At 39.0% G+C, this 68,245-nt stretch overlaps 1 long non-coding RNA gene across 1 annotated transcript; it reads left to right on the forward strand.

Moving 5' to 3' along the window:
• The first annotated feature begins 4,415 nt into the window (after positions 1 to 4,415).
• Positions 4,416 to 37,182, forward strand: LOC106538519 (uncharacterized). Its single transcript, XR_001312735.2, has 3 exons — positions 4,416 to 5,361; positions 5,559 to 5,633; positions 35,554 to 37,182. It is a non-coding gene; the product is annotated as an uncharacterized LOC106538519 (long non-coding RNA).
• The last annotated feature ends 31,063 nt before the right edge of the window (positions 37,183 to 68,245 follow it).

Genomic DNA, 68,245 nt, shown 5'->3' on the forward strand with positions numbered 1-68,245 from the left:
AAAAATGTATCTTAAAAAGCCTATTACGAAAGGACACATTTGAGGGGTTAATTTTAATGTCTGATCTTAATTTCATTTTGGTTTTAAATAAAAGTCTAGACAGAATAAAGTGAGCAAATGTTTGGCAATAAGGAGATCCAGCTAAGCAGAAAAGGGTTTTGTTCTTCTCAGATATGGTCTGCTTAGGAAGAGGTGAAAGCCTGATCCATTAAATTTGGAATATTTGCTGTGGCAGCTGTCTCCTTTTTTTGGTAAATTAAAACAATACATTTGAGTTGAAGCTCCTTTGTTTCCTTCTAATGGCCATCTGTATTTTTGTAGTCCAGAGTGGGTAAGGTGAAGGTAAAGGTTCCCCTTGCACATATGTGCTAGTTGTTCCCGACTCTAGGGGGGGCGGTGCTCATCTCCGTTTCAAAGCCAAAGAGCCAGTACCGTCCAAAGACATCTCCGTGGTCATGTGGCTGGAATGACTCAATGCCGAAGGTGCACAGAACGTTGTTACCTTCCCACCAAAGGTGATTCCTATTTTTCTACTTGCATTTTTACATGCTTTTGAACTGCTAGGTTGGCAGAAGCTGGGATCAGTAATGGGAACTCACTCCGTTATGCGGTGCTAGGGATTCGAACCGCCAAACTGCCAACCTTTGTGATCGACAAGTTTAGCTATTGAGTCTCCCTCCAGATTGGGTAGTCATAAATAAATTGATAGCACATTCATTAATTGATTCGCAAATCAACCAAACCAATTTCCTTCTATGAAGTTGCCACCTTAGGAAAACCCATCGACCCACCAATTGGTTTGGTTTTAGTCGATGGGCTTTCTTAAGGTAGCAATTAATTGTATGCATATCTTCATAGAATGAAGTTCTTTTGAAATTCGTGGTCTTTGAGAAAACATGTCCAGGGTGGCTACAGGATTTACAGGCGAAGAACTTTAAGCTGTAATTCTATGAATATTTATTTGGAAGTAATCCCACCAGATTCCACTAGATTTATTTCTGAAACAAAGGACTTGTGCTTAGAGCTGTGTTTAAAACTAGACAACCCATGACCCTGTCAATGGTTTCAGAGTTATTTCCTTATCAGATTCCTCAATGCCTTCAACAATGACAGAATTTCTAATATATTGCTTTCACTGGAAAATGTCTTAAAAACTCCAGAGGTGTAGCTGCTTTAAAAGTCCCCCATGTTCAATTGTATAGCACAGTCAAACAACAGGGGATAGCCACCGTCAATGTTTTATGACAGTTTGTACTATGTCATGAATTCCATGGGAGTTAGATTTTGGATGCATTCTATAGATTAGCCCATTTGAGGTATCTTGGTTCAAAAATAGTTGCCCTACTGCAGGGGTGGGTTCCGCCAGCTGGTTTGCTCATGGGCATCCAGCACGCATATGCACCAGTGATGGGATTCAAATAATTTAACAACCAGTTCTCTGCCCTAATGACCATCTGGGTAGGTGGGGCTCGGTGGTCATGTGACTGGGTGGGCGTGGCCAACTCAAGGTCACTCAGGTCGATGGACGCTTCGCCTTAGCTGTTACAATGTAATAAGGGTTAACCGGAGAGGCAGTTTCTGTAAGCAGGTCAATAAAGATTAGGCTAGAAACAACACTAGAATGTTTCCTTCCTGCCTTCCTTACAGGATTAGCCCTGTAAAGTGGAAAAAAACAAAAGGAGATTTCTTCCAACAATCGGTTCTCTGAACTACTTAGAAAGTTACCAACCGGTTCTCCTGAATAGGTGCGAACTGGCTGAATCCCACCACTGATATGCACTTGATGCACACTGTGTGAGCATGCGCAATACAATAAAAATTGTTCTGCACATACGCAGAAACAAAGAAAAAGATGGCTCTTCCATAGGCACCACCAGAAGAACCGATCAGGAGCGTGGCAGGCAGCGACCCAGGCCACCAAACCGCTACCGGTTCGGTCAAACTGGACTGGACCATTAGGAACCCACCACTGCCCTACTGTTAAAAATCCAAGTGTTTTGGTGTATATAGATGTAATGACCTCCAAAACAACTGACTTTTTCTCTTACTTAACACCTGGATAGTTAAACCTGAAACTTTCAAAGAAAGTTCAAGTTTTTAAGTCATAAATTCCTGGAGTATGATTTTTTCCCAACCAAAAAACTTTATCCTGTTCTTTTATACTTATTTACATAAGATTATTCTCAGAACACAAGGCAGACACCATGATTTCCCACAGTACTGTGGGACAGGTTCAAATTCCAATAAATTATGATCTTTAAGAAGGTTCCCCCAAGAATAAAACTTGTTCAGTAATCTTCTGAGCTGTTTATTGGAGGAAAGAAAGAGGATGGGCTGTTTCATACAGCTACACCTTGCTCCCGAGTTAGATAATCCTTTTGTTTTTCACATAATTCTCCAACAAAGGGAATAGGAGACAGCAATGTAGGTATAAACATACACAAACATTTGCTCAATTGCCAACTTCCTCATTTTTTCAACCTAAATTTCCAGTTCCAACTCAAACCATCCTGGAGCTATTTACTCCCTGATAAAGTGATCCCTCTGCATATAGGACAGGGCAAACAAATAAACACTATATGGTTGAGTTTGTACTTGTTGATTAAAGCTAATTTGCTGTAAAATATAGTACCCATTTGAGAAATCCATTGACCTCATCTATATGCATACACATAGATAAATTGGTATCTCACACATGTACTAGCCATTTTCTAATGTGCAAACACCTATTACAACAAGGACACATTTACACATATTCCCCTCCTTTCTTCCAACTGAAACAGCAAAGAAAATTAAGAAAAATACAGAGTGGCGTTATAGTGGAGTTATAGAGGAAGGGATGGAAAGAAATGGGAAAACAAAATAGAATGGAGGAGAAGATGGGAAGAGTCAAGCAGTTTAGAAGGTTTTCTACCAGCTGGCATAATACATAAAACATTGTTCAGCACTTCACAATGCAAGTGCAGTCCAAAGAAAACCATGTGAGAATCACTTTTCTTTATAAAGTATTTGTTATTTCAATAGTAATTTAACTTCTGTGCTTTATTAAAAATGACTTGCTTTATGGATCCAGCATGTGGCAATCATTCTTATTTCACCAATACATCTGCATGCGTACGTATGTATGATACTCTTGAGTAAATTTAGTGGTGCTGCTATATGAGTCAGCACACATTATTTTTCCATTACACTGGCTTGTCATTCAATTACTCCTCTTTGTTTCTTTCTCTGTATATATGAAGGCTTCACCATCAATAGCATTTATCTTCCTGTAGTTACAAATTATACAGCTCTGTTGTCCCATTTAATGAAAAACAGACCAATACAATGGAGAGTTATCTACTTCTCTCTCCACAGTCTTCTACTTTTTTCAACAAAGTTTATTACTTTTTTGTGGCATAAATACAGATACCCGAAAAAGAATCTAAGATGAAGTAAAAAGGGGAAAAAAGAATCTAAAACACAATCCTCTTTTATCATCTTGCTTGTAAATGAGTAATTACTTAATGTGGTTAGCTGGGTAGAGCAATTATTATCTTGCCTTTTGTTCAGGAGGTCAGTAGCATACATAGCAGGGACGTGCAGTCACTAGAGGCAAGGGAGGCGGAGCCTCCCCAGTCTCCTGAGAGAAAGGAAAGAGTTTTAAATATTTTTTTTAATGAATTAAAGCCAGGATAGTTGCTACCAGATTTCAAGTCACAGTGGCTTGGTGTCTGCTCTCAGTGTTAACTAGGAGGAGGCCAGAGAACTCGGGGCCTCTTTTGCTTAAGAAATTTTTCGCCTTTTAAAAGTTAAGGCGGAGTTAAAAAGCAAAAGATTTAATATGCAAAAGAGGCACTGATTCTCCCGCCTCCTGATCTGGGAGCAGCAAATCATGTCTTCCTCCTCCATCCCCGCTGATATTCTTGGGAGCAGGTCGGGTGGCTGGCTGGGAGGAGAAGAGTGGTGAGTCTTTGTGCCGGCCAGCCGGCCGGCCAAGCAGGGAGCAGGTCGGGTGGGGGTGAGTGGCTGGCTGGCTGGGAGAAGAGCGGTGAGTCCCTCCCCAGCCAGCCTGCCACTCACCCCCACCCGGCTTGTTCCCTGCTTGGCCGGCCGGCTGGCCGGCACAAAGACTCACCACTCTTCTCCTCCCAGCCAGCCAGCCAGCCACCCCCACCCGACCTGCTCCCTGCCTGGCTGGCGAGCCGGCACAAAGACTCACCGCTCTTCTCCTCCCAGCCAGCCAGCCACCCGACCTGCTCCCAAGAATATCAGCGGGGATGGAGGAGGCGGGGGGCGAGGCGACAGAGCGCGGCAGCAGCGAGAAGCAACACCCCTGCCGCTGTGTCCAACAGGCATCTCGCGTTTATGTCCATCATAAACGAGAGACGCCTGTTGGACACAGCGGCGGGGACGTTGCTTCTCGCCGCTGCCGCGCTCTTGCCTCACCAACGGTATCCCTCACCGCACGTCACTGATACATAGCATTCTCTCCTCTTAGTTTTCTCCACAACCACAATCCTGTAAAGTCAGATGGCCCGAGTTAGAATGACTGGCTCAAACTCACCTTGTGAGCTTCTATTTCTGGAAGGAACCTCATAAATTCCCTGGGGCAAATCCAATACCTTAACCACTACACCACATTGGATCATCAATTATACAATCACTGACCGAGGCACTGACATGTCTTAAATTATGCTAGCTAATTACTAACAAGGACATAAAATGGGAGACATTTTTTTACTCAAATGTAAAATTAAATTAATTTTCCACTTTTTTATATGCTTGAATAATGTTAGAATTTGATAAAACTCTAATAATCTCATTCACATTGACAGATCAACAATGGTAGGAAGAAGCTCCATCATCTAAAGAAAACCATCATTAGTCTCTCATTGTATGCAGGAGAGAATTACTCCATAAGTTAGAACCAATGTGTTTATCACTAAAACATTCAGAAATCTTTAAACAATCATATATGGAACCTGGAATAAAGACAAACTTATTTTCTCAATTGGAAATTGCTACCTAGTTTGTACACATTTGAATCAGATGTCCAATATAGCTTTCAATGGAGTTGGTTTCAGAATTCTATTACTTTATAAATATATGATTTTGTGTCATTGCTTTATACTCTTCAGGAAGCAGATATATGCTGGGGAGAGGTATTAACGGTGTAGCAGTGAAGTCCTGGAAGACAATGTCATGTGTATATAGATTGCCCTCCACTTCTCTATCTTGGCTACAGGCCAAGTGTGTCAGAAGAAAAATACGATCCCAAGATTTGACTGACATCCCAACAGAATCTCTACATGAAATGGAAGAGTACCATTGTGACTTTCACATGAGGATCAAAATGCCTCGGATAAACCCTTCTTTAAGGTACAGTAATATATTACCATGACCTACTACAAAACTGTGTGGAAATGAAATATGTACAACAAATTTTCTCATTCATAGAGTAGGAAGGAAAGGCAACAATATGTGTGATTATTGAAGGAGAAATCATGTTTCTCACACAGCTTTCCCACAAACAATGGAATAACCATAATTCTCTTATTTCTGTCTTTTCTATACAGATGTTTGGATGCCTGGTATAAACATACAATTTAACACCATGGCTGTGTTCCACATTCATTTCACCACATGTAATTGTAAGTACTGTATCATATGAGCTTCCTAGTATTTCATATTAGCCCACCATTTCACTAAAATGCTAAAGCTATATAAATACGGGTCAGCCAAGGCAAGTGAGACATATTCAAAGCATTTTTGAGAAAACTAAATGCAGACAGCAATTAAATAAGAAGCCTTATTTATTTCAATTTATTTTAGAACATTAAAACTGTTCCAACAATCACTACAAAATCTGGGATACTGTTTAAGTTGGCATCAGTAATTGCAAGGCCGATATTTAAAAACAAGAATTGGAAGTACAAACACACTCAGTTAATGTCAAAAAGAGCCATGTCCACTTCTTCCCCATTCACATGGATGTGTGTCTTAGTTTTTTAAACAGTAAATAAAATCGAATCATTATATTAAATGTCCATAAAGTTCATAAACAGTGTTCATAAAGTATAAACACAGTAGCCCTGATTTTAGAAAAGTTCTTATTGAACTGTTTCATTTTAATTTGTTTCATCTTTTATCAAATTGAGCCTGTAGCTTATGCTGACTTGACAGCATGAAATTTGCAGGTGTTCAGAAAATCAAACAATTTGCAGTTCAGCTTATTTGAAAGAAGAGAAAGTTATCAGTTGGTCCAGGAGTAATTAAACATGAGGAATGGGTAGGAATCTAATGGGTTGTAAAAATAAGAAACTAGGTAAAGGCAAAGGTTCCCCTCACACATATGTGCTAGTCATTCCCAACACTAGGGGGCAGTGGTCATCTCCATTTCAAAGAGCGAGCGCTGTCTGAAGACATCTCCGTGGTCATGTGGCCGGCATGACTAAACACTGAAGGCACACGGAACGCTGTTACCTTCCCACCAAAGTGGTCCCTATTTTTCTACTTGCATTTTTTACATGCTTTGGAACTGCTAGGTTGGCAGAAGCTGGGACAAGGAACGGGAGCTCCCTCCATTACGCGGCACTGGGATTCGAACCGCCGAACTGCCAACCTTTCTGATTGACAACCTCAGTGTCTTAGCCACAGAGCCACTGCGTCCCTAAACTGAACTTAGAGGTGGAAAATCTGAAACATGACGGGTATTTTCTTTGACCCTGTAACATCTTTACTGATCTCTTAAAGTTATTGCTATAGTTCATAACATTTGTGTAATTCATTAGAATCTGATGGAAAAGCCAAGGCATTTTCTGATTAATGAGGAATCAGTGAGGTATCTGCATCCTGGCAGAAACATATAGTAAAAGAGTAGGACAAAAAGATTTCAGAATGGGTAAAGTTGCATAGTACCACAAGAACATAGAAATATCCCTAGCTATAAAAACTTTATAAAAAGATAGGCTGCTTGTTGGCTAAATTTATGAAACTGATATTTAAGTGAATAATATATATACACTTTTGAAAGTCGTTCATTGGAAAATGTCATTCTGTGAGCTTATGAGTCTAACAATAAGACTTTGATTAGTCTTCTACTAAAGAATGTATGGTTGTAATAATTTACTATGCAATGCTGACATATAATATACAGTAGTGTATATCAAGCATCCCCAACCTCCAGGCTGCAATCCGTTGGGACAGGCTGCACAAGCAGCAGGTGAGTGTGCAAAGCTCCATTTGTGCATGTGCGAACATGAAATCATCCCTTCTTCCCCTTGCCACCGCTGCCAGTCCACAGAGCCATATAAGTTGGGACTGTTGATCTATATAACTTATGATGCACTTCTCACAAATTAGTGATAAGTTCATAATAGCAATGGAATGTATCTTTTGAATCTGTTCTACTTATTTCAAAAGATGGTGCTATGGAAAGTGATATAATCATTTCTACTTTTCTATTTTTTGTCTTTTAGTTTTCCTGCTCCTTTAATCTATTTATATAATGGGCCAGATCTCTAGTTATTAATATTTGGAAAAATGTGGAACATAAAAGCTGAGAATTTGCAAAATCTAAATATGGCAGACAAACTATCATGAATTGGTGAATCTATTCCTTTGTCCCTTTGTCGTCATGTGCTATGAAATGCGGGGAACCAATATGAAATTGTGATCTTAATGCTATTACATCTAGTATATATGTGGGAGAGAATCTGGTTGCAGGGTCGAATTATAATAATAGATTCATATATCTGAAGGATGAAACACACATTTTATTAGTTGTAATTAGCATTCATCAATATGCATCTTCTGTCTCAGATATTGTACATCTTTCTGCCCTGCAGTACTGCATTCTAACCATTGCACCATCACGGCTCTTATTTTATTATGATACTTTATAGGGCCAAGAAATGTGCCCACCCATCATTCTTCTTCCAGTTTGCAGTTTCTCATCTTTTCATCTTTAACCCAATAACCAACATTTTGCCTTGGAATGCTAAGAATAGTTATTCAAAACATTATATCAGAGATGGTATTCAGCAGGTTCTGACTAGTTCTGGGGAACCGGTAGCGGAAATTTTGAGTAGTTCGGCAAACCGGTAAATACCACCGGAGTCCCAGCTGATTGGGAGGAAATGGGGATTTTGCAGTATCCTTCCCCTGGAGTGCGGAGGGAATAGAGATTTTACAGTATCCTTCCCCTGCCACGCCCACCAAGCCACGTCCACCAAGCCATGCCACGCCACCAAACCACGCCCAGAGAACCAGTAGTAAAAAAATTTTTGAATCCCACTACTGCATTGTATGCATATATACTGTAACAATATATATAGTGTTCATGGAAGGTTTTTTTCATTTTTGCAAACTAGTTAAAAATATACAACCCAGTAATATGAATCTCTGGTTATTCTTAAAAAATCCATTGTTTTTACATACAGTACATATAACTTGCGAATATAAATATTTGAAAATTGATACCTGGCTTTCAAATGTTGCAGCAAGCAACAGTAAATATTTCTTTTTGAGAAGATAAGACTAGAAGAGTATTGACAGCTCCACCACAGTATAACTAACTGTAGCCCTAACCTCACTGCATGTGTGCATAGGATAAACAGTCACATCAATACCTGACTGTTTTTAAAGCAAACTTTTGCAGCTGTGCTTGAAACCCCAGAAAGTTATTTAGGATACAGAAGGAGACACTTTTGACAGATACCTTTCAGTTCAATTCACAAGTCTGGAAGTTTTCTAGTCTTACAAGGACAGATGGAAGGAAGTCTCCTTCTCTGCTTCCAGTGCAAGACACCCATGCAATCCATGCTTTAAATAGCTGAAGGACAGCTATTCAATTTTTGGAGCTCTGCCTCTGTGACTCTGTATATAAAAAGTTTTAGTGAAAATTTTTGTCTGTGCAAAATTACGTGAGGTATTAGTACCGCTTTATAAAATGACCTTAGTAAGACCACACCTGGAATACTGCGTACAATTTTGGTCTCCACATTTTGAGACTTTGGAAAAAGTTCAGAGAAGAGAAACTAAGATGATTAAAGGCCTGGAGATGAAAACATAGGAAGAACAGTTGCAAGACGAGGTGATATTCAGTCAGTTCTGACAGGTTCTGGAGAATCGGAGTGGAAATTTTGAGTAGTTCAGAGAACCGGCAAATAGGCTGGCCCTGCCCCCTCTGCCTCCCAGCCTCCCTTTTGTTGCCCTGAACAGGAGAACGGAGCTGGAAAGCAGGTTAGGGGGTGGGGAGGGAATGGGGATTTTGTAGTAACCATCCTGTGCCACACCCACAAAGCCACACCCCACCCACAAAGCCATGCCCACAGAACTGGTAGTAAAAAAATTTGAATCCCACCACTGATGGGTATGGCTAGTCTAGAGAAAAGAAGGACTAGGGATGACATGATAATGGTATTCAAGAATTTGAGGGGCTGCCACAAAGAAGATAGGGTTTCCAAAGCACCAAAGGACAGGACAGGAAACAATGGATAAAAACTAATCAATGAAAGAAGCAATCTGGAATTAAGGAGAAATTTCCTAACAGTGACATAATTAACTAGTGGAACAACTTGCTTTCAGAAGTTATGGATACTTTTAAAGAAGAGACCGGACAGCCACTTGTCTGAAATGGTGTCGGGTCTCCTGCTTGAGCAAGGGGTTGTACTAGAAGACCTCCAAGGTCACTTCCACCTCTATTCTGAATTAAAATGTTAGCCTTTTGTGGGGAAATGATTATGATATTTCTAGTCTCATTTGAAAACATTTTATTTAGCAAAATATCCATGTTCTAATTTTTTAAAAAAACCTTTCCCCCCTCCGAAACAATTACAAGTTATATGGTCTTTTTTATCCCTTGCCTTCTGCAACAATGATCTGATGGACAGGAGACAATACTATATTTGTGAATAATCTGCCTTCCACTTATCATAACAATCCTAGGAGACACTGAGTTCAATCACTTATGGATTGTAGCATGCTTCTGTACTCCTGTTTATGCTTCAAAATAAATGAAAATTCACAGCTATGACAAGCAAATGCCTTATTTTCTTCCTTACTTATTCACTTCTTGTAAACAAAAGTATACATGGTGGGAAAAGAAAAGTAGTAATTTTCCAAAAATTGTTATAGAAGGATACATATTGCTCCAGCATTAAACCACTGAGTTTTTCCTGAGAGCCAAACATACTTTGGACATTTAGAGTAAATATTACAACTCAGTCTGGATGGAGAACATGAATGATGATAGTCTTTAATCTTAGACTCTCCACTGTGGTTCTGATTCAGATGAGAAGCTTTATATTCGTCATTTATATCACTAGAACAAACTCGTGGGCCACCTACGGCCTTTTATTTGTCCTATCTGGCCCATGGTGGCAGTGGTGTTGGCGATGGGCATGTGGGGTAGCTTTGACAGGGGACAGTGCAATTTCAGCAGGTTGGCATGGTAGCTGGATAGCAGGGTTGCAGGGTGGCAGCCAGGCGAAGTGACAGCACTCCACAACAATCTTGATTTCTCATGTTGCCCCTTGGGAAAATCAATTGCTTACTTGCACTAGAAAGTATTTCTTGAAACAAAATTTAAATTTTTTAAGGGCAAGCTCAATGTAAAACCTTGCCTATATTTTTAAAATGGTGTGAAGTTTGAACCACAATCCCATAAATAAAAAGCTATGATTTTTCTGATACACTGATAATGGCAATCTTTTAGAATACCTAATTAAGTAAATACTACCTTTTATTGAGGTAGTATTATGTTGAAGGACTTTGTTTGCAATTGTGTATGTTTCTAATCGTGTGTGTATTGTTTGCTTCGTGTATGTATGCAGACTTCATTTCAGAAGTTCATACCTTTCTTTCTGTCGATTGTTCACATCCTTCTGAAAAAATAATATGAAGGGGAGGGATAAGGAGACAGAGAATATCTTTATTAGAAAAATAAGAAGAATGAAAATTTCTTTTACACCCAGTTGAACGAATAGAACAATGCTGATAAGAAACTACTAGAATAAGCACTTGCAAGTACCTCATATATATTCTTTAACATATAGAATTGATATTTTAATTGTGCTATCTTCCATGAGCTTAAATTATTTTCCAGATGACTAACAGATAAGCTAAGATTCCCATCAGTAAATGTGTGAAGTGGGGATTGGGTGGGTATGACCAATTATACCACTTTACACTTACTTAAATTGAACCACAATTTCCATCTGGTTGGCCATTCATCTTGTTTAAAGAGATAATGCTGAAGCACTTCACAATAACTTTTAAATTTTACTATCATGAAGAGTTTTATCATGCACAAAGTTGGCCAACTCATTATGTAACCCTGAAATCAAGATAATTTTAAAACTACTGACTGGCTGATCCTCTGAGGGACTCTGCTTCTCATTACCTCCATTGATAAAATTGCCCTTTTATTCCTATTTTTCGTCTTCTGATTTTAATCCTAAAAGGACAGTTCTCTTATTCTGTGACTACTAAGTTTACTCAAGAGCCTTTAAATAGGATTTTTAAAAATATAAATAGACAATATTGAAAGAGTTATCTCCCTCCACATGCTTATTTTTCTACAACAAACTTTTTTCTTCCCTATGTTTTTCTTTTATTACTATTTCCATCATCATATCCAGACCATTAAACTGACTAGTCTTTAATTTGCTCAAACTCTTCTGAATTCCTTTTAAAAAAATGTGCCACAATGACCATCTTCCCATTCTCTAGAAGTTGAATATTTTTGTTAGGACATTAACAATTTGATATGCGAGTTCCTTGAAAACACTTCAATGTACTATCAAAACCTGGTAATTAGTTACTGTATAGTCCTTCAATATGGTTTATAATGTTTGTCATATCAACTCACTTTAATTGTTTGGACTACTTTCCTGAGAAAGGCGGTCATATTCAGCTCATATATCTTCTGTAGTATGCAACAACATAAGTTATTCAGTTTCCATTCAATCTGCATATCCAACTTGGCTCTTTTTTATTGTTGTCCAATAGCCTACACCAGTGATGGCTAACCTTTTTGTCCTTGTGTGCTGAAATTGCGTGCATGAGTACAACAGTACACGCACGTGCCCACACCCACAATGCAATGTAACCCATCCCACTGTGCATGTGCACATAACCCCCATGCTCCCCCTCTCCCCCACATGCATGCAGCCCCCCCGTGACCCCTCTGTACATGCGTGTGATCCTCCATTTTGGGCCTAGCCGGCCTCCCTGAAGCCTACTGGGACCAAAAATGGACCGCGCCCACTGCACCCCATTTTGGGCCTAACAGGCCTCCCTGAAGCCTCCTGGGACCAAAAGCAGGGCATGGAGGGAAACGTCGCACCACCATGCTCCCTGTGCATGCGCATGTGACTCCTGCACATGTGCACATGACCCCCACACACCCTGTGCATGCACCCACATCTCCCACATGTGCATGTGTTTCCTGCATGCATGGCAGAGACCTGAAAACCAGCTGGCCACCAGGAGGCATGCGCGCATGCTGGAACTGAGCAGGGTGACAGCTCATGTGCCCGCAGAGAGGGCTTCACGTGCCACCTGTGGCACACGTGCCATAGGTTTGCCATCACGAGCCTAGACACTTTCCTGGCTGATTTCCTATTATGAATATTTTAATGAAATTCTCATTGTAAGCCTTCCTATCTTTTACAGCTTCCTAATCTCTACAGGGTCATTAGGCCAACTCCTGATGTTTCCTTTCAATCTCTTTTTAACACATCTTCTATTTTTTTTAAAAAAAATCCTTTTCTAATGAAATGTAATTATGTTGGAACGTGCTGCTAATTTTCCATAGATTTGCTATTTTCAATTGCAAGAACTTTATCTTTAAAATGTGGACTTTGACCTTTGTAGTAGTTCAGACAATATCCCCAAATATATAGTCTATTGTACAAAATAATACAGCAAAGTTTGCATTTGATACTTGGGATATGCATTACAATGGGAGAGAGCCACTTTGGGTAGCAGCTAAGAGCACTCGGCTGGTAGACTATAAATTCTAGTACTGCCTATAAGTTCTAATCCAGCTGGATGTCTTCTTGGGCGACTCTCTTTCAGTCCTAGGAAGCCAGAAGTGGCAAAAAGTTTCCCCAGAACATTACAAAACATTGCCAAGAGTCAAGAATGAATGGAGGACCCAAAAAAGAAATGAGAGGTAATCCCACTTACATGGTGTAATACCATGTAAGTGGGTGGGATCAGTGGTGGGATTCAAATAATCTAACAACCAATTCTCTGCCCTAATAATTTCTTCCAACAACCAGATCACCAAACTGCTCAGAAAGTTAACAACCGGTTCTCCCAAAGTGGTGCAAACTGGCTGAATCCCACCACTGCCTAAGAAGTAGGGCTAGGAGTAGGGACACCCAACTTGTAGTCTATTCTCAGTCACAAAACTCATTAAGTGATTGCTTCACTCATTCTCTTTCAGCCCAACAGACCTCACAATAGGGTTCCTGCTGTAGGGACAAATAAGAGGAGGAAACATAATTATTGTTATGCCACTATAAATCTAATCACTAATCAGCCTGTCTATCTCTCTGCTCTGGAAAAGTGCAACTTTTCATTATCTTTCAGGGAAATATATTTCTACAACCTAGCTTAAAAGAGAACAAAGAAAGTACTGTACAAAATATTAGACAACTATTCTGTTCTAGAGACAATCTTTATTTGATCTCCTTTGCAAATGCTTCTGGTTTATTCAAACTAAAAGCAGTCAAAAGGGTATGTGTGTGTAGGTGTTTGCACTAAAATATATAGACTGAAAGTCATCAGTGAGAGAATACAAAGAACTAACCTTCTGCAAACCCACACATGTGGAAAACCCGAAAAACTCAAACCTTCCACAAAAAGGCACAATCTCTAACCTTAAAAGATGCTGAACCGTTTGATCTTTAATCTTATTTTGAACAGAAAGAGAGAATCTGACAATGGCAATTACCTGCCTCCAATGCACTGATAATACACATGGCTACAAGATTGCTATCCAAAATTTACTACTTTGTTCTTGATGGAAATATGGTACACAGAGGTTTTAAAAGATATTTTATTGCAGTCAGCATTCCTGAGTATTTTTAACGACGGTTTATTTCCACTTTGTCAAGCGTATGTTTTTGTTTTCCTTCCCAAATATTGAAGATGCAATTGATAAAGTAAAATTATGGCTTCTCGTTGATCTTGATCTGCATAAAACTGAATCGTATTCCAAGGAAGAAGCTTTGAAAAAAACATGCAAAGAAACGTAACACTCTTCCTGCAAAATTCCTAAATCCTGGAGGGGGGGGAGAAAGGGGGGGAATGTTCTTAAAAACATTGCCAGACAAAAACACAACAAGAGCTGGATGTTGCATGGCATCTAGTATTTGCAAAGCACAGCATCTGGTTTCTATTTGAAAAATGACATGAAAAGTTCCGACTCCTTGCTCTACACTTAATGAAAGCCAGGTGGCTGTAAATCAGAGCAGGGCCCTGAGCCCCTCTAAATATCCCTAATTAAATTGAGGAAACCACTCTGTCTGCCTCTTCCTTGAAAGTAATCATGCTAATGAAAAATTGGCACAAAATGAGAATAAGATGCCCCCCCTCCCCAATCATTTGCTTTCAGACAATGTGGAATTTCACCCTCACACCCTCCACAGGACCCTCATCACCTGGCAAGAATTTTTAAAATCATGTAGTGCAGTTATGTGTGGGAAAGAATTGTTTTCCTGTCAGCGCATAGATTCTGTACCAGAACTGCTTTTAAAGCAAAATTTGACATGGCTGGGAGGTGAAATATCGAAGGGAAACATTTGGTTCAGGCCGGAGAATTCTCTGAGGAGAAGATGGAGAACCGGCCCATCCCTCATGATATATTTCTTTTCGTTGAAACAGAACTTTGGAAAAGTGAAACTTCTGATCACTACTTCTGATCAGAAGGACCACTACACTTTGCAGGAAGTGATATTTCAAAGGCAAAGAATAGGTTGCAGGAGAAATGTAAAAAGAAAAAGAAAAAGAAAGAAAGAAAGCCAAGCCTAGTTAATGAAGCAAACATGTGGCCTCCACAGGGATAATCCTTGGAGTTATCTGATATTCAGGTCTCCATCTCTAAAGGTGGAGAGAGAAATTTACCCTTCGGGTGAGAATCTGACCTCAGAAGCCCCCTGCCAGCTTCACAGAAACCTCCAGGGTTGTAGCCGATATTATTTACTTTCTTTCCAATGAAAGCAGGAGCAGGGACCTCCATCCTTTGGGGAAGGAATAGATGAAGTTCACTTCTGCCTTAACTGCACAAGTCCGATGGGATGATTTAATATGAAGATTCAATGTAACCCAGTAGGTAGTAGAGTTATTCAGGGTAAGCATGATAGGAATCACAACCAGACAAACTGATTTTACTTTACTGTAAAGCTACATTGAAAGAATTATGCAAGTCCAGTAGTACAATTCTCCCTGCCCTCCCCCCCACCTCCTTTACAACATACAAAATTAGGGAGGGTATTTTCTCAGCATTTGCCCCACCCACTATTTGCTTTGGCTACGCTATCCAGTGGTGAAATTCATTTTTTTTACTACCGGTTCTGTGGGCATGGCTTGGTTGGCATGGTTTGGCTTAGTGGGTGTGGCAGAGGAAGGATACTGCAGAATCTCCATTCCCACCCCACGCTGGGGCCAGCTAGAGGTAGCATTTGCCAGTTCTCCGAACTACTCAAAATTTCCGCTAGTGGTTCTCTGAACCACTCAAAATTTCTGCTACCAGTTCTCCAGAACCTGTCAGAACCTGCTGGATTTCACCCCTAGTGGTATCGCTCATCTGACCATTCCCTTCATAGCATCTCTTAGCTCAGTCTCAGTCCAAAGTTTTTCCCATGCTCTATTACAGGTAGTCTTCGACTTACAATAGTTCATTTAATGAGCATTCATAGTTGCAAACGCACTGAAAAAAAGTGACATAGGTGACTGTTTTTCACACTTATGACCGCTGCAGTATCCACAGGGTCACATGATCAAAACCAGAGACTTGGCAACTGACTCATGTTTATGACAGTTGCAGGGTCCCAGGGACATGTGATCACCTTTTGCGATCTTCTCATAAGTGTAGTTCATGGGGAAGCCAGATTCATTTAGCCACCGTATTACTAACTCAACAACTGCAGCGATTCACTGAACAACTGTGACAAGAAAGGTCGTAAAATGGGTCAAAATTCACTAAACAGATGTTTCACTTACCAGCATAAATTTTGAGTTCAATTGTGGTCAAAAGTTGAGAACTACCTGTACATATTCCTCCTAAAAGGAGGAATGTGCAGAGTAATTTTTAGTCAAATGCGTATGTGCAAGCAACGTGCAGCCGCAAAGCACAGGCACAGCGAACCAGTACTAACCGGTTCACGAACCCACCCCTGAATAGAATGTAGTACAAACACTGCAGTTTAATATTGTATTAGAATATTGTGTGAAAGTCAGCCAGTTGCCTAAAGACAGAATGATTTTGTAACTTAGTTGGAAGTGTATACCAGCTTTCAGGTTCATAGGGTTGGAATAAATATCCATCTGGTTCAGTTCCAAGCCGGGAGAAAGACACTGGAAACATGGAGGCTTATTGGAAAGAACCACATGGTTCTCTGGTGAAGCTGACCACATGGAGTTGAGAATGGGTGGCTTTTATAACTTCTCTTGGGCTTTGAACTTGAGCTTCCTGTTCTTGTGCAAGAACATGTATTCTATTGGCTTTTGTAGAGGTCATAACTGGCTCTGTAGGTTGTCTCAGTTCCCAGGTTTGGTTGAAGTTTGGCTGATGCACTGAAGGGACTTGTTGGGCAATTCCGATTGTGGCTGAGGCTAATCCTACCTTTGTTCAGACCTTGCTGCAGGGAATTTGCTAGCTATCTTTTTATCTCTTAAGTGCTGACATCTGCTGTGGGCTATTAAGGAAGGTGGGAGCTGCTTTCCAAGAGCATATTTCTCTATTTCTCATCCAGGGAAACATAATGTTCTGCCTTTATAATATTTCCTAAAATGTTTCATTCTTCTGGTAGAGGGTGGCTTCCATAATAGCATAGGCACTTGCACTTACACCAGCTTTAGTTTTGTAAAATGGGGACGATCATAGCTTTCCCAGTACAGTGTGCTGAAAAAATTGAGTAGGATAAAAACTGTCAAGGAGTTGGCATTAAAAGCGCTATCTAAACAATTAAAAAACTAATCTCTCACTAAAGGCCTTGAACACCTCATTAACTTGCATGCTGTTAATCAGGCTCTGGCATCTCTCCACCTGGTCTCCTATAATGATGGTTTGTTTTGGGAGGGATTAGGCAATCCTGAGCTATTTCCCTGGATACCCCAGAGTGATCAAAAGAAGAGGTAAGGTTCCTTCCTGCCTGAGTCATCTAGAAGAGAAAAATAAACTGTCCATTACGGAGCATTTCTAGTCAAGGAACCATTCGGAGTTGGCTTGTATTAGCAAATGATCTAACCAGCCAATTCTAAACTTAAACTCCAGATAACCATTCGGCCTGTTGTGTTCATTTTAACACGATTCCCCTAGCAAACAATGCTGATTGCCCCATTGATATTTGATAAACGAAGAGGGTGAAATCTTGACTGTTTACACGTCAAGCTTTTTAGGGATAAACATAGGTATTTTCTTCTTTCTCTGCTGAATAGAAAAGCATGCATTAAGCAATTTTTATTTTTTTATTTCATTTACTCGTATTGGATACTATACTATAGGTTTGTTGGTACAAATACTTACCATTTCATTTTTGCTTTCATTATTATATAAAGAAACATGCTCCTGAGCAAGATTGTGTACAGGTTCTAGCACAGCAATTTTGATCAGAAGTATTAAATGCTAATCATCTTCAAATAATGTTATAATTACCTCTCACCATTTAATGTAAACAAAAACACACACATGGTGGATATGTGTCAACAAGTTTGTGTCATCCTTTAGCAATCACATACAGAGATGTCCTCCAGGACGATCTGTCCTCAACTTGATTCGTCTGGTGTTTCAACGATGCATCTATCGCATAATGTATCCAAAGCGTGATAATTTCAGCCTGATCATTTATGCCTCAAGTGAAAATTCTGGGATGTTTTGTTCACTGTTTTCTTTTCTTAGCTATCTGTTTAATTCAGAGGTGGTATTCAGCAGGTTCTAACCAGTTTTGGAGAACTGGTAGTGGAAATTTTGAGTAGTTTGGAGAACCGGTAAATACCACCTCTGACTGGCCCCACCCCCATCTATTCTCTGCCTCCCGAATCCCAGCTGATCTGGAGGAAATGGGGATTTTGCAGTAACCTTCCGCACGAGTGGAAGAGAATCAGTGGTGAAATTCAATTTTTTTTACTACCGGTTCTGTGGGCATGGCTTGGTGAGCGTGGCAGAGGAAGGATATCGCAAAATCTCCATTCCCACCCCACTCTGCGGCCAGTCAGAGGTGGTATTTTCCGGTTCTCTGAACTACTCAAAATTTCTGCTACTGGTTCTCCAGAACCTGTCAGAACCTGCTGGATTTCACCAGCAGGTTTAAAATTCCTATTTTAAGAATTGCATGTCACAGGTTGACATGGTCAACACCATCAAAGACCTTTCTGTAATCAGTGCAGTGGTGGGATTCAAATAATTTAATAACTGTTTCTCTGTCCTAATGACCTTCTAGGTAGGCATGGCTGGGTGATCATGTGACTGGGTGGGTGTGGCCAACCCAACATCACTCATGTCGAGGAGTGCTTCTCTTCGCCTGGCCTCTTGTGACCATGGGGATGCTGCAATGGTTGTAAGTGTGAAAAATTGTCATGTCACTTTTTTCAGTGCCATTGTAACTTTGGATAGTCACTAAATGAACTGTTGTAAGTCAAGGATTACCTGTACAAAAATACAAAAAGCTTCTTTGCTAGCAAAAAGCTGCACTGAATACCAATCATTAAATTAGAAATATCTGCAACCCAGAGTTACAAATCAGGCAGGGTGCCAGAGGATTTAAAATAGTTGAAATGCAATGATTTCTTCCAACAACTGCTTAGAAAGTTAACAACCGGTTCTAGCGAAAAGGTGTGAACTGGTTGAATCCCACCACTGAATCAGTGAAAGACATATTGACTTCTTTTGGAGATTCTATAGTTTCCTCAATAATCCAGCAGGCATTAGCAACAATATATCACGCTCCTTGGCCTTTTTTAAAACCAATTTGAATATTTGCCATATTCTGTTACATGTAGAGATCTAATCTCTGCAAGCACAAACATCTGTATATGCAGAGATGTATACACACCATAAACAAAACGAGCACAAGCATTTAATCTGTCCTTGCTTCCTTCTTTTCTACTAATGGGTTAATTACGCGACCTTTAAAAATATCTGATTAAAAAACCAATCAGATGGCAAAGTATAACAATTAATGTCAATGTGTTCCAGGCAATGAAATGTTCATTTGGTCCTTTTCATAAACTTGGCAACTGTTACTGCCAACACACACACACACAAAGGTATTTTCAACCATTAAATAATGTGCCCAGCTGTTGTTTGTAAGCTAATTTTTTTTTTTAATCTGTTCTTTGATCGGCAAACCTGCACTCCAGTGAATATTAACCTACTGCACGTATTTGAAAGTCTTTGCAACCCGACGCTTTGCTGGCCTTGCCAATTCCAGCACGCCTGGCACGGGAACAAAAGAAAAGTAAAAAGACGTCTGCTTTGTTGGCATTTCCCCTCCCCACCTTTCTTCAATTACTTCATCCAAATCATTTAGAAGAGGTTAAAAATCCAGAAGGCTCACAGGCAACTTTACACTCAAATGCAAGTTCTTGGAAAGCACAGGGCACTCAGGAAAGCTGGCTAGGATCCAGCAGGGAACTCACAAAGCTGCTAGTGTTTTCCCATCCAGGGAAGCTGAAAAGTTGCTTCTGAATGCATGGCTGTTCCCTTCATCTCTTTTGATGGCATGAAGTTGACATTTATAGACTTCAGCTATGGTTGGTGCTCACCACAGCATATCGGGAACAGGAGGAATAATGGCAACTGCCATCCTGTTTTATTTTTTTCCGCCCACACAGGACAACAGGAACTCCCTGGGTTCAGTTTTTAAAAACTAATGACTTTTCAGCTATGAAATGCAGTTTATTGTGTGAAATAATGCTTCCACTCGAGATAAAGTTGGGGCAAAGAGCTTGTCAGCTGTCACAACATATGATACTCCAAAAACCTCTGATGGGTGCTCCAACACTGGAGGTTTTTAAGAAGAGATTGGACAACCATTTGTCTGAAATGGTATAGGACAGTGATGGCTAACCTTTTTGTCTTCGCGTGCCAAAAGCACATACACGTGCACGACCCCCCTCCCACACTCCCCCTCCTGTGCATGCGTGCACGACCCCCCTTGCACCCCATTTTGGGCCTAGCAGGCATCCCTGAAGCCTCCTGGGACCAAAAACAGGGCATGGGGGGCGCTGCACCTCCCCCCCCTCGGGCATTCCTACACTGTTACAGGTGTAATGTCAGCCTTGTATGCAGCTTTATTCCTCTCTAGCATTCATCCCCATTGTTCAATGATGCATTTTCTGCCTCTCTAGGATTTACCTCTATCTGCTCCGGTGAGGCACTTCCTGTTCCTGTTGGATGTATATAGTTATATTCTCAATGGCTTGTATAGTATTTTAACTGCATTTTGATTGAACAACATGCAGTGTGGAGATCCGAAAATCAGCTGGCTGGCAGGAGGCACACATTCATGCATGGTGGAGCTCAGCAGGGGTGATGGCTTGCGTGCCGGCAGAGAGGCCTCCATGTGCCACCTGTGGCATGCGTGTCATAGGTTCATCATCACGGGTATAGGATTTCCTGCGTGAGCAGCGGGTTGGACTAGAGTTTCTCCAACGTCCCTCTAACTTGGCTATTCTATTATATTCTGATAATGGCATATTATTTGGCATATAATGGCAAAATATTATAAAGTGCAATGCAAAACCACATCATAACAAAACCACATCAATTTATTGTATGGAAATTATAGTCTAGTTCCTAATATTGTGAAAGGCTATGTGTAAGGTGACCAGATTTTCAGATTGGTAAAGAGGGACACCATTGACTGGGGGGGGGGGGGGGCTTGATTAAAAATTTTATTTTTTGTCAAAAGGTCACCCCAGGACACTGAAACCAGCATAAATATGAATCTGTTGCCAAACAAAATTTTGATCATGTGACCATGAGGATGCTGCAACGGTCGCTAAGTGTGAAAAATGGTCGCAACGGTCGCTAAGTGTGAAAAATGGTCATCAGTCACTTTTTTCAATGCCATTGTAACTTTGGTCACTAAATGTTTTCCCCCTCCTCGAGACTCCTCACTTCTTCCTTCATTCCTCTTGCTTATCTACCTTCACCTTATCCGTCTTCTGCTCTTTCCCTCTCTTCCTTCCTTTCTCCTTCCATCATCTCTTCTTTCCTCACTCACTCCCTTCCTCCTTTTTTCTCTTCCTTCCTCCTTCCATTCTTTCATCTTCATTTCTTTTGCCTACCTACCTTCTCTGTCTTTCTGCTCTTTCCATTTCTCTCTTCCTCTTCGCTTCTGTTCCTTCCTCCTTCCCTCCTTTCCTATTTCTTCTTTCTTCCTTCCTTTTGCGGCACAAGCCCCGGAAGCGAGTGGAAGTTCTCTGCGCGACTGAAATGGACGTCGCGGCAGGAGAGCCGCAGGGGAGGGCGGCGGGACGCGACTACGCCTCGTGGACTCGCAGTGTGGTCGCTGGGAACCGGCAGCACAGGCACCGCCACACCGGCAGAAGCTCCGTGAGTCCGTGACCGAGTGGAAGTTCTCTGTGCGAGCGGCGGCGGCTGTTTCACTCGCGCAGAGAACTTCCACTCGGTTCCGGAGCTTCTGCCGCCCATGGCGGCGGAGCACAGGGGCTGGCTGTGACGCGAGGAGGTGAAATGAACTCCGCAAAGAGGGAGAAGGAGAAGAGGAGGGCTGTCTCCTCCCCCCAAGCGGCTCCCGATTCCCACCGGTACCAATTCATAACATGATTACTCACCAGTGAGTAAGCGCAGCTGCAACCCCAAAAGACGAAATGAAATGGAGACTCGCGCAGGCGTGTTCAGCTAAGCGGAGTCCAGCCAATCAGTGAGATGGTTGGGATGGAAAATTTTCAGCACGTGGCGTGCTGAAAATTTCCCATCCCAGCCAGCTCACTGATTGGCTGGAGTCCAGGCCAATCCAATCAGTGAGCGGCAGGCTGGGCTGGCTTAAATTTGTAGGATAGAACGGAACGATGAGCCAGCCCAGCGAGCTAGCAGCTGATGAGTGGGGGAGCGAGGGAGCTGCGAGCACCAAAAAAAGCGTGTTTTTTAAAGAACCGTGCGGGACGCGGGAAAACTTATGAAAAAGCGTGGCTGTCCCATCAAATGCGGGATGTCTGGTCACCCTAGCTATGTGGGAAGTTATCATCCAGCTCTCTCCCAGAAAAATGAAATATCCTAGGAAATATTGAAAAGGCAGAATATTTCTCTGGATGTGAAAAGAAAGAAACATGCTTTAAAAGACAGAATAGTTGCCTGTAGCTTCCTGCCCATCCACACTTTGTCAATAGACCATTGAGAAGGCCAGGCTAGCCCACTTTACATAATAAAGACTTCTCCACTGCAGCTGCAGGGGGAAGGGATATTACTCAACTCTCCACATGGCACCTGAGAACTCATCTATACCTGGATTCAAAACAGCCTAGAGAGTAGTCCCCTGCATGGCACCATGGGAGTCTGACAACCAATTAGAATACATTTCTTACACAGGAACAGGAAACAGAGAGGTGGGACTAAACAGGGTATAAAAAGCCTAGCAAACCCCTCCTTCAGCCCTTCTCTCTTCTTCTTCACCAACATTAAAGCATGTGATCACCTTTTCTGTTCAGGGCTCAAGCCATGTGGCCCTGTCCAACAATAAACCATCTTTCCAAGCAGCCTCCATGTCTCCAGTGTCTTCTTCACCACTTGGAGCCGAACCCAGAAGGACATTTCTTTCAACAGCTAGTCTTGACAAATTATGTGGGAATATTTTTTGCTTTTTCAGTGATGGAAAATGAATATACCATGTGAACTGCAACTGCTACTTTTCTGTTACTTTAGTCCAGTGCTTCTCAACCTGTGGGTCGGGACCCCTTTTGGTGGGGGGGGGGGGAATGACTCTTTCACAGGGGTTGCCTAAGACCATCAGAAAACACATATTTTTGATGGTCTTAGGAACCGAGACACCAATTTTATGGTTGGGGGGTCACCACAACATGAGGAACTGTATTAAAGGGTCGCGGCGTTGGGAAGGTTGAGAACCACTGCTTTAGTCAATGCCGAAGATAGCAGCTGAGTTGATTGAAAGTGAGCAACAAAAGACAAAATCTGAGTGTATTTGTAAAAAATAAGAAAGCCAGAGGGCTTTGAGAAGTAACTGGCACTGCTTTACAAACTACCCCAGTTTTATGGTATATTTATAGCAAATACAGATTTAATAGGACTGTGCATCCTTTAAAATGGTTGAGAAACACTTCAAATCTCACACAAGCACAAACACAGCATTATTCACTGAAGCAGCCAGTGAATTTTTCAGCTTGCTGAAAAAAAAAATCTGCTGCTTGAATTTAAATTAATTTAAATAAGTGGATTCCTTAAAGCAGCACCAACTTTTTTCAGACTTGCGTGAAAATCTGAAAAAGGTAGGCTGTTTTATCGAAGCCAGAAAAATGCTGTGCTTTGCGAGACTCCAAAACTTTGAAACGTTCAAAATCAGAATGTGTGCTTAAGTCTGTCTGGTTCAGCATATCTCTAATGCAATGGAAATGGCTATTCTGCCTCACTCTTATTGCTAAACTAAAATGTACTTGCATATATGTGTGTAGACTATATTTTACAAGTTCAGCTCTTCGGGTCCAGCTGTTTCAGCTGAGCTTTTACATACTTTTCAAAAAATTGTATCGGGGAGATAATTCCGGAAGAGAAAATATGTCTAGAGATAACAAGTGTGATAATTTATTCCACTGGGAAATGTAACAGAGTACATATTTTAAATCACTTTTCCACATTCTGCTGCAATCAAAAAGTTATAAAAGTACAGATAATCCTCAATTTACGACCACAGTTGAGCCCAAAATTTAGGTTGCTAAGTGAGAAATTTGTTAAGTAAGTTTTGCCCCAACTTTTCTTGCTATATTTGTTAAGTGAATCATTGCAGTTGTTAAGTCAGGAACATAGTTATTTACTGAATGTGGCTTTCCCGTTGATTTTGCTTGTCAGAAGTTGATAAAAGATGATTAAATGACCCCAGGACATTGCAACCGTCCTAAATAGGAACCAGTTGTCAAGCATCCGAGTGTAAATCACATGACTGTGGAGACATTGCAACGGTTTTAAGTGTGAAAAATGGTCATAAGCAGTGGTGGGATTCAGCCAGTTCGCACCACTTCAAGAGAACCAGTTGTTAACTTTCTGAGCAGTTTGGTGAACTGGTTGTTGGAAGAAATCATTAGAGCAGAGAACCAGTTGTTAAATTATTTGAATCCCACCACTGGTTATAAGTCACTTTTTTCAGTGTCTTTGTAACTTTGAACGGTTGCTAAATGAACTTTTGTAAATCGAGAACTACCTGTATGAACTTTTGTAAATCGAGAACTACCTGTATGAACTGTTGTAAATCGAGAACTACCTGTATGCCACTTCAATGGGATCAAGATTAATAAGCAATGAAACTAATTGGTATGTAGCAACATGATAGGGAATGGAAGGAAGTTGCCTAAGCATAGGTCATTTATTTGTAATAGCACCAGAAAAGAGATTTTTGAATTTTATACAGTACTTCTGTGGATGATCTGTCTAACAGTCAATATTTTAGGCCAGAATAACATCCTGCTCAGCCAAAATACTCATTAGGGGACCTTGTTTGACATTAACTCTTAGCCTAAACAATTGAAAAATTTTGCATGCTGTTGTGAATTCCTTGAAAGAAGGGGCAGGCTTAAAATGAATTAGATAAAATTTGAAACTGAGGCTAATGGTAATCATTACTAATAGCCTGTCATCTTCTAGGGATAGATTTGCAATATAATTTCATTCCCCCTCCCCCGGATGTTAACGTTGGAGAATTTAAAAATAATTATGCAATGCTTGGAATTATTGGAATGTTCCAATCGGTTTAAGATGAACTGTCAAATTGATAATGCATCTAGGACAGACAAACAAGCAAACTGCTATAGTGAATGGCAGAGAAACAGGTTGGAAATCTGGAGGTCCCAAATCTACTGTCCCAGAAGTATTCTGGGATTTCACACCCTGCCTCCATCCCCAGCTATGGGATAGCCGCAGGACTGTTCCTGTGCCATCACAAACCTTCCAAGGGCAAATTTTACATCTGCCTTCTAACTGTGGTGCCTAAGAGAGATAGACCTCTCACATTCTGTGCTGTTTTATTGGCAATTATTAGGTCAAAATAACGGGTAAAGTTTTATTCTGACTAGTCATGTCTGACTCTAGGAGGAAGTGCTCATCTCTGTTTCCTAGCTGAGGGAGTCAGCATGTAGTGTAGTCAGTATGACAATATATCAAGGCACATGGAACTTTGTTTCCTTCCCATCAAAGTGGTACCCATTTATCTACTCACATTTGCATGCTTTCGGACTGCTAGGTTGACAGGAACTGGGTCAAGAACAGGAGCTCACTCTGTCATATGGTCTTTGGGTCTCGAACTGCCAACCTTCTGGTCGAACTGCCAACCTTCTGGTACTTATAACTAAGTACAAAATAGAAGAGAAGAGAATTCTTTATTGGCCAAGTGTGATTGGACACACAAGGAATTTGTCTCCGGTGCATAAGCTCTCAGTGTACATACAAGCAATAAGTGATAAATCATTATCATAGTCATCATAAAAATACATTCATCATAAATCATAAGATACAACACTTAGTGCTAGTCATAGTGATAGTTTATACACACCATACACATCTTGTTTTTCTCAAGAGCAAGAGACATACATATGAAGGAACATGCACATTTCATATTAATGGAGTGTCTTTTTGATTACTAATGCCTCAAAAAACACATGATGCAAATTACCTAGCATATACCTCCTATTTTATGCATTCTTTGTTCTTCTACTAGATCATGCATTGTCTTTCTATTTGCCTGACAGAATATGATAGAATATAAATTCAACTATTATTTGCGAAGAAGATTGCTACAGGGAAATAATGTTATCTTTTAGTCCTATTTTCTTATTATAGTTAGACCAAATCATTATATTCATTTCTATAACTGTTGCAGATGTAAGAAGTTGTCATAATTTACTGAATGGGAGAAACAAAACAAAACAAAATCTTCATATACAAGTTACCTACATTATTTTTTCCCCATAATCAGAATGTAAGATTTAATGCAAGGAAGTCCAGTGGTTTCTGCTCATTCATTAAGATCTTGACCCTTAAGGTTGCTGTCTATAGGATGTCAAGGGCAAGCTTGCTCAGTTGCTGCCTTTCTCTGGAACGAAATTGCTCCTGACACCAGGTAGCCTTCAATTCTTGTGATCTTCTACAAAGCTATTAAGACCTGGCTGTTTCCTGGAGAGTGAATGTCTTTGATTGTAAGTTACTCCTCAGTGTTGGAAATTTTCTATTATTATTGCTGTATGTTGTATGTTGTTTATCATTGGTTGTAGGTTAGTAAACTGCTCAGAGTCAGCAATATTTCGAATAGGATAAAAACATACAGACAAGAATATTTGGATATCTTAAATCTCTTCATATAATAGAAAATCAAGCCATCACAGCTGCTTCTATTTTGCCTCTGTTGTTTTCTATATCACCATCATTCTCCCACTTGCCAAACAGTTAATACTATTAAACTCAGCAGGTGTAACAAGTGCACAGATGCCAGGCTACATAATGGTTAAATGTTTGGTGTTGGAAAAGACCATTGAGAATACTAGGGATAACCAGGAAGACAAATGGATCATTAAACAGATCAACCCGACATTCTTAATTGAGGCAAACATGGGCAGTGTACTGATTATATCCAAATGTACATTGCCATTCTAAGCCAGGCAAGAGTTACCGTCAATGTCTTATCGCAATGTCTGGCGACTATTAGGGTTTTATTGTTGAGTTTTATAGCTTATTGTAGAATTTAAAAGCTTCAAATAAAAAAATTGTCTATACACAATTATCTTGGATGAAGATTTTTGTAAACACTTTTGGAAGTGTTTACTTCCAAATTGTATGCTGAAAGTCAATTTTGCAACAAAATCTTGTATATTTCATTCATAGACTTCTCCGCTCAGACACAAATGACTATAAGTTTGTTAAGGTTGCCAATGACATTATTACACCATTCCCTTCTTGCCCAATTTTTAATTAATTTATTTGATGCAAACTGAATACCTTTAAGAATTTTCTAGGAACGGTCTACAACTGTGATGGTGAACCTATGGCACGCGTGCCAGAAGTGGCACGCAGAGCCCTCTCTGCTAGCACGCACGCCGTTGCCCTAGGCCAGATCTCCATGGCATTTCTTTAGTGAGTTTTTGTTTCCCTGCAAACAATGAAACAGAAGCTCATGAAAGGAAAAGATCTTATCTCTTTCTGCGCTGCCGATGTTGGGATGCCCCGCCTCCTGCTGGCCATCTGCGCATGCACTCATGTCCATGTATGCATGCACGCACCTTTCAGTTTGGAACCTTTCAGCATGCACGCATGTGCAGTTTGGGCACTCGGTGTCTAAAAGGTTTGCCATCACTGGTCTAAAATAACTGGTTCAAGTTGGAGAAAGAGCCCACTAAAGTTAAACTTTCAATACATCGTAAACCGCTATTTAAGACATTATAATATGCCCAATAAAATAACCATTCACTGTTCAAGCTGTTCAATCAATAATTAAAATTATTGAGTTATTTCCCAGAACCAAAGAAAGCAAGAGTGATTAAAAATCTCTGCTGGCATAAGCCAAAAGTTTTGTTATTCCTTCAAACCTGGCTCCCAATGAAGCTTCAACATGAAAACTCTGCCATCCATCAGGTTTATGCTTTCCCAATAAAAATATAGAGGAACAGTTGTGTATTTGGCATGACCTTGAAATACCCTTCCTGTATAGCAATAGAGTGGAAGGTTTTAAAACAAGGGACTGATTGTCCTTCTTCACTAGATGAATCTTACCCTGGAGAATGCTAAGCTATGCTTCACCAGTGCAAGACTTTTAAAAATCTATTTAGAAGGCTTCTTTTTAGAAAGTATTTTTGTGATTTTCAAAGGTACCTTTTGCCTAATAAAACAGCAAAAAAACAGATGTCGCAAAAACCAAGTTTTCAATGGAAAGAAATGGAATAGGCTTCATTGCAGAATTGTTTGTTTGTTGAATGTCAGAGGAAGGAGTGGGAACTGCATAATTGAAGAACTGCATTTCTTTCTTTTTTGTAAGAGTTTTACTATTTTTTAGTTACAAAAAAATAAATCATTCCATCTTTCCTTTTGCAGTGTGTCATATGGGTACAAACATCTCTGTGCAACATCATTCCTCTTTTGCCACATCTTCCACATTCATATTATTATTTCCCTAAGTGTAGTATTATAATATACTGAGCATTTAAATGTAATGGAACTCTCCATTTTTTTCTTAATATCTTCTAGTAATAATATCATATCAACATTAAACATCATTATTCTCATCATACACATACTAACAGTTTTCATCTTATTTTTATCTCTGTCTAAGTGTATTATCTAGTTATTTTTTAGCTTTCTTCATTTCCAAACTCCTTTTTCCCCCCAACCGTTGGTAAAATACTTCCCAAATAATATTCACTTTACTCTTTCTCCTTAATTGCTAATGTTAATTTGTTCATTTCTGCACATTCTAATATTTCCCTTATCACCTTCTCATCAATAGGAATCTCTACACTTTTCCAATGTTGTGCAAATACGGTTAATGCATTTCATAGCACATAAGCCACCAAGGATTTTCTGTCATAAGCCCAAAACAAATACAGTACATCTCAAAAAGCTATAAGATCTTTAAAAAGGCCTTTCCTGGCAACTTTCATGTCAGTTGGTGTCATGTGGATGTTGTGGCTGTTCCTTGGAAGTTGTTTTGCTTCTGTTGTGCTTTCTGGTGGTTTTTCTTTTTTCCCTTTAATACTGTCTTTTTAAAAACTGTGCAAGCCTTTTAGAACCTTGTTAGAATGAACAACATCCCAAAACAAACAAACAAACAAATAAATAACTAAACAAAAATAAACAAACAAAAACAAACAAACAAAAATAAACAAACAAACAAAAATAAATAAACAATAAATAACATCCAGAAAGCTTTACATTGGGACAGGACCTGACTATATAAGGAAGTCTTTAGGCCTTAAAAAGTTAAATCATCTCAACTTATGCCCAGAAAATGACAAGCAATCAATGTGCCTTTCCATAATAGTGCATTGATTGACAGCTTGCTTGCTCTATTTAAGCATCAACAAAAGCCTGGATCATTGTTGCTAAATTCAAATACCCAAAGATGACTATAGTTTATGCTCAGTATAACATTGCTTGTCTCTAACATTATCTGGGAACCCAGCAGCAGCAGCAGATGACAAGACACGCAGTATGTCTAAACCACAAATCTGCTCTTTTGAAATAGTGCATCCCCATCCAGAACAGGATGAATCTCTAATCCAAAGCCTTTAAAAAAAAAAAAAAGTCTAACAGCAGTTTAGCCTTTGGATTTAATTTCAGCTTGACTATCACCATCGCTCATCCAATAATGGCAAGTAGCACTAGAGACGAGTTCAGATTTGCCTGGAGCAGAAAGTGATTTTAGCAGAAACAAAACCCAGAGCGTTTTGGTTGCCCCTCTTCCCACCTACAAATTATAAGCACTCATTATTTTGATTTTCTCTCCACTGAGGGGTCCTTGGTGCTCTCTGAGGTTGCTTGTTTTCTTGCAAATGTTTCATTACTGTAATTAGGTAACAACATCAGTGCTGGTCTAGCAATATTGATGTTACCTAGTTAGGGAAGTGAAACATCTGCAAGAAAACAAGCCAACTCAGAAAGCACCAAGGACTCCTCATTTCAACCCTGAGCTACAAATATTCTCCTTTCTCCCCACTGTTGCCTACCCCAGCCAGAAATACTCCTTCCCTGTGTAACCACATATTTTATTTGATGTTTGGACCAGTGGTGGGGCTCAGTCACTGCCAGTTCCAGCGGCCCAGGCCGCCAAGCTACTACCAGTTCAGCCGAACCGGTCCGAACCAGTAGGAGCCCACCATTGGTTTGGACTGAAATGTGCCATTTCCATTTCAGATACAGGTAAATCAACACCAATGCACAAATGGTGGTGTGTCCTCCATAGCAGACTAGCATTGTTCAAGGGACCTGCATTGATACAAGACCAAGGAGTTCTATTACATCACCAAGTAGGCTGACTATGCCAGGGTGGTAAAACTCACATAGTCATGGAGACATCACATGATGTATTGGGCAGAGATGGGTTTCACATAATTTTACTGCCAGTTTGCCGCAGCCCGAAAATGTAAGCATGAGCCTTCCACGCATGCGCTTTGCTCACATGTGCTGCTTGCATGCATGGGTATGGCTTAGAAAATGTGGCTAAATAGGACGGCATAGCACTGGGCGGATAGGTGGGCCCATCCACAGGTCACCACTACCAGTTCACCTGAACCGGTCCGAACCAGCTGAATACCACCAATGGTATCAGGACTCACCCCCTCCCTTCGCTAAACTGGCCAGCACGTGACTCATCCGGCCCGTGGGCCAGGAGTTTGACAGTCCTGCATTATGCTTTCCTAGATGTTTCTTTTCCATCCATTCATTTGAGTTCAATATTTGGAGATTGCCTGGACAAGTCCCTGCAGTTTTCTTGGTCAAGGTTTTTCAGAAGTGATTTGCCATTACCTCCTTCCTAGGGCTGAGAGAAAGTGACTGGTCCAAGATCACCCAGCTGTCTTTGTGACTAAGGCAAGACTAAACTTATAGTTTGGCAGTTTCCAGCTTAATGCCTTATCCACTACAACAACCTGCCCTACACAGCCCCCCCCCCCCCCCAGATGGCAAGGTCTAAAAGTGAATTAAAGGTTAATTTTCATCTATAGGATTTTCTGGCGTTTGCTTCATATTTAGAACTGCACTTTAAAACATTTTCCTGGCCAAGAGTTTGAAAAATAGAAATAGACCCTATCCAGACTCTAAATTTGTCAGATTTCAAACACACAACCTGAATAATTTCTACAATTATTCCCATGAGAGAAATCAACTTCTGCCAAATTATAAGCTCTGTCAAAAAAGGACATTTGGAACATTTAACTTGGCCCATAAGTATGAATTAATGGATCAGTAACTACAGCCATCTACTTATTCTCCTAGACATTTTTTTTCACAAACATATTGCCAAAGCAAAAATCTATTCAATTAGCCAAGTATCTTTACCCAGTCTGAGTTGGACGAGCATACTATGACTTCCTTATTCTCTGGCACTCAACCTTCACTAAGTCTTTCTTGAGACTTGTATTTCCCACAATCTTTGAATTGCTTTATGTGTTTTACACAAAAGGCAGTAATCTGGTAAAGACAGTACAAGTCTTAGTCTTTTAAAGTAAAGATTTTGATGCAAGGAAATTTCACCTTTACATTTCTAAGATGATCAAAGGCAAAATTATCGTGACAATTTTGATAGATCACACCTCTCTTGTCCATTTGTGAAGGGTTTAACATTTTAAACTGTTCTTCCTGATTCATTTTCTATTGGATCTGTGACATTACTAATATACATATATTATTATTATTATAAAATTGTATCACAGCGGCCAGTTGTTTCGCCGGATTTGTCATTGGTTACTAATCGGGCCCCATGCAGGGGCCGAGGACGTTGTAACGTATTTTCAAAATATGCGTGCAGATCCAAGCAGTGCGGCTTTTTTGCATTTGACTGATGGTGATTTTGTCAATTTTTAACTGTTTTAAATGTAATTCCAGTGCTTTTGGAATAGCACCCAGTGTGCCAATTACCACTGGAATTATCACTGCTGGTTTGTGCCATAGTCGTTGAATTTTGATTTTTAAGTCCTGGTATTTTGCGATTTTTTCATGTTCCTTCTTGGCGACCCTGCTATCACCTGGTATTGCGATGTCTATGATTGTGACCTTATTTTTCTCAACCAGTGTGATGTCTGGTGTATTATGCGCCAGTATTTTGTCCGTTTGTATACGGAAATCCCACAAGATCTTGACCATCTGATTTTCGGTGACTTTTTCAGGCTGATGTTCCCACCAGTTTGTTGCTGTTTTAATATTATAATTTTTGCACAAATTCCAATGGATCATTTGTGCTACTGAATTATGCCGCAGTTTATAATCAGTCTGCGTGATTTTTTTACAGCAGCTGAGTATGTGATCAATAGTTTCATCAGCTTCTTTGCAAAGTCTGCATTTGGCATCATCAGAGGATTTTTCGATTTTGGCCTTAATGGCATTTGTGCGGATAGCTTGTTCTTGCGCAGCCAGGATTAGTGACTCTTTTTCTTTCTTTAACGTACCTGTTGTTAACCATAACCAAGTTTGTTCACTGTCCACTTTATCTTTTATTTTTTCCAGAAATTGGCCATGCAGTGCTTTGTTCTGTCAACTCTCCATTCTTGATTTTATCACATCTTTTCTGTATTCTTGTTTCGTCTGTTGGGCCTTCAGTAGATTTTTGTTCTTTACTTTGATTAATAGATGTTCTTGACTTTCTTTTAAATAATCAGCCAGTGCATGTTTTTCTTCTTCAACTGTTTGCTTCACTTGTAATAATCCTCTGCCACCTGATTTTCGGGGCAGGTACAGTCTATCAGTATCACCACGTGGATGTAAACTGTAGTGCATTGTCATTAGTTTCCTGGTTTTTCGGTCCAAAATGTCCAAATCAGCTTGTTAACTATACCAGCTGTGTATCTTATAACTGGTATTGGCCAGGTATTTATGGCCTTGATTGTATTCCTACCATTCAATTTAGATTTCAAAATTTTCCTAACTCTGTTGGTGTACTCTCGCCTGACAATAGTTTTTACTTCTCCATGCTTGATGTTATCCAACTGCAGAATGCCTAAGTATTTGTAGGCTTCGTTTTCATTGCATTTAATTAGTTGGCCATTGGGCATTTCAATTCCCTCACATGCAGTGATTTTGCCCCTTTTTATGGATACAGTGGCGCATTTTTCCATGCCAAACTGCATTGAAATATTGGTGCTGAATACTCGGACTGTGTTTGTCAGTGATTGGATTTCTATTTCTGACTTTCCATAGAGTTTCAAATCATCTATATATAGTAAATGTGAAATTTTTTCAGCTTCTTTGGCTGTTTGGTAGCCTAATTTCATTTTTTTTAAGATTTCTGATAGTGGGATCATTGCGATGATGAAGAGAAGAGGTGAAAGTGAATCACCCTGGAAAATTCCTCGCTTGATATTAACCATTCCGTAGATTTCATTCCCTACTGCCAACTCAGTTCTCCATTGTTTCATCGCCTTTTCAGTAAAGAATGTAATATTTTTGCTAATGCCAGTTGTTTCTAAGCATTTTATGATCCAACTATGTGGCAGTGAGTCAAATGCCTTTTTGTAATCAATCCAGACCATATTCAAGTTCGTTTTTCTGTTCTTACAATTTTCTAATATCATTTTATCAATTAGAAGCTGATCTTTTGTGCCCCTGCTCCTTCTTTTGTTGCCTTTTTGCTCTACTGGCAAGATGTTGTTTGTTTCCAAATAATCCATCATGTTATCTGCAATAATGCCTGTGAGTAATTTGAAGGTTGTTGGCAAGCATGTTATTGGTCTGTAGTTTTCAGGTGTTGTTCCTTTAGTTGCATCTTTCTGAATCAAGTATGTTTTTCCAGTTGTCAACCATTCATCAATTTGGCCCTTTTGTAAAATTTCATTCAGTTGCCTGGCCAATATTGCATGTAAACTGGTCAGATATTTGAGCCAGAAACCATGTAATTGGTCCTTTCCAGGTGATGTCCAATTCTTTACCCTTTTAACTCGATTTTTAACCATCTCAGTTGTTATTTCCAATACTTGCATTTGTTTGTTGCCAATGCTTTTCTCAAAGTCATGTATCCACTTTGCTTCTTTGTTGTAGTCCTTTGCATTTTCCCACAATTTTTTCCAGAATTCAACTGTGGCCTGTTTTTCTGGTTTTTCACTTTTGGTGTCACCATTCACATTAAGACTTTGATAAAAACGCCGTTGGTCTGATCGAAATTGCTGATTTTGTTTATATTGGATGATTCATGCCTCATATCTTTCAATTTTTCTAGCTGTTGCTGTTATCTGCTGTTTTACAATCTCTACAGCTTCATTGATGTTTCTTGTATCCAATCTATATCTTCTGATTAGCCGATCTATGATTTTGTTGTTTTTAAGCCGTTGCTCATGCATGTTCTTTAAGTTACTAGCATCTGCCCTTAATTTTTTGATTTTTTGTTCTAAATGGATTTTCCACTTTGGCTTTGATGCTTTTTCTGTTGTGTGACTAGGTACTTTAATTTTAATGCCTAGTTCATTAGTGACTATTACAGCTGCGCTGTACATTAACTGGTTTGTTTCCAAGATGGATCCCGGTTCAATTGTTGAAAACACTGCATTAACCATTTTCATGATAGGGGCCAAAATTTTCTTAGGCACAGTTTTTAGTGTTGGTAAACGTTGCCTTTCCTCATTAAGCAGAAAATGCTCCATGATCTTATCCTTCAATTCTTTTTGTTTTTGAGTTAGTTCATCAGTTGGTTCAGTGATAACTGGTTCTAGTGGTGGTGATGTTATTTCTTCCCCGAGAGCTTCTTCTGGGAGTTCTACTATAATGTCTTTAGTTGTGTCTTGAATATCAGTTATTTCCGCTTGTGATATTGTTTTTTGGGTTTTGCAATTTGCCTGAATTTCCTCATGTTCAACTTCACTAAACACTTTATTCCGTATAATAAATCGCCTTTGATCTGCTAGTCGCTGTTCACTAACATTTGAATCTGGATATTGTTGTTTCCATAATTCATACATTCGCTTTAAATAGCCTCTTTTTTCTGGCTCTGAGTTGTAGTAACAGGCCATTATGGCACGGTTTTCATCTGCACTATATTTTTGTCGTTTTGTTGGCTGGTCCACTTGTAGCCCACTTGTCCAGGGACCCCAACATCCGCCGCGGCCCTTGTTAACCCACGCGACGACCGATGCGGTATGGAGTTCTTATTTGTTTTTTTCACCATATTGTATGGGTTGGCGGGTTTTTTTTTACAGGACCAGATGCCAACCTGACCCCAACCCTCCTCCTTTCTCATCCAGGCTTGGGACCGGCAACGGCGGAATTATTATTATTATTATTATTATTATTATTATTATTATTAATTATTATTATTATTATTATTATTATTATTATTATTATTACATAAATAGTTTATGTTGATGTAAGACAATTACCGACTTGGCTAAATATATAACAGTAAACAAAAACATTCTTGATGGTACCAACCAAAATAATGATGTACTTTACCTTTTTTCTGACAGATAACAAGCAGTGGCTGAGCAGCTGTAAAAGAAGAAATGCTGGAGCTCTATTAAAGAAAAAAAGAAGCATTGACATGTAAAATTGCTAGAAGTATGAAGCATCTCCTCCTCTCATTTTTCTGCATGAAAAGTGGAACTGCAAAGCCATCAAATCTCCTTTCCTTCTGAAAGGTCATAGTAATAAAAAGCCCAGGTACCCAAAGGGTAGAAACACACAACTCTGATCACTGACTTTAGAGAGCTGGCATATTTGAAAGAAAAGATTATTGTAGTATTTCAGCTGCTGGTTTCAAGCTGATAGAGAGTCTTTCTCTAAAGAAATTGTACTATTCTCAATTTTGAGTTTCTCTTTTCTACCACATTGCTTCAAGGGTTCTCCATTTCTGCTCTTGCGTATGTTTTAACTTGAAGAACTGCTAGAATTAATTTCAGAACACATACATATACATTTTATATGTACATGTACATACATACACATATTATTTCTTATGGATTAACTATGCATACAAGTACATACAGTATCCATCTATCCATCCACGCATCAATCAAGCGAGAGATGCATCCAGAATTCTATTAAGAATGAATAAGCCATCTACATAGTCTTTGGGAGAAAATAAGCAGAAAAAGAAAATCATTCCAAAGTGTGGTAAGTAGTTTGAAAATAATAATAATAATAAAGGATATCACAAATCCACTGACATCATCATCATTATTATTGCTGTATTATTATTATTATTATCATCATCATCATCATCATCATCATCATCATCATCATCATCACAATCATCATCCCTGAAAATCTGAAAAGTGTGGATAGGAATTACTTAAGTATCTTTAATTCTGACTTCATTGTTTACATTTTTAATATGCGTCTTGAGACAAAAGAGAGTGGAAAAGAGATTCTTGTAAAATTCAAACCTCACATTCTTTGTCTGCTCATACTTGTGCATTCTGAAGTATCAGAAGTACAAAATGAATGTAAAGTGTTTGTTGCCGTTCAATGCAATAGAATTGAAAAGCATAATGTTTTCTATCCTTTTAGTGATCAATGCCTATCGTAGCATTCCTTCCATCACCCTTGTTTTCCATCTCATGGACATCTGTCCGCCCGCTGGCTCACCTCACCTATGAGCTTCCCTCTTTTCCCCACTCTTTTAGATGATCTCATTTTTGGAACGTGTCAACTTGCAGCATGATTTCTGTTCCAAAAAACGATGAGCTTCATAGAATTTACTTTTCTTCAAGAGGTCACAGCTCTTCTTTAAAAAACTTATTATTTTCTTACTAACACTAAATGGAAGTATCAAACTGGCAGCAAAAGTAAACCCAATTATAAAATGCTCTCCTCAGTCGACCAACCATTCCTAGCCTTGTGCCTTCAGGATATGTTAGCATTAGAACTCCAAGTTAAGATTGGAATTCTGACAATTGTAGTTTCTCCAAACCCATATTTAGAATACCTTGTTTATAAATGAAGAAATAATAGTGACAGTCAAACAAATGAAGTACTATGATAATAATGTATACAAATATACTTGATTGACAATATGTGACTTTATACAAAATTTAAGGGATGACTACGGAAAGGAGGCACAAAAACCTTGTAACCAATCGACACACTGTACAGAATGGAATATGTTTTTATGTTACGTGTTTTGCTTGTTTATGTTTGTTTTAAAAAATAAAAACATATAAAAACATGAATAAGGTAAGCTTCAGTTTATTTTCCATTTTTCATAAAAAAGGGAAACAACTTGCAGTATAATATTTAGGTATAATAGAAATTATGGATTTATAGATATTCATGGATTTAAGAAACTATGGGTAATCATTTCTTAGGAATATAGAATTTTAATCAAAAGCCTCATTTGAAATACTTCTTTAAAAAGGTTCCTTCATCAATTTATTTAGAGGCTTAAACTTTGGTTGGAAATATACTAGATATAATTCAGAGTCTAACATAAAGAGTTTCCTATTCTGTCAATGTATACTAAGCTAGCACTAGGGTGTCTATAAGAGAGATGGAAATGTATTCATCTGAAAATCCCTTTTGGTATTAAATCAAATACATTTTAAAAATCAAACATACTTCAAAAATATATTTAGTATTTATAGAATATAAAGCTTGATGTACAATCCAATTTAGACTCTGGAATCCTATTACATGAATTTTATTCACTGAGTAGCCAAAGTTTATGCTTACAGATATATCAGAAACATTATTCAAGTGGTTTATTTTAAAAAATCCATTTTTAAAACAAGAGGCTATTCAAGTGCAGAGCAGAGCTATATCAAGTATTTCAACATTCAGAACCCTCTAAATCAAGTTACTGCACATATACCATAATATGAATCACTGCAAGGAGCTATACAATCAATAACCACTGCTGTGGTACTCTTTACAGACATTTATACCTCAGGTTTATACCTTTAAGACTTAGAACATGGACTACAGAATAATAAAGTTGAAAGGGACCTTGGAGGTCTGCTAGTCCAACCTCCTGCTCAAGCAGGAGACCCTATATCATTTCAAACAAATGGTTGTCCAGTCTCTTTTTAAAAGCTCCAGTGTTGGAGCACCCACAACTTCTGACTGCTCTCACCTTTAAGAATCTTTTCCTTAGTTCTTGGTTGCTTGTCTCCTTAGTGAGTTTCCATCCATTGTTTCTTCTCTTGCCTTTTGGTGCTTTGGAAAATAGTTTGATCTCTTCATCTTTGTAGAAGCCCTCAAATATTGGAACAGTGCTATCATGTCTCCCCGAGTCCTTCTTTTCATTAGACTAGACATACTCGATTCCCGTAACCATTCTTTGTATGTTTCAGCTTCCAGCCCCCTAATCATTTTTATTGCCCTTCTCTACAGCAGAGTCTCAACATCTTTTTTTATATTGTGGTGATCAGACTTGGATGCAATTTTCCAAGTGTGATCTTACCAAGGCCTTGTAAAGCTGTACTAGAACTTCATTCGATCTTGATTCCATCCTTCTACTAATGCAGCCTACCATTGCATTGGCTTTTTTGTGCTGCCATCTCACACTGTTGGCTCATATTTAAGTGATTGTCCACTAGGACTCCAAGATCCCTCTTACAGTTACTGGCATTAAGCCATGTTTTGCCTAATCTGTACCTATATAGTTGTTGTTTTCTTTCCTAAGTGTAAAACCTTACTTTTATCTATGTTGAATTTCATTTTATTAGCTAGGTCCCAATGTTCAAGTCTGCCAAGATCTTTGTGGATCTTGAGATTGTCTTCTGGGCTGTTGCCTATTTCTACCAGTTTAGTGTCATCTGTTGGCGTCAACTCTCAGAATTCCCCAGCCATTATGGGAAATCTTAAAGTTGCCAAGATTGGACACCTCTGTTGTACCTTATTGTGTTATACTTTATTTAATCTGTGGGAAGAGCTAATTGGCATTATGGGTGGAACACAATTCTCTTGGATTTCTGCTTATGTGTTAAAATGTCATTTTAAAAATGCTTGAATATAGCTAAGGTGTCATTGCGATCTGTATTTAGTCAAATGAAGCTCCATTCTTCGGTTCACCGACAAATGCGCGATAGACATATGCGCGTGACAAAACCGCGACGGACAAATGAGTGCCGTCAAAATCGCTAATTGATTTTCGACAAAATCGCAACGACAAATGCGCAATGACAAAATCACATCATCAACAAACTATAGACAGCCAGTGAGTGTGCTGGGCCTTTAACATAGTGGGACGCGTATACATACGTTATAACCCTAACCCTAATCCTAACCCTAACCCTAAATTTTTTTCGATTTTATTGTGCTTGTCATCATGCTTTTGTCGGCGCGATTTTGACATCGCGAATTTGTGGGCGCGATTTCGATATCACATTTTAATCGGCGCTATTTTGTCGGTGCGCATATGTCTATCACGCAATTGTCAGGTCACGCCATTCTTCAGCCTCAGAGACTCTAGAGGCTGAATGTTCCACCACATTTCAGCAGCAGTCTGTTGAGGAGCAATTTCCAAATTTCTGGTGTCAGTGGGAGCACAGCTTTAAAAAGCCTTATAAATCCTTGTATGAGTGTCAGGCTCATGACATCTGAACCAGAAAACATTCTTTTCCCATCACAATTCTACAAATATTGTTTGCAAAGATAAGGAAGAGATGGCATTAGGATTCTGATAACTGATTCCCCCCCCCCATCAACAACCAATATATCCCAAAAATACTTTATCCCAAAACATCTTTATTGTCTTTTTATTTGTTTTTCTGCAAATTGACATGGCGGGGTTTTCATTGATAACAAAGGAGTTTGCAGCTGGTTGTTTACATAAATGTGTCCTGAATCTTTATCAGTCTGGGAACTGTCCTTTACATCAGTTTAACACTGCCTCTCATAACCCAATCTCAAAAAATAACAAACAAAACAAAATCCCTAAAAAAAACAACCAGCATCTCTGGAAATCTGCCCCACCTAAGTAAATGATGATCACAAACCCCTGATGTGCAAAGATTGCCTTGCTCTGGCCTAGTGGCTTAGAGAAGATGAGGAATCAAAACCAGGTTTAGTGGTATCATTCATTAGGCAACTACCACACCTTGGTCGAGTTCTATATCAGCTGGGCATAAAGAACGTAGTGAAATTGAAGCACTATAAAGTAGGTCGGGATTTTTACAATATTCTACTTTTCCATTGTAGTATTCAAGGTGGCTTACTGCATTTGAAAAACAATACAAAGAAAAAGCAACTAAAATTGGATTTCATGTGACATCCAAATACATTAGTGAAGAATTGATTTAAAATGGTTTTTTATTGTAAATGGTTAGAATTCGACTTCTTTATTGGCCAAGTGTGATTAGACACACAAGAAATTTGTCTCTGGTGCATAGGCTCTCAGTATACAACAATAGTGATAGATCATTATCATAGTCATTATAAAAATACATTCATCATAAAACATTAGGTACAACACTTAGTGATAGTCATGAATATTAAATAAGCGATCAACATAAATCATACTAGGATAGTATGGTTGGATGTGAGTACTGTTGGTTATAGGTTATCCTTGGGACCCAAATTTCTATTGTTAAGCTAGGCAGTTGTTAAGTGAGTCAGGCTCAAGTTTATGCCCTTTTTTGACATGGTTGTTAAGCAAATCACTACAGTTGTTAAGTGGATCATAGTCCAGTTTCCCCATTGGCTTTCCTTGTCAGATCACATGACCAGGTGATGCTACAACTGTCGTAAACACATGCCAGTTGACGAGCACCTGAATTTTGATCACATGACCATGGGGATGCTGTGACAATTTTAAGTGCAAGGATTAGTTTTAAATCACTTTTTTCAGTGCTATTTTAACTCTAAACAGTCTTTAAACAAATGGTGGTAAATCCAGAACTGCATGTATATTTAAGAAGATGATGATGATAGATAGATAGATAGATAGATAGATAGATAGATAGATAGATAGATAGATAGATAGATAGATAGATAGATAGATATAAATAGATATAGAGATGGATAGATATAGAGATATATAGATGGATAGATAGAGATGAGATAGGGAGATGGATGGAGAGAGGGGGGGGAGAGTGTGAGAGCATTCCCATCGAATTGTGATAATGAATATTTGACTTTTTAGAAGAAACCAGGAACATGCTGCTTTTTGTCAAGGAACAAAACAATGGAAGAATGAATACATTGCAAATCAAAGAAAAAATGATTCAGCCAGAAAATAAAAAGCATTATCTTAATTTCTTAAATGGTATCGTTAACCTTTGCTACTGTGTTCCTGGAAAATTATGAGTGAAATGTAATCTAAAATGTAAGTTTACTATCTGGATCTTACATTATCAACTGTTATCCATCAGTTCTTCTTCTGCATACACGACTTGGCCTTGGCCGGTTCTTTCTCTTAACTGTATCACCAGGTGTAACTCATACTTCATTCTTGGTTTATTCTTTCAAATGAAAGACATGTGCCTATTGTTGTCAGCACTGATGAATAGCCCTCTCAATATTATTAGATCACTATTGCAAACAGTGTTGGGTTGTACAGTCTGCCAGTGGTTTCTACCAAAGTTTCTGTATAAAGCAAGTTCTGACCCATGGTTTGAAAGGCCTTCTGAAATGTAATACACTACTGTACTATATTCTAATCTACATTCATAGTACATTGCTTCAAAATAATTAAATATTTTTCATACTTTATAAACATTTTCTAATATTTACCACTAACCCAGCAACAGCCTGCATGAAAATATATGGACTTTTGGGACTCATGGCAAGCTGCTCTTTGACAGCAGGGACCCAGAGCCATCCCCCTCCTCATAAGAAGGTCAGGGCATGCTAATGTGACATTTAGCTAAAAGTCCTGCTGCATGACATTTTGCTGAAAGAGAGTCCCAGGAAGAGGGCAATTTAATGATCCTATGGAAATGAACCTCGCAACTGCAAATCCAAAACTGCATGTCTTTTACATTTCATTTAAAAGAATAATTTCCTTTGTTTGGCTGGAAGGGGTTGGAGGTAAGCTTCAATCCTGGACATTTTATTTTTTTCAGATTATTTCACAAAGAATATTTTTTTCTGAGCAATAAAATATTCTAAATAAACTGTATTTTGAGTGAGTTTTTATTCCTATGTGAATATAACTACCAAACAAACTGCCACTCTTTTCCCCTGGGTTTTATATCAAGGTGCCATGGCAAGCATTTCCAGGTAGCCCTCAACTTATGACACAATGGGGCCCAAAATTTCTGTTGCTAAGGGAAACATTTGTTAAATAAATTTTGCTCCATTTTACGCCCTTTTTGCCACAGTTGTTAAGTGAAACACCATAGTTGTTAAATTAATAACAAGGTTGATAAGTGAATCAGCTTTCCGCATTGACTTTGCTTGTCAGAAGGTTGCAGAAGCTGATCACACTGCAACCCATTATAAATATGAGCCAATTGCCAAGCATCAGAATTTTGATCACATGACCATAGGTGTCAACCCTGAAGCTGATCTGACCGAGGCCATTTTGAGGCTTTCATGTTGCCACATTGGAACTGATGGATAGGGATGGGGGAAGAGAGATAGTTGGGGTTTATAGCCAAAACAAAATATTTTCTCCAAGGAACCAAGGACATTCCCACAGGTGGCTGAAGAGAGGAGGAGTGAAGTTACCAGGCAACCAGATGGCACCTTGATTGGACCATGTGGCTGATTGTTTGGGGAAGGGGAAAAACTTTTACTTTTAATTAGGTGAAAACTGTGGGAATATTTAAAGCCAGTTTTCACCAGCCGGTGCCAATATGATATACTCAATAAAACCATTATTTGAGGAATTCTATATGATATACCCAATAAAACCATTCTGCCTCAGGGTTCTGTTTGCTATGGGTGTACTACTTGGAACCCTGACAATGGGGATGCTGCAACAGTCATAAGTGTGAAAAATGGTTGTCACTTTTTTCAGTGCTGTTGTAACTTCAAAAGGTCACTAAATTAACTGTTGTAAGTCAAGAACTACCTGTATTTATTTACATCAACTGGAAAAACTTCAGATTGAGAAGTTTCATAATGTTACTGTCATCTCAAGAAGGATTATCTCTGAGTGCGATTAAGACCCTATAATATATATCCTGTCCCTGGAAGCAAACATAAGATAGGCTGAAGGGATCTTATGTACCCCAGAAGCATAAAATAAAATACTTTTTCCATCAAAATAAGCACTTACACTAGAAATCTTATTGATAGCCAATGCAGCAAACAGAAAACCGGCATTTCACAGTCACAGTTCTTACTAGCTGGGCTGCTGCAGGTTCAAAGGCAACTTCGTGGATAGTCTAGGCATCAGGTGACAAGGACATGAGTCAATGTTGCCAGGGCCTCTTGATCTAAAGTATAACTGGTGTACACCAGCCTTAGTTGGGGAAAATCCTCCTGGCTGTGTCCAAGACTTCAATAGAAACTGCAAGTCACAGATCAGAGAAGATTGCCAAATCATCCAGAGTAATAATTAGATCAGGAGTAATACCAGAATAGAATAGAATAGAATAGAATAGAATAGAATAGAATAGAATAGAATAGAATTCTTTATTGGCCAAGTGTGATTGGATACACAAGGAATTTGGCTTTGGTGCATAAGCTATCAATGTACATAAAAAGACAAGACACATTCATCAAGAATTGTAAGGTACGACACACTTCCTGGGAGGGGCTTACTGATGGAAGCAGCTTAACATAGCTGCTCCCGAATTCCTGGTTGCGTTATCTGTCGGACGATCATCTATCAGACATCTGGCAGTTTGTTTACCTCACTCTCACTCAATGTCCTCGGGACATTGTTATATATTTTACCACAAGAGAGATTAGAAATACGATACTACAAGAGTCCTATAAAACTAAGCTTCAAATTGGGGGTCAGGAATTGACTGTATTGAAAGAGATACCACCTCAAATGTTAAGAGCCAGGAAAGACTATGCTTTTTTAGTCGAAGAGCTTAGAAATCATCAGATACAGTTCAGATGGGACGCACCATTTGGCCTAGCATTCACATTTGACAGGCAAAGATACCGTCTCAACTCAGTATGGAAAGCTCGAGATTTTTACCACAATATTTTGATGGCTGGACATCCTGCACCATCCAGACCTAGAGAAAGAGCACAACAAGGACAAGATAGACAGCAAACCACACAACTACCAGACAAGATGGATCATCTCTCTCTCCTAGAAGCACAAGGAGCTATGGAACAGACCAAACCGTATGATTACCAGACGAATGGAGCAACAATCTAAAATGCAACAATCCCAACAATCACCTGCTATTGGTCAAGAAGCTACAGTAACCAGTCTAGAAGCAGTGGGAGGAGCCAGGCCAAAGATTAAACAGGCTATGCAGGAGGCTCTAAAAAAGCTTCAGGAAACCAAAGATGGCAATTAAGCTTCTAACATGGAATGTCAACAGATTGAACTCTCCACAGAAGAGAAAGAAAATATTCCACTATCTTAAACAGTTCAAGAATGATATAATTTGTTTGCAAGAAACTCATATTAAATCAACCGATCAAAAATATCTGATTAATCCAAGACTTGGCCAATATTTTATAGCTTCTGCTATGGAAAAGAAAAACGGCATAGTTATATACTTAAGAAAAGACATGACAGCTGAACTAATTGAAGCAGACCACCATGGAAGATACATCGCGTTAGATCTGGTTTTAGAAGGGAAAAAGACATTGATTTTGGGAATTTATGCTCCTAATCAACAACAAAATGGATTCTACAGAAATCTTCATGCCAAATTAGTACAGTGGGATTATAGGTCTTGTATACTACTGGGTGATTGGAACGGTGTTATAGATACTAAGAAAGACAAGAAAGTTTCTCACCCAAGCACTCAGATGCGAGCAAAGTTACCTAAATCCTTTTTCGATATGATGGATGACTTTGAATTGAGAGATATTTGGCGAGAAAGAAATGCAGAAGAACATGATTTTACCTTCTTTTCTGATAGGCATCAATCTTTTTCTAGGATAGATTTTATATTAATTACTAATGATTTCCTTTCCAGGGTGAAGAAGACAAAGATTTTGGCTAGAGTTTTTTCAGATCATAACCCAGTTTGGATGGAGTTGGAAGGGGTGGCATAGGCAAGAAGGTCTTGGAGATTGAATGAAAATTTATTTAGATATGAAAAGTATATTAATGATTGTAAAAAATTGTTAACAGAATACTTTGTTTTTAATATGAATAAGGGTACACCTATGGAAATTGTATGGGATGCAAGTAAAGCGTATATGAGAGGAGTTTTGATAAATATAAATAAATCACATAGACTTAAACAAGGGGTAAAATGAACAGAATTGGAAGATGAAATTAGGAAGAAAGAGCTGGAGTTAACATTAAACCCAGGAGACACAAAGATTAAGGAAGCAATTATTATATTAAAGGCTCAATTTAACATGTTGATTTCTGATCAGGTAGCTACTAGTTTGTCATATGCAAAACACAATACTTTCTGCAATGCAAAGTAAATAAACCTGGCAGATGGTTAGCATATCAGATTAGGAAAAAACGGAACTCTCGAAACATAACTAAACTGATCTATAGAGGGAAGGAGGTGTTCCAACAGGATGAGATTCAAAAGGCCTTCCGGGAATTTTTTACAGAGTTGTATAAGGGTGATAAAATTAATGGTCTAGATATAGAGAGATACTTAGATAAAGAGAAATTACCCTTAGTTAAAGAAGAGCACAGGCAAAAATTGAATCAACCAATAACCTCGGGGGAAATTCTACAGGTAATTAAGCAGTTAAAGGCAGGGAAGGCACCAGGCACAGATGGCTTGATAGCGGCTTATTATAAAAATCTGCAGTTAGAAATGGTAGAACCTCTTAAAGAATTATTTAATAAGATTCAAACGGAAGGTAAGGTGGCCCCATCTTGGAAGACAGCTTTTATATCCCTGATACCCAAAGAAGATCAAGATACTACTCAACCAAAAAACTATAGACCTATCTCATTATAAAATCTTTACCAAAATCCTAGCAAACAGGTTAATGTTGGTTATTCAACAATTGATACACAGTGACCAAACAGGTTTTATTCAAGGGAGACAAATGAAAAGTAATGTAAGACTAATTATTAATGCATTAGAATACTTGGGAAAGAACAATCAAATTCCTGCTGCGTTCATATTTCTGGATGCTGAGAAAGCCTTTGATCGAGTTAACTGGCAATTCTTGTTGAAAACATTGCAAAAAATACAAATAGGAGAAAGTTTTTTACAATCAATCAAAGCAATATATCAACAGCAAACGGCTCAAATTATAGTCAATGGAAGTTTAACAGATTCTTTTCAAATTGGAAAAGGTACAAGACAGGGTTGTCCCCTGTCCCCATTATTGTTTATTATAACTTTGAAAGTATTGCTGAACAAAATACGGGGCTTGGACGGTCTAAAGGGAATTAAGATTAGGCAGCAAGATTACAGAGTGCGTGCTTTCGCGGACGATTTGGTTATAACATTGGATCAACCGCAGGAATCTAGTATGATGTTAATGAATACGATTAGACAATATGGTCAAGTGTCTGGTTTTAAAATAAATTTAGGGAAAACAAAAATACTAGCTATAAATATGAATACTAAACAAAAGGAAGAATTAGGTGGGATGTTAGGATGTGAAATAGTCAAAAAGGTCAAATATCTCGGAGTTAATATCTTAATTTCAAATGGGAAATTATATAAGTATAATTATGAATCACTTTGGCATAGTATACAGATAGAGATGAATAAATGGGACAAGTTGCAGTTAACTATCTTTGTTGGGAAGAATAGCGGCAGTGAAAATGAATATTTTACCCAAATTTTTATTTCTTTTCCAAATGTTACCTATACTTAAAAAAGCGAATCTCTCAGAATGGCAGAAGGGTATTAATAAATTTGTATGGGCAGGAAAGAAGCCGAGAGTAAAGTTAAAAATAATGCAAGATGTACGTGAAAGGGGAGGTTTGAAATTACCCAATCTAAAATTATATTATGATGCAGTAGTATTATCCGTAATCAATGATTGGATCGATCTAACCAATGATAGGATATTGAATATTGAGGGACATGACTTGGTATATGGTTGGCATGCTTACTTGTTATTTAACAAAAAAGTGGACAAAAATTTTAAAAGTCATATTTTAAGGAATGCTTTACTGCGGGTTTGGAAAAAATATCAACACAAATTAAATGACAAGATACCGATGTGGGCAATTCCTAGACATGCAATTGAAAATATGAATATAGCACAAAAACAGGATAGAATTACTTATAGACAGCTTCTTACCTTGGAAAGGGGGGTATTACAACTAAAATCCTTAGAGGTACTAAAAGAGGAGAAGGTAATTCAAACATGGTTCCAGTATGGGCAGTTACAGGCCAGGTGGAAAATAGATCAAAAAATTGGTTTTATTCAAGTTGAGGATAATCTATTTAAAGAAATAAGAGATCAAAGCTTAATGCATATAAAGAGGATATACAATGAATTAGTACAGATGGATTCCGAAACAGAATTAGTTAAAAATTGCATGATAAAGTGGGCGCAAAATATTGAAGAACCAATAATGTTGGATACGTGGGAAAGAATTTGGGTAAGAAATGTGAAATTTACACAAGCCCAAAGCCTGAGAGAAAATTTTTACAAGATGTTCTATAGATGGCATTTAGATCCTAAAAAATTGGCTTCTATGTATTCAAATTTACAACCCAAATGTTGGAGATGTGGTTCTCTTGATGCGACATATTTCCATATATGGTGGACTTGCCAAAAGTTTAAGGCATTCTGGATAAAAATATGGTGGATTATACAAAATATTCTTTAAGAAAGGATAAAGTTTACTCCTCAGTTATTCTTGTTAGGTATAATTACTGACTGCACAGCGGTAGAGGTTAACTTGATTTTGCATTTAATAATGGCAGCAAGACTGTTGGTGGCGCAATACTGGAAGAAGGAAGATTTGCCTACAATCCAAGAATGGACATTGAAAGTTACAAATTTAGCTGAGATGGCTAAAATATCTGCATATCTCAAAGACCATTCGAATGAGAGATATAAATGAGACTGTTATTAATTTCTTATTCTTTTTTTTCTCAATATATTTTAGACTGTGGCTGTTAAATATCTATACCGTGTACGGGTTCTGGGAAGTCGGGTGGGGGTAGGTTGTGGGGGCTCGGGGGCTTGGGGGGGGGAAGTATACTAAGCTTGATTTTAAAACAATATGATTGCACATGTATATTGTCTTCTCCTACAACATGATATTGTCTATGTAATAATATACATGTGATTATATGTTATGAAAATGGAAAATAAAAATTTTTGAAAAAAAAAAGAATCGTAAGGTACAACACTTAATAATAGTCATAGGGTACAAATAAGCAATCAGGAAACAATCAATAAATCAATAACAATCATAAGGATACAAGCAACAAAGTTATAGTCATGCATTCATAAGTGGGAGGAGATGGGTGATAGGAACAATGAGAAGACTAATAGTAATAGTAATGCAGCCTTAGTGAATAGTTTGACAGTGGTGAGGGAATTATTTGTTTACCAGAGAGATGGCATTCGTGAAAAAAACTGTTCTTTTGTCTAGTTGTCTTGGTGTTCAATGCTCTATAGCGTTGTTTTGAGGGTAGGAGTTGAAACAATTTATGTCCAGGATGCGAGGGGTTTGACTCGTGCAGTATACAGGTCTTCAATGGAAGGCAGGTTGATAGTAATTGTTTTTTCTGCAGTTCTAATTATCGTCTGAAGTCTGTGTCGGTCTTGTTGGGTTGCAGAACCAAACTGAACAGTTATAGAGGTGCAGATGATAGTGACTTTATTTGGACAGGGTGTCTCCATAAAGAACAACTCTATTTTACAGCTGACTTTAGCTATATTCATTCTTAGTCTCTGCCACAGATTCTCCAGACACCTTGTCAGTAGCCTCAATTCCCAGTGTTCCTTGATAAATGAAGGAGCACCCTGGGATCAGTGATTGATGAGAGCCTATTCAAGAGCAATCTTATCTAATGCTGGTGCTGCTCTCATATTCCAAATATAAAACAGGTGCATGGTGGAACCGCTTGTCAGATCTTTGGAAAAACCACCAAAGACTGTCAGGAAATAATCAGCGTTCATTAGCACCTGGGGTAAACTATCTGGCTCCCTAGTTTGATCAGAAAGTTATTCAACCACAGCAAAGCATGTAATAATAATGTTTTCATCTTCAGAAAATAGAATATCATCCCTCCTCTGAGGTAAACATCAGATCCAACATGACACGAGAGAGTCCATAGTTGCCAAGGAGAACATGAACACCTGAGTGCACATGGATTCCAGGGGTTGACACAGAGGTGGACATCCAGCAATAGCCTGTAAGTTTCTGTCATTAGCCCTTCTGTAAGATCCAGGAATACAGGAAGGCCTAGAGAAGAACTAGCCCCCTACAGCTCAGAATTGTCTGGTGCCTCAGACTAATAGGTAGAATTCATAGTAATTTTTTTTTAAAAAAAATCCTTAGACATAAAACTCTCCCAAGTATACATTTTCCATAATGCTGAATTTCATTATATATCTGCATATTTCCAATATTGTCGCCTTGTGGTAAGATGGGCAGGCAGCTAATAAAATTAATTAATTATTTGTTGCAATGTTCACTTTTTATCCAGTGCAATTTCAATATGCATCTAAAAATATATGAAAAATGTGGAAATTGTAAGCATAATTGAGCATAGCAAGAAAAATATATAGAAATGTTTTCATAAGGACATTGCTGAAAAAGACTATTCCTGCAGATTAAATTGATGTAGAAATAAAATGGTGTGAAAAAGGAAAAGCAAAAAAAAAATGCAGTCTAGTTAGAGACATTCAACTTTTCCTAATTCACTATCATACAAAATATTCTAGAATATAAATGGCTTCACCTAAGAGATTTTCATGGCTGCCTAAATTTAAGTTGACCACCTAAACTATATTAACTGAATTTTTGTCCTTCTCAAAAATCTAATTTCTGGTTGAAATGATCAGCATCCTTCTGAGTTATGATCAATGGAAATTACAAATGTGTATTGGATTACAACCTAACTATTCAAATAATTAATATTTTCTCCTTCAAAGATTACATCCATGTTTGACTAATATAGTATGAAGCACATTTTTCTATGAAATGAACTAGGCCAAGTGGAGAAAAGAAACCTGACACTGCTTTTGTATATACTATAATCTCAAACATTCACTCCTTTATATTACTGAGAAACCCAGCACATACCAAGTAATTTGTTTTTATTGAGTTTTAAGTGTATTTCATTCTGTATTGATGCACGGCACAAGAATAGGCAAAAGATATAAGACACTCTCCAGTAAGAACATAGGATTTTAAAATAAGGGGAGGAGAACAGGAATACCAACACTAGGTCCAATTTACTCAACAGGAAAAAAATTATAGGAAGGGTTTGTAAAGGAGGAGAGGAAATGAGAACTGCTCTTGTCAAACTCAGAAAGAAATAGATAGAAAGCAGACTGGCCCAGTCTGACTACTACCTCAACAGTGGAGAGAATGGCCACTTCCTCTTTTAAAAAAACGGTATATGTTCTTCTTATTAGAAGCCTATGACATAGTAGAGTGCCTTTGTTGGAAGAAATGTCCATCTGAGTTCAGTTCCAAGTGGGGAGAAAGACACTGGAAACATGGAGACTGCTTGGAAAGATGGTTTTTAATGGTGACAGGACCAGAGGTGGGTTGCTGCCGGTTCAGCCTGGATTGGGCGAACCGGTTGTAGTGGTGAAAGGAGGCCCCGCCCGCATGCGCATGTGAGCGCACCCAGGAGTGCACCAAGGAGCATGCCCGAACCAGTAGTAAAAAAATTAGCAACCCACCTCTGAACAGGACCACACAGTTTGAGATCCTGGAGAAAGAGGGAAGAGATGCTCAGAATATCCTGGTTTTATGCGTTCTCTGGGCTTTTGAATTTGAGTTTGTATTTCTGATTGGTTGTCAGACTCCCATGCAGGGGCAACTTTGTAGGCTGTCCTGAGTCCCAGGCTTGGTCAAGGCTTGCTGGATGATGATGTAATAAAAGGGCTTTGGGATTCCTATTATGACTCTGCCTGAAGGAGGTAGATCTTTGTTATGTAGAATAGACTGGCTCAGGCCTTAATGGCCCATTATAAAGGTGATAGTGGCTGAGTTTCTGCCTCCCTTTTAAGGGAAATATTCTGCCCTTTTAATATTTCCTAAAATATTAAATATTTTTCAAGGAGATGGGTGGGTGCTAACTTTCTACAACTATAAAATCATACATGTAGTTCTTTTACCATTCACAAGCTAGTTCTGAAATGAAGTGCGATAGAAATTGCAGTTTTATATAACAACATAGTGAAATTCATTTTGAATGGCTATATAAACATAGTCACAATACCATTAATTTTGATTGGTGTGAGAAGCATTTTAAAGGAGACTGAAATCCATGCAGAGTCAAGAAAATGTTGTGATATATATAGGATGATGCTGAAGGCAGACAATCACATCAGTGACAATGGCAACGGCATAATTTCCTATTGTGTGGAAGAAGATAACAATAAACCACCCCTGCATTTGCACTGTAAATGCAGGGTGCCTACAGAGGCTTTGGGAGGGTGAAAATGGGTGCAGAGGCCTGGGGAGGCTGTTTTCACCACCACCACCACCCCTGGAAGCTTGAGGAAAACCTCCGGAGCCCAGGAAGGGCAAACACCCCCCCTCCGCGGTGGTGGAGGAGGCTGACTAGGCCATACCCCCATGACCATGGCCAGCCAGCAACCGGGCAGAGAATCCCTTGCTAAAAATTTTGAAGCCCACCCCTGGAAAGAAGCAGATGAATTCCAGGTTGGCAATGGTTGAGGCAAGGCTGTATACTCTCTTTATTTATTCAAGCTACATTCAGAATATCTATTAAGAGAATAAGAATCAGAAAAACATGAGTGTGGTTTTAAAACAAAATGAAGATATGTCAAGAACTTGTGTTATCCTGACGATGCTATTCTGATAGCTGAACACGCAAATTAGCTGCAAAGAGCACAGTGAAAAAATAGGACTAAGATTGAATATAATGACAACGGGTACAACAACCACCTTAGAATTGACAATGAAGATATTAAAGAGATGGATAGCTTCTGCCTTTTAGGACTATAGACTGTATAGAAATCAAGAAAATGCTGCAGATTAGCACTTGGGAGAACAGCTTTGAAGCCCTGGGAAAGATATCAGATGTCAGGATTCTTTTACACCTACACAGGTCACAATTGTGCAGGCAATGCTGCTTTTATTCCAGACCTAAACTTTTATCTAGATGAACAGAACATATGCTATTATGCAAATACCACCCTACTAGTATTTTCTACCTAATACTAATAGTTACAACAAGGTTACTACCTCAAAACAAAGGTTCTCAGCTGTCAAAATAATAAACTTTTGTTAAATAAACATAAAAGATGAGCATCATTCATCATACAACATCATACAAAAGCAGGAAACTTGTCCACTTGTTTTCTCCTTTTCCTATAGAGTAGAGTAGAGTAGAGTAGAGTAGAGTAGAGTAGAGTAGAGTAGAGTAGAGTAGAGTAGAGTAGAGTAGAGTAGAGTAGAGTAGAGGAATCCCAAAAAATTGCATAGCTGGAGAAACACTTAGATGATCTTTTCTGTATTTACTTGGCATTAAGCAACTGGGGTGTGTGTGTGTGTGTGATAAAACCATTACCTTATATTAGGAGACTGCCAAGTTAGAATCAGATGTCCCAAAAGAAGAAATGTGATCAAAACCAGTTTTCTTATGAGATAGGAGAGCAAATTAAAAAGGGTGCCAGTGTAAAGCAGTGCTAACTGGAATAAATGAAAGTAAACTGGAATTATTTAAGTATTATGAAGAAATTACAAAAATAAGTGGTGGAGGCAAGACGGCAAGCATTTCTTACAAACCATAGCCTCTCTGGTGCCTGATAGTTGGCTAATAATAATATTTAATACAAAGGAATTTATGAGGTGAAAATTCTTTCAGCTTTATCCTATGGTCATATGAATATTTTAGACTGATAGAAGTTGCCTCCCCACTTTCTACCTTCTCTGCCTAGTCCAAGAGATTGCAAAAACTCCAACCTTGGAAAGCCCCAAAAGATGATGCAGTGAGGATAATGATCTATGAAGTTCCAGTTTGCTGGCCAAGCCTGCTATAGAAATATCCTTATTCTGTCTCGGCACTGGGCCTCCATGGCCATTTTGAATTTGGTTACACCATGACCTGTCTGTTGCACAGTTTAGCTCATAGCTTCATTGAACTGAACAAGCCCCTTCACCACAACAAGGCAATGACCAGTGGATTATTCAGAGGTGGTATTCAGCCGGTTCTGACAGGTTCTGGAGAACCGGTAGCAGAAATTTTGAGTAGTTCGGAGAACCAGCAAATAGGCTGGCCCTGCCCCTGCTGCCTCCCAGCTGATCCTCTTTTGTTAACCTGAACAGGAGAACGGAGCTGGAAAGCAGGTTAGTCAAGTGGGGAGGAAATGAGTATTTTGCAGTATCAATGCCTACAAAGCCACACCCACAAAGCCATGCCATACCCACAAAGCCACGCCCACAGAACTGGTAGTAAAAAAAATTGAATCCCACTACTGGGATTATTTATAAAGACTTACAATAAATTACATACAGGTGACCCTCAACCAGCGATGGCAATTGAGACTGGAATTGCCATCACTAAGCAATGTAATTGTAAATGTCATAATAGAACTGTGTTACTTAATTATGGCAGTTCCAGTTGCTGTCATGAAGTGATGATCATGCTGGTCATTAAGTGAGCACTTCACATGACTGTCACTGCACCATGGCCTTACTTGTCAGGAAGCTGGCAGAGGATATCGGAATTCGCAATCCTATGAGCTGGAGGTTGCAACCATCAGAACTCTGAGGACTGGTCATAAGTCCCCCTTGTTCAGAGCCATTGCAAGTTTGAACAGTCACTGAACGAGTAGTTATAAACATGAGGACTGTTTATAATGAAACTAAAAATTATGCACTTTGAATCTTAGTTATATTAAATATTGGAATGTAAATAATTACAAACTAAGAAAAAAGGTCTTTAAAATACTTAATTTTAATTGGATTCTGCTGCATTTCCATTGCATCAGTTCTGATAATGGGCAATTCATGTGGCATTTTATGATGAGTATCTGCTTTAGATTTATTATTTTACACTGCAGGCAGCTCAATAACCTTAAACATATTCTTTTCTTTTCTTTCACTTGATTTATTTTCTGATGAGCTGAACTTCAGGTATTGTGTGTCACGCTTGCCAAGTAATTTCAGCCATATGGAATTTCTATTTGACTTTGTAATTCTGTATGTAAATGCAATCGTTTTCAGTTTATCTGGTTATTTTTGTTTCTGTTTTTATATCTGCTATATTCCTGTAACATTATCATGACTGGCTTTGAGCCAAGAAAACCAGCGATCAAATATCTTGTTTAAAATGTCTAACTGAACAGTCTACATTACAACTTCTGAGTTAGTCTCTCTCTTCCAAACAAAATAAAGATTCCAATAATTGCAGCCAATTGAGAATCTCCAACATTTAAAGAGCAGCATGTCACATGACACCATAGGGGAAATGAAAATAGAATGTTTCTTTTTTCAAAGACCTGAATGGCAAAAAGGACACCCTGAGATCCAGATGTTCTCTCTCTCTCTCTCTCTCTCTCTCTCTCTCTCTCTCTCTCTCTCTCTCTCTCTCTCTCTCTCTCTCTCTCTCTCTCTCTCTCTCTCTCTCTCTCTCTCTCTCTCTCTCTCTCTCTCTCTCTCTCTCTCTCTCTCTCTCTCTCTCTCTCTCTCTCTCTCTCTCTCTCTCTCTCTCTCTCTCTTTTATTGGGGATATGAACACTACAAGCCATTTGCAGAAGTAAAAGAGAAAAGGTATTCCCAAGATATGCAGCTGTGAAAAATAATAATCTGGAAAAGAGATGGGGAACAAAAGCAGAACGAAGAAAAATTGTCTGAATCCAAAGAACTTTGTTACCACAAAGAAACCAATTCTTTTTTGTCTTCTTTGCCAATTTATATTTCATAACATGGTGAGTTAGATAAGACTATAAACTAAAATAGTGAAATGTTACCTACAATTCTTCTGAAAAATGTGAACACAAAGCTTGTCCATCAAATTCTTTGCATGCAGGACAAGGCAGAAACTTTCATTGTTCTCTTGTCAGGATAGACCAGCGATGGCGAACCTTTTTGGCACCTAGTGCCCAAACCGGAATGCACATGCACTGGTGCCCTGCAAACTCAAAAACCAGCTAGCCTGTGCGCATGCACGAGCAGGCCACCTGATCTTCTGGTTTCCGGCACACGCCTGCGCGCTGGCCAGCTTGTCTTCTCTTCATGCACACTGGAGCCCTGGAAACTCAAAGACCAGCTGGCCAGCGCGTGCATGCGCAGGTGGCATGCGCACCAGCCAACTGCTCTTCTGGTTTCTGGCATGTGCGTGAACATCAACCAGCTGGTCTTTGCGGGTGCTGGAGCCCCACAAACCTGAAGATCAGCTGGCCATGGTGCACATGCCCACAGAGATGACTCCGCGTACCACATCTGACATGCGCGCCATAGGTTCGCCATCATGGGGATAGATACTTTCTTTTCCTCAGTTCCAATTCCTCACATGCAGAGACCTCTCACTTTCATGTACGTAGACAGATTCTTATATTTGTATATGTTTTGCTTCAATGCCATTTGACATTACGCTAGCAAATATGTCCTTCACATCAAAACAACCTATCATAATTTCCACCATGTTGCATCACGTGGGAATAAAGATGCATGGCTAGTGAATTATTGCATGTGTTAACTAAAGGGTGACATGTGGTTTACTCCGTCTTCTTTTTTTAAAAATCTGAGTAAACTCATTAGGTAGTATTACAGTGACTAATTTCCTGGTTCATATCTATCCTGAACTGTAAGCTAAACAAATAGGCTGAGTTTACACAATACGCCAAGCTATAAGAAAACCTAACCAGATTGAACATTAATCAAGTTTAATATATGTGCAAATATATTAGGACTTTCTCTCACCTGGTAAAGCACAGCCAATCACTTACTTTGGAACTTGCTTAGTTTGGAACTAGCAAATATACTTTTTATGCAGGAAATTTAAATATGTTTTCTGTGGCAAGTACCTTTATACAGACTACATGACTTGGAAGATATATGTTAGGCGAGATTGTGGGCCAATGTATACTTTTTCAGTACATATGTATATGTCTGTTGAGGATACAAAATACTATAATAAAAAAAGAATAAAAGAAAGAAGGAATCAAACCCAATCTTTATTATGGTCATAGACCAGCACAAAGAAAGAAAGAAACAGCTACTTAATACACCAGGTCCAACTTTATATTCATATATCACACTCTCTATAATAAATTAATTATATACACAAGATCAGGAAGCCACAGTCCAGTTTGAACATAGCAGTAGCAATATATAGCAGTAGACTTATATACCGCTTCATAGGCCTTTCAGGCCTCTCTAAGCGGTTTACAGAGAGTCAGCATATTGCCCCCAACAATCTGGGTCCTCATTTTACCCACCTCGGAAGGATGGAAGGCTGAGTCAACCCTGAGCCGGTGAGATTTGAACCGCTGACCTGCTGATCTAGCAGTAGCCTGCAGTGCTGCTTTTAACCACTGCACCACCTTGGCTCATACATACATAGCAAAATAGACTGTTTGCAAAGGTGTAAGATATGACTCAGTACTCTTCCCTTATTTATTCATTTTATATGTTGAGTACACATTGCGGGAAGCTGGTTTGGAGGTAGATGAATGTGGTTTTAAAATTTAAGAAATATAAAAAAACTATGTTGATGACACAACTCTGATAGCTAAAAAGAAATAGATTAAGATTAAACACTGAAAACACTGAAACACTGAAAAAATGAAACTAAGATTAAAAACATTGGGATTAAGATTATTATTTTTTCCATTTTATTTGACATTTATAGGCCGCCCTTTTCCCTGAGGGGACTCAGGGCGGCTTACAATTTGTAGGAAGGGAGTGCAAGACAAAACACAAAAAGAAAATGTGGAGTATAGTAAAATAAAACAATAAAACACAACATTCATTCAGCATTCGGGTGGGGCGAGATTAAGGTCTTATCCCCAGGCCTGACGGGATAGCCAGATCTTGAGGGCTGTGCGGAAGGTCTGGACGGTGGTGAGGGTACAAATCTCCACGGGGAGATCGTTCCAAATTCGTAGTGTTGGCTCTCCATAGTACCCTCAGGTGTTGACTCTCCATAGTACCCTCAAGATTAGCAATAACAATAGCACTTAGACGTATATACTATTCCTTAGTGCTTTACACCCCTCTCTAACCAGTTTACAGAGTCAACATATTGCCCCCAACAATCTGGATCCTCATTTTATCGACCTCAGAAGGATAGAAGGCTGAGTCAACCTTGAGCCAGTGAGAATCGAACTGTTGGCAATCAGCAGAATTAGCCTGCAATACTGCATTCTAACCACTGTGTCACCATGGCCCTGGTTTAAATACAAAGATGACTGACAGCAGCCAACCTTAGAACTGACAATGATGATATTAAAATGATAGACAGATGGTGGGTTTGGTTTTTTTCCCCATTTTAGATTGATTTATCAATGATAAAGAATTCAGCTGTCAAGGAATATGTCACTGACTAATCCTTGATAAAGTAGCCATGAAGACCTTGGAAAAGCTATTCAGATAACAGGATGTATCTGTTCCTATAAAGAGTGGCATCATGCAGACAACACTTTTTCTTGTGAACTCTATGGAAGTAAAAACTGTGGACTTTGCAGAACTGTGATAAAAACAATAGTGATGCTTTTCAGAGTGATGTTGGAGAAGACTCCTGAGGGTACTATGGAGAGTCAACACTACGAATCCTATAAATTTATGAGATCAGATTTGCATGGAGTCACTTGTAGAGGTTGCAACAGCAGTATGAACCAGAATAAAGGCAATACTGCACAGTTTATATAATGTGAAATAATAATGTTTATGAAAAAATGTTTTCATAAGTCCTGATATCATAAGTCTAATGTATTTCTTTTATACTGTATATAATAGCCAGGAGGGTGACGCCACTCAAAATATACTCTAAAATGAAGCTAGTATTCATATTACATGCTGTATTTGCAGTACAGAATGCAAATAATGTATAGAATTCAGCTCTCAGATAGATACCAGCGGCTCAGTAGAGAAGGATGTAGTAAACAGAACAGAAGTATGGTAATGGAATTAAAGGAAAACATACTATAAGTTGTATAGAAGTGATGAGTGGAAAGCACTATCCAGCTGCCTCTTTCTTCCTGACACAGGAAAGAAAACAGGACTGAAACTCTCAGACCATAGACAAAGAAGAAAAGCATAGTACACAAAGGCTAGACTTCAGGCACTGAAATTTAAGCAACTGACAGAAAAGGAATGGATCGTTTTTAAAAGGAAATGAGTAACTTTAAAGCAGGAAAATAAATCCCCATAAATTTTGTTAGAGGACATGTCTGTACAGGAAGCTCCTGGTTTGTTACACTACCTTAAGACCAAAAGTACAGAAGATATGCCTAAGACACTGATTGTCTTATTGAAAATAATGAAATGAAATTCAGCCGTGACTGTTCCATCTATTACAATAAAGAAAAAGAAATTATTTAGAAGAGATGGAAAGTAAAGCAACTTCTGGAAGCAAAGATACAATCCCAGTAGCATTAGAAGATGGTATTAGAAGGTAGATGAATTCAAATAGAATAAATGGAATGTAGGTCTAAAGAAAAAAGATGTTGCAATTATTACATTATAAAGTGCCACAGAAATGTATGCAGTTCGGTCAGTTGATTAGTAAAAATATAAGAATCCCTCAATTTACAGCCATAATTGGGATTAGAATTTCCATTGCTAAGCAAGGCTGTTAGATGAGTCACACCTGATTTTACAATCTTTTGGACCTTTCTTGCCACAGTTAAGCAGTTGCTAAGTGAATCATTTGGTCATTAAGCAAATCCAGTTTCCCCCATTGACTTAGATTGTCAGAAGCTAGCTGGGAACATCGCAAATGATCTCAGGATGCCAGTCTCCAAGCACTCAAAATTTGATCTTTTGACCAGGGGTGGTGGTGGGGATACTGTTATGGTCATAAGTGTGAGGACAAGTCATAAGTTGTTTTTCTCAGTGCCATTTTCTGTTTGAACAGTTGGTAAATGAATGGTTATACGTTCAGGACTTTCTGTATAGAAAGAATGCTTTATGGAATGATTAAGTGAGAGAAACTGTGGCTCAGGAAAAAAAGATTGCTACAAAATTCATGATAAATGAATAAATATGAACAATCATATGTATTTATTTATTCAATTTCTATAGCTGCCCATCTCAAGCAAGGGACTATTGATGACGAACAATACTAAACCAATGAAAAATAATTACAATATAACACAATTTAAATATACAATTATACCGTATGTCAACACCTGAATATCATCCTATTTAACAAGATAACAGATTTAAAATGATCTGAAAAAAAATCTGCAAAATCATTTTTAGGAGTTCATTATTGAAATCTGACAAAACTAGTACCAACAATTAAAACCAATTAGTTTTGGTTGTAAACTACCCAGAGTTGGTTTTAAGTTTTAAATAAATTAAGTAAAAAACATATCCTTCCCTGCTTTTCAGATAATTTAAAAGCATTAGAAAGGAAAGAAAGCAGAAAAAATTATATAGATTGTTTTATAAAGGGAGGAATACTATCTCAAAATATGTGAAAGCTATTATTTAATTGGGTGTAAATGAAAAAGATCTATTGTCCCCTTAAAGATGAAGATTTAAATGAAGCAACGTTTATATTGTCTTACTAACTTTGAAATAATTCAAATTTATAAAATATAGGTAGACCTTGCTTAGTAAAGTAAATCTAATCTTGAAGAATTCTAAATTTCTAAACCACACACAATTATATATATTCAAACAGTTGTAATAATTAATTTCTTAAAATGACACAAATGTAATAATTCTCACAATGATCATTTTCACTCTATGTAACAACAGATATAATTAATAAAGAAAAGAAGCACTATAAATGAGGCGATTCCTCCCAAGTTTTTCTTTTTCTTTTTTGAATACTTGAATGACATAAAGAATTCTGTTTAGAGCCTTTTTCTATTGAGCCATTTGTAATTGCTACCTGTGGGAAACTTCAGATCTAGATAACAGGACAAAACTTTTGAGGGTTTTTTTCCTTCATTTTTTTTCACCTTTTCTCCCAGGGATCATCAATGTTTAATTTTCCATGGAAATAGAAAGAACCCCTTTCAGAAAAATAAAATTTTTTTCTCTAAGAGTTCTACTTTCAAATCTTCTTAACTTCCAAAGATCCCCACAATAAAAATGGTCAAATATTGTTAAATAGAAACAAAGCACAACCCTCCCTCCCAAACCCCTCACCCAACTACACTTATTGAAAAGCAAATACATATTGTCTTTTGTCTAATGGAATGGGTTACAGTCACACATTGCATACTATTGAAATAAATGTCCATCTGGGTTCCATTCCAAGTGGGGAGAAAGACACTGGAAACATGGAGGCTGTTTGGAAAGATGGTTTTAATGGTGGACAGGACCATATGGCTTGAAGTCCTGGCCAAAAAGGCACATGGAGAGAGGGATAGATTCAGGGGTGAAATTCAGCAGGTTCTGACAGGTTCTGGACAACCGGTAGGGGAAATTTTGAGTAGTTTGGAGAACCGGCAAATACCACCTCTGGCTGGCCCCAAAGTGGGGTGGGAATGGAGTTTTTGCAATATCCTTCCCCTGCCACACCCACCAAGCCACGCCCACAGAACCAGTAGTAAAAAAAAAATGAATTTCACCACTGAATAGATTTATAACCTCTGTTGGGCCCCACCTTAGAGCTTCCTGTTCCTGCGTAAGAAATGTATCCCACTGGCTGTCAGACTCCCAGGAGGCGGGGGTCTTAGCTAACTTTGTAGGCTGTCTGTGTCCCAGGCCTGGTTGAATCTTGATATAATCTCCCCAGGTGCCATGTGGTGAGTGCTTTTGCTAGATGGGTAGAGGGCTAATCCTATATCATGTCCTGAGGGCCATGTCTTAATCCCATCACCCTGGAGTTGAAGGTTGGGGCAGGGAGCTGCAGGGAGCTGCTTTGTCTTATGTTTCTCCTTTTCTCATCCAGGGAAACATAATATTCTGTCTTTTTAATATTTCCTAAAACATTTCATTCATCTAGGAGGGTGGTGGTGGTGCTAACTTCCTACAATGCAAACTGTTATATTGGAAACACCTGCCACTTGCTTGTTGATTAAAAAAAATAGGGACCAGACTGAGAGTAATTATTTATCATTTATTTAGACTTTTAAATATTATAACATAAGAATCTGTTTAGAGTAATAGAGCCCCCTCAGTATTCTCCATATTTTTGTAAACAAATCAAGATACTTGTTTTCTTAACTTGGTTAGTCATCCACCTCTCCTGCTTATGAACCAATATATAAAACTAAAATAATTTTTAAATATACTAAAAGAACTGGCAGTCACAAAAATAGAAACAGAAATGGAATAATAAATCAACCTGTTCCAATAGATGTGCTGATTGTAATGTGATTATTAATTATTTAATCTGTCGACTACAAGGGTATTGTGTTTGGGTTACGTGAAAATAATAAAAATGAAATGGCTCCATAAAGTTCCATATAATGACTGTACAAGGACACTGTAGAAGGTGGGAAATGTTCTACACATTTCCTTGCACATTTTGCCATAGGTAGCAAAGCAATGGTGACAGGCTGAGTTTTTATCTTGACCCCTTCCAGTCCGGCTTCAGACCTGGTTACAGCACAGAAACCGCTTTGGTCTCATTGACCGATGATCTCTGGAGGGCCAGAGATGGAGGCTATGCATCCATCCTGGTTCTCCTTGACCTCTCAGCGGCTTTCGATACCATCGACCATGGTATCCTTCTGCGACGACTGCGGGAGGTGGGAGTGGGAGGCACTGTTTTACAGTGGTTCTCCTCCTACCTCTCGGACAGGTCGCAGTCGGTGTTGGTCGGGGGGCAGAGATCGTCCCTGAGGCCCCTAACATGTGGGGTGCCACAGGGTTCGGTCTTATCCCCCCTACTATTTAACATTTACATGAAACCGCTGGGCGAGATCATTCGGAGGCACGGGATAAAATACCACCAATATGCGGACGATACGCAACTGTATCTGTCCGCCCCGTGCCAACTCAATGAAGCGGTGGACGTGATGAACCAGGGTCTAGAGGCCGTTAGGAACTGGATGAGCGCTAACAAACTGGTACTCAACCCGGACAAGACCGAGTGGCTGTTGTGCTTCCCTCCCAATAATTTGGCTAATGTACCAACACTTAGGCTGGGGGGTCAAATTTTACACCCCTCAGATAGGGTCCGCAACTTAGGAGTCCTCCTGGACCCACAGCTGACTTTTGACCACCAGCTGTCAGCTGTGACCAGGGGGGCATTTGCCCAGGTTCGCCTGGTCCGCCAGTTGCGGCCCTACCTAGACCGGGAGGCTCTCACAACAGTCACTCGAGCCCTTGTGATCTCTAGGCTGGAATACTGCAATGGGCTCTACATGGGGTTGCCCTTGAAGTGCATCCGGCGACTACAGTTAGTCCAGAATGCAGCCGCGCGAGTGATAGTGGGCGCACCGCGGTTCGCCCACGTTACACCTGTCCTCCGCGAGCTGCACTGGCTACCTGTTGGTCTCCGGGTGCGCTTCAGGGTACTGATGACCACCTTTAAAGCACTCCATGGTAGTGGATCTGGGTACTTGAGAGACCGCCTCCTGCCGACTACCTCCCTTCGACCAATTCGATCGCACAGACTGGGCCTCCTCCGAATCCCATCTGCCAGTCAATGCCGACTGGCGACCACACGGAGGAGAGCCTTTTCTGTTGCAGCTCCGACCCTGTGGAACGATCTCCCCGCTGAGATCCGTACCCTCACCACCGTCCAGACCTTCCGCGCAGCCCTCAAGATCTGGCTCTCCCAGCAGGCCTGGGGATAGGTTCCTAATTCACCCGCCCGAGTGTTTGATTGTTGAACGAAAGTTGTGTTTTACTATTTTTTTCTTTGTTCACATTTTGTTTTGTTTTTGATGTTGCACTTCCCTCCCTTGTGATTGTAAGCCGCCCTGAGTCCCCTCAGGGAAAAGGGCGGCCTATAAATTTTAATAAATTCAAATTCAATTCAAATTCAAATTTTATCATAGGAAATTCTGCTGCCCCCAAAAATCCCATTCCCCCCAAAAGATGAAGAACTTCTCCACTCCCAAGAAATATCTGATGAAATGGTCTCTCCCCAATTTCGTTTAAATTTCAGTGCTTGCAAGGTAGAGGAATGTTTCAAAAGGCAATTTAGCCAAAATTTTATAAAGTTTATAACTTTATGCATAACTTTAATCTAGTGTTGGAAGAAATGTCCTTCGGGGTTCAGTTCCAAGTGGAGAGAAAGACACTGGAAACATGATGGCTGATTGGAAAGATGGTTTTAATGGTGGACAGGACCACATGGTTTGAGGTCCTGGGGAAGAGCTTGAAGAAAAAGGGCAGAGATGCTGACAGTCCCTAGGTTTTATGCCCTCTCTGTGCTTTTGAATTTGAGTTTGTATTCTTTTTTTAAAAATATTTTTTTTTAATTTTTAATTTAAAACAAATACATCATCCTTCTTTACATGCTATAGAAAGTGTATCAGTTGGTTACCAAAAAAACTTTCATGCATCTATTCCACAGTCAACAAACATAGTTCATATTAACTTAAGTATTTTAACTCAAATATTTATACATATCACCATCATTATATCTCCATTTTCATTTGACTATAATTGTTTAAACATCCTTCATCATAAAATATACCAAAGTTAAATACATAACCACATACTGGCCTTTCAATTACTATTTCTAAAATCCTCCACTAACGCTAAATTCTTATGTCCTGTTCTAGCGAAACATCCATAATATTTAATAACAAAGTTTTCTAATCCTCCTTTCCAAATCACTGTTTAAAGTTTACATCCAGTTTCCTTATGTTATACCCATATCTATATATGCATTGTTATTCTTATCCCTCCTTTATTTGGCTATATCCTGTATCATAACATTTCCCCCCTAATAATCAAAACTTTAATTGTATCTAACTTAGTTCTTTATTATTATTATTGTTGTTGTTGTTGTTGTTGTTATCCTTTATGCATATAATCCAAAGGGATTGCTAATCTTCCTTACATGGGTACCATTCAATATTCATATCCAATTATACTCATCATAACACTACACATTGTATATATTAGTAACATTATCAGTTATTTATTTAAGCTATATCTATTATCAATAAATTTCACTAAATTTCACTAGTTTTAAATTATATTCTTCCATCTATCAACCTGTATCTTTCCAATAACAAAACAATCTCATATCTTCTGCCATTTGTGGTGCCAATCCTCTAATCATCTTCTGGATCAGCATTGTATGGACTTCTCTTAGCAACTCCTTGCTTGTAAGATCTCTCATATAATCTTGATGCCCTCTTTCTGTTTCCTTATTCAGCTTGTCTTTGATTGTCAGCAGTGTTATCAATACTTTTGCTAATAGAATTTCTTTAAGTCCCTAGATTCTTTAATTTTTTCTTCTTCTATACCCTGCCCTCTGAAACAGTGTTCCCTCTAAGCTGCACGTGTGCGCGGCCGCACAGGTAACAAAAAAACACCACATACAAGTTTTAAACTGCAGCGCAGTGTTTTTTAATGTCTTTAAATGTGACTGAAAATATCCCCCTTCCCTCCCTTCTGAACTCTGATTTCTGATTGGTGAAATCAAGGAAGATTCTGCCCGGAGATCGATGATGCTGCAGAAGGGAGAATTCCCATTGGTCCTCTGGGGCTTCGTCAGTTCCTGGGAAAACGGGATTCGCTGGTTGTAGCCTGCGTTTCTCTGCACATCCGGGGTTTCTCAGGCATTGCCACATCTGAAGCCCCGTTCTGGGCTCAGCATTTTTTCTGCGATCCCTTCGCTTTGGGGAGAGAGGGAAGCAGCGTGGAATTGGAATGCCTGAGCCAAAGGGGTCCACGGGATCTTGAGACTTGATTTTTGAGCAGTACCAATCCTTTCCACTCTTTCCTTTTCCTTTCTGTCCTTCTTCAAACTTCCTTTCTTTTTCCTTTCCTTTCTCTTTGCCTTTCCTTCTTTTCCATTTCCTTTTCTTTCTCCTTTCCTTTTTCCTTTCCTTTCTCTTTTCCTTTCCTTCTTTTCCTTTTCCTTTCCTTCTTTTCCATTTCCTTTTCTTTCTCCTTTCCTTTCCTTTTTCCTTTCCTTTCTCTTTCCTTTTCCTTTCCTTCTTTTCCATTTCCTTTCCTTTTTCCTTTCCTTTTTTCCTTTCCTTTCTTCTTTCCCATTTCCTTTCCTTTTTCCTTTCCTTCTTTTCTATTTCCTTTCTCTTTTCCTTTCCTTTTCTTGTTTCCCATTTCCTTTCCTTTCCCTCCCCCTCCCCTCCCTTCCTTCCTGGGGGTCTGAGGGAGAGGGAGGGGACTGTCCAAAACCATTCCAAATTTAATTCCACCGCTTCACTCTGGAGTTTGTATTCTGATTGGTTGTCAGACTCCCATGGGCCATGCAGGGGCAACTCTGTAGGTTGTCTTTTGAGTCCCAAGTTTGGTTGAGCTGTTCCTGGGTGATGATGTAATGAAATGGCTTTGGGATTCGTACTATGGCTCTGCCTGAAGGAGGTAGATCTTTGTTATGTAGAATAGACTGGCTCAGGCCTTAATGGCCCATTGACAAAGGTGAGGGAGATGAGTTTCTGCCTCCCTTTTAGAGGAAATATTCCGTCCTTTTAATATTTCCTAAAATATCTCATTTTCCTAGGAGAGGGGTGGGTGCTATCTTCCTACACTAGCTCCATCACTTTTCATAATAAAGATTTTATTATTACATGCCTCTTGTTGTTTCTTTACTTTGCTTGTTGTTGTTTCATTCCCATGGTATTGCTTTCATTCTATCCACAGTCCCTGAAGTAGACACGTTTAAGTTGTCCATAGGGTTTATCACTGGGGGCTTTTAAGAAGAGACTAGATAGTCACTTGTTTGAAATGGTATAAGATCTCCTGCTTGAGCAGGGGATTAGACTAGAACAAGGATCGGCACCAATCTGTGGCATGCCAGAAACCAGGCTGCACAAACAAGCAAAGCCCCATTTCCGGGATGCTGGAAACACATGAAACCATGCCCACCCACCAGTCCACAGAAAAACCTCTCTCCACAGAAAAAGTCCTTGGTGCCCAAAGGTTTTGGGGAGGGGGCTGGATTAGAAGACCTCTAAAGTCCCTTCCAGCTCTATTCTAATATTTTCTCACTTATCCTGCCTTTGTCTAAGGCAGTGTTTCTCAATCTTAGTAATTTTAAGATATATAGAAAGCTGGCAAATTTGGGGAGTTGAGGTCCACACATCATAAAATTGCTGTGATTGAGAAACACTATGTATAATATCTGTTACGTTTTATCACTCTGGAGGGATTTGCTAAATAATTCAAATATGGCGTACATTAGGCTAATACTAACTATAAAAATACTGAAATAACTTGTATGATAAAGCTTCACTTCATAAACCAATTATAAGAAGCAGAAAGTGAACAAGTCACACCATGCCATTTAGGGTAAGTCTTGAATTAAAGTTGATGGTGAAAATTGTTCCTTGGAGTTGGCAATTGGTAGGATCCTACCAGTTTAACAACCGGTTTGGTGATTGTGCGCTCTGCCGCACGACTCAGCTGAGAAGATAAAGCTCAGTAAAACACAGGGGTGGGTAGGCAGGCCCACTTGATCATTGAAGTGAACCGGTTCACCGAAACTGGTAGAATCCCACCCCTGGAGTAGCCTCATTTTACTATTGGAAAGCATAATTTAACTGTAGTTGCTTATTCTTGAGTATAAAAACATTAGGTTACTCTAGCTTGCGTGCAAGCAAGCAAGCCACTACAGGTAATCAAATGTTAACTGTTTGCAATTGCTGGATAAAATTCTGGCTGTTTTCCTCCTGCTGTCTGTGGAATTGGGGTGCCTCTTGAGCAACAGAGAAATTCTTGGAAATTATTATTCCCAGTTCAGAAGTCAGGTGACTACACTGAGTAACAATAAAGGCAGGATGGGATCAGTAATAGGGATGGCAAATTCTGCTGGTATAGTTTTCTGCCACCTCAATCAGCAAATATTCAGGCAGGTGAGCTGGATTGAGGGGAATACTATTTCTTTTAGCAGCCATCTTGAGCCCTGTGTTTTGGTAGAAAAGCAAGAAACAGGAAGAAAACTCTCCTTGCAATGCAGTTCCGTGATTGGGGACATCTTGATTCCATTTCTCTGCAAGGCATATTACTTTGCTGCACAGAAACAGAAACATCCAGGAGAGAGGCTGCTCTTTGGTTGTGAGCCCAAATGCCATCAAAGGGATAAATTACACAAGGGAGGCTTTAGAGGTGGAAAGATTTACAAAATAGGCCTGTCACTCCTAAAAGGGTTGAGACCTCCGTGGTCTAGGGATCACTTCCTTTTCTCTCACAGTGTAAATGATATGTGGAACTCACCTAGAGCAGGGCTGTCCAACCTTGGCAATATATTGACTTTGATTCCCAGAATTCCCTAGCCAGCATGGCTGCCTGCCTGGGGAATTCTGGAAGTTGAAGTCCACAAGTCTTAAAAGTTGCCAAGGTTGGACACCTCTGACCTAGAGAGACGGGAGGAACAGCCACAGATAGTCCTCATGCAAATGGTACCTCAGCCCACAAAAGGAGAGGAAATGTGAGAAGCTTTTCAGAAGGGACCATCTCTAGTTTTCTGGAAAGTAAAATAAAACGATGGTAGGCATATATTTCAAGCTTGCAGGATTCTGTTACTGGAATCTTACAATAAAAATAGTATTATTACTCATGGTTTGGGCTTCCTACTTCAAACAACTAAGAGTTTCCATGACAAATTTGACAAGCCTCCCATTTCTCTTTAATCAATTTGGTAGCGGCGATGGTGGCAGCAACTTATAGCACCTCTTCAGGATAGCATTCAGCACTAAATCTAGATTTCTCCAACAGTGAATGCAAAAACAGCCTACAGTACTCAGTAA

The sequence above is a fragment of the Thamnophis sirtalis genome, unplaced genomic scaffold, assembly GCF_051295495.1.
Source record: "Thamnophis sirtalis isolate CommonGarterSnake01/CBP01778 unplaced genomic scaffold, rThaSir2_p1.2 scaffold_5, whole genome shotgun sequence".
NCBI lineage: Eukaryota > Metazoa > Chordata > Lepidosauria > Squamata > Natricidae > Thamnophis > Thamnophis sirtalis.